The 72,089-nt window shown below is 37.9% G+C and overlaps 1 protein-coding gene across 3 annotated transcripts; it reads right to left on the bottom strand.

The window, feature by feature from the left end:
* Positions 1 to 15,195: 15,195 nt before the first annotated feature.
* Positions 15,196 to 41,559, bottom strand: Cnr1 (cannabinoid receptor 1). Of its 3 annotated transcripts, none has more exons than XM_058575738.1 (2): positions 41,413 to 41,559; positions 15,196 to 20,657 (listed from the first exon to the last, which is right to left on the bottom strand). In XM_058575738.1, the coding sequence occupies exon 2, from the start codon at positions 20,593 to 20,595 to the stop codon at positions 19,174 to 19,176; it is 1,422 nt and encodes a 473-aa protein (XP_058431721.1). In that variant the 5' UTR covers positions 20,596 to 20,657; positions 41,413 to 41,559; the 3' UTR covers positions 15,196 to 19,173. The 3 variants fall into 3 exon arrangements, with proteins under 3 accessions (XP_058431721.1, XP_058431722.1, XP_058431720.1); XM_058575739.1 differs by lacking the exon at positions 41,413 to 41,559 and adding an exon at positions 41,188 to 41,259; XM_058575737.1 differs by lacking the exon at positions 41,413 to 41,559 and adding an exon at positions 40,038 to 40,530.
* Positions 41,560 to 72,089: the final 30,530 nt, after the last annotated feature.

Genomic DNA, 72,089 nt, shown 5'->3' with positions numbered 1-72,089 from the left:
TCTTATTCTAGAGAACAACAGTAGTGGAAAAAAGGCAATAAAAAGTTGAATAAAATAATGAGGGCATAAATGATGAAGTGATTAAGCCTATCTACCAGAGTTGAGCAGAGAGGAATTAGAAAAAGCTTTGTAGAGTAGGAAATACTTGAATTGAGTCTTGGATGAATATTTTCTAGACCCATAAAGAGGGAAGAGACATTACGATTAGAAGGCATATGGTAAAACTAGATGGTACAGTTGAGCCCCAAAATAAAGAGCAAAGGAAAGAGCAGAGAAGTATCCAGAGGCAGATTATGAATAGCAGGTGGTAATTTTTACAAAGATGTATAAGGATCACAAAATAATACAGTACATAAGAATCTGGAATCAGATTGCCTCAGCTAAAATCTTGGATCTGCAACTCACTGGTAAAGGAAGGTGTCTCAAGTTACTTAAGCTCACCAAATCTCAGTTTCTTCAATGGTAAAATATAGACTGATAATATGAAATTTTCAGAAGATCATGGTGTGAATACATGGCATAGTTTCTAGTATGTTTTAAGTGTTTAATGATCACTAACCTTTGTTAATATAACTACTGTTCCCATTAAGATAATTTTGAGAGATGAAAGCAATCCGTATTTGTTCATTCAACAAATATTTGAGACACTGTATAAAGAATTGGAGACTGAGTTGGAACATGATAGGTTCAGTTCCTGCCCTCAAGAAACTCACATTTTAAAAGTGAATATAAATAAATAATAGTTGACTAATTATCATCATTGTCGATTGTAATAAATGCTGCCTAAGGAAGCAGATTAAATGCATTATCTTGATCAATAATGCCAGAGAACTTATCAGAATTGGAATTCTCATCTCATCTTGACCCTACTATGGGGTCAAGAAATCTTTGTTTTGAATAAAACTCAGATAGTTTTAATGCAAGGTAGCACTTGAAAAAAATCACAGTACAAATCTCTTATTTCTGTAGGTTTAATGAAGGAAGATCTTCATTAGAGTTGAAAACACCCGACCCAACAGCACCTGGAATGGAGCCATTGACAATTACTTGGCTCCAGGTACTTTAATCGAGCCTTCAGCTTTTCATAGACTTTTTTGAGGACTAATTTAGGTTTAAAAGACTTGTTTCTTAAATTGCATTTTGGTAAAATCTTAAGAAAAAAATCAATAGCTAATTATAGTCTGTTTGATTCCCCTCTTCATTACCCTCAGGGAAATGGAAGATGCTCCTGCTGTCTCTAGCAGGGGGCTCTGCAGTCATCCAAAGGGCGAGGGGAGGATCCTAACCAGATCAGCAGAGACAGCCAGCATTAACATGAGCTAACTTTCTCAGGAATATATCCAATGGGTTATGCCCATTGTCCAGACACTTTTTTGTACTATATGAAATTGTCTCAGTGGTGGAGCATAGAGAACTTTCTCAAGAAAGTAGAACTAATTAGTTTCAGGGCTTTTAATTTATTACTGAAAATACAAATATTGGGGCAGTACTACCTATGGTCTTCCTTTTTGAGCCTCCTTTAGATTCAATATTCAACTTTTTCAATATTCAAATATTTATCCTAAATATATGTTGAAGAAATGTTTAATGAAAATTCATTCCAAGGGATGCCAAATGATCAACCTGTTCAGGGATACCATGGGTACAGGTCAGGCCAAAGCAATAGACAACTCTGTATCACAGCTTGTTGAGAGACAGCCTGGTGGCATGTTCTTTGTCCACTCTCTGGGACTTCCCATTTTAAAGAAGAGTCAAATTACTAACCTCAGCGAAATTTAACAACTATCCCAGGAAAGAGACATCTGGGAAGCTGGACTACAGGTAATTTCATTCCCGAAGTTTGTTTGTAAAGTGGTTTTGGAGGAAGTCTTCCTATAGACGTCTTGTTATCCATTGGGTTATTAGGCAACCAGGTCAACCCACACTGTGCCTATTTTACTGAATAGCATTAATAGTGCAGTTTTAACTAGATATAATCACAATTTACAAAGCAACAGGAGGAATGTATTTGGACACAAAAAAATACCTTCCTCTCTTAATGATAAGGTCACTGGAAGTAGAATTTGGTGCCTCAGTATTGAGCTGGGGGAAGGGTGGAGAAAGAAAATGATGATGAATTTTTTCAATAAAAACATAGTGCTTTTACATTTCTACATTTGTATAGTGGAAGAAAATGTGTGGTATCAAATATAAGAAAATGTCTTTTAATGTTATGAACTGGGGACTTTAGGCATTTTGATGGGTGGAGGTGAAGGGGTGGGTTGGATACCAGGTCATTTTAATGCCCTGGGATGGGTTGCCTTTTTAGCAGCATTTTTATGTGTAGTCCTAAGAAGATTCCCAGGTGGAGGCATTGACCTTCTCTTTATATGAAGAATGAGAAAATAATTGACAAATGGAAAACCTTTTGTGTATGTGGCCAGAATATCAGTACCAATACAAGATGCTTAATATTCTAGTGTAAATTCAGAAGCATGCTTGGAGTTTATTTTTGCATCAAACCACAACAGAAGTGCTCATGGTGAAAGTTTATCATAAGGAGTGGAGAATTCCATTGATCTAGGTACCCCTTCTGCCATTTGTTCAAGGTCAGACCATGTGTGAGGACAACAAAGGTCAGGATTGATTGCTCAGAGCCAAGGAATGCCCATGACAAAGGTGGGTATGGTTAAGATGTAAGGCTTTGCAACACAGGGTGATGTTTATTTGGGGAACAGATAATCAAGATAATAAATACCCTTCATGTATATTTTCTTAATGGCTTTCAAAACTATACTATAAGAGAGGTATAAACATGGAAAACTAGAAGTAGGGAGAAGTAACTTTCTCAGAGTCACAAAGTGATAGAACTGGGTTTTGAACCCGGGCACTTGTACACAAGAAACTCTACTCCTTCCTTCCATATGCTGGGGATCAAACTGAGGGATGGCCTCAGGCATGCCCAGCAAGCCCTCTACAACTCAGCTACAGCTCCAATTCCAGAGCTTATGTACTGAATCAATTAAAACCCTATAAATTTAACTATCTCTGAGTTTCTCTGGGCTTATGATAAAAGGATGCCCCTGCTTTTTGCAGTCTAACCTGCCAGAGGTCGAAGAGCCTCTGTATCCTAAACTTTGTACGTAATTTCAATTTTTCTGCAAATTCAGATAGCACACAGTAAAACTGAGGGAATTGTCAATGCTTTTGTATAATTTGGAAGAATTCCATTGAAATATATCTCTCCCAGTAGTCTGCACTTATTTTTCCAACCCATTAGCACTGCATGGATTGTGGTTGATATTACAGTGACTAGAATGTTTTAATTTCCAGATCTCCTATGTATTTGTACATGGCCTTAAAGCTAAGGAATTCTCAGGTGATTCTAGTATGTACATTTGTAAATGGCAGTAATGGGTATTGCCTGATGGGTTTTTAAAAACCAATCTGTTTGTAAATGACTTTTGGCTTCCTGGGTCAAAGAATTGTATCAATTAAAACAGAAGTGAAAGGTTCCAACACAGCATCAGTTTTTACTGGAAAATAGAAGAACGTGCCTACAATAAGAACTATAGAGATCAAAGGGCAAAAGCACTCAATTGAGTGAAACTAATAAAATATTGGGAAACACTTTTCAAGTAGAATAAAATGCCATATGTGAATGAAGAACATTATTACTAATCTTTTAAAACATAGAACTTTTTACATTCCAGCACATCAAAATCATCTTTAACCATTTTTATTTGGAAAAATTACTCACCACAATTTTCATTTAGAAGCTGAAATTCCAAATCAGAAAAATGCAGTTATTTCATTGATGTAACTGGAAGCATAAAAGACATTAGACTAAGCTGGTGAAAGTAGCCATAGACCTTTTCACATATGAGATCAAGATGTGCATAGGAAAATACCAGAAGACCCCATGTGTGATCTAAAGTGGAGGTTGGCAATAGATCAGGATCCACATAGGTAGTATACATTATTTAAACATACAAAGTACATGTATGATCATAAATTATAGAATCTCTGCCTGAAGTTCCAGAACCATATGGCTTTTAAATCTGCCTAATGACACCCTAACAACTGATGGAGAAAAATTTTCTTATTCCATATTCAAACAGATTAAAATAGCCCAAGGACTTCTTTTTAAATCCTTTGTTCAAATCCTTTCATTGTTCAAATCCTTTTGACTCCCCCCAAAATATAATTCATGTTTCAGAATTCCTTGTTCTGCATTAACATGTCTATAAATATCCATATCCTATAATATCCTATCCTTGTAATTGTCTATTGAATTTTCAGTTTCCTAAGTCAGACATTCTTAACTAATGTGCCAAAATAGGCTGTAGAAATATTTTCTCTGGGATTATTTCTCTCAGTCCTTAGAATGACAGGTAGGGTCTGAGGCCAGTGCTTTCCACTTGTGAACAGTTTCAGTATTCAGTGTGATACACAAATAATATTTTCTATGCACATCATGACATTTTTTTAAAAAGTTGGTCATCTGAGTATAGCAGGTGAACACTGATGAATATTATGAGATCCGTTGAGGCTGATTTAGGAAGCATTTTGAGCAGTGTCCAGCACACAGTAAGTAAAGTGGACGTGCTTGTTAAAAACATACATATTGAAGCTACTATAAAAATTATACTTAAAGTATAAATGACTGATATGTTCAATGCACAAGGAGATATGTTCAGTTTAATAAAGTATTTTGCTAATCTGAATTAATTTCTAATTGATAAATCTTAGTTTCTCTTCTAGCAACTACCCATTCCCTTCTTTGTGCGAACAACTTTTCTGTGCCTTGCAAACTAGTCCCAGAAGGTATAAAAAGCACAGATCAATACTGTCTTATACCAGAAAACCCCATGTCACCTATGCTTTTCTATCCTGACATTTTTACAAGTGATTTCATATCTCGTGGGATTTGGTAAAAATAGTCATTCTTGGAGCAATAAGTAATATTTAGAAAAAATCACAATGGATATTCCAAAATCAGGAAATTACCTATCTATGACTTCAGAAGGTAACTTTTATACTATAAATTATCACCTAACCATGTAACTCCCATTGATCTTTGAGTGGCTTTCTCAGATGGGTGATAGATTTGCACTATAAATATTTGTTGAATGAATATGCCATAAATCAGCAAATAAACAAATTCTAGTTGATTTATGTCAACTATATCCAAGGAATCCAATAAAACAGTTTTGTCTTTGCACCATGGTTTGGCCAGACTGAAAGTTGAAGATGATGGAGCAATAAGTAATTATACCAAAATATCAAAACACAATATCTGAAAGTTGGGAATCATTGTATAATCTCATTCTATCTGAATAGTCAGATGCACAAGTTTTTCAATCTTGTGTTCATTCCAAAGATTAAATAGCAAATTGAGACTGATATGAAGGTATCAGCTACATGGAGAAATTTCAAGTATGCCTATAAATTCATTGGGAGTCAACTGTTCTTTTTTTTCCCCCCCAGTGTCTTCAATTCTTTGCATATATATGATGTTTGGGGAAAAATATCAATTGCAAAAAGTTTGACGTTATGTATGAATTCTGTATACATAGATTGACTGCTACTGTGTCACCAGGAGGCTCTGGGGAGAGCTGGATGACGCTCAATTTGATAATGGAAGACAGATCATATTTTTAAAAGAATTCTCCCAGCAACTCAGATATATACCACTTTTCCTTTCAAACTCTTCAGGCTCAGTGCTCTCAGAGGGGGCTAGGCAGGAATGCAAAGTCCTGGGGTGGAACAGAATAAAAGGATTTCTATTGGAAGTTCCTGGGAAGACACAGTCCATCCAACCTTACTTGCACTGATTGGTCACTTCTTAAACTCTCCCAAGTAAAACCTTACATGAATATGGTACTTTACAGACTAAAGGCATAGCCAAAGAAGTGATCCCTTTCTCTAACAATACCAGCTGGTTGGCCCTGTAAAGCAGCCAGAAGGATTACTGGGGCCTCATACATGGGGCAGGGAAGAAGTACAGCCCAATTGGAACCCAGCTACTAAGTCAAGCCTAGAACCCCCGCGGGGCATCCTTCCTATCAAATCACTGTAACTTCATTGAGTCTCTGCAGCGTTAGGGAGCCACTATCTGAAGAAGTAACTGATGGTGATGGTTATTCTGGAGAGCCCTGGGGGAGGATCCAAGGTACCAACGAGGCTGAGCTATTTATTCTTTTTGGCATCTAACAGACATGGACAAAAATCACTGCTGAATGGAAGTAAAGTCCCCTCTGGCTTTCTTCTGCCTTGTTTACAGTCTTCCCTTTGGTATTTAGGAGCTAATTATGCAGTCTGCAAACCGTCTCTGCTCCCAGGCCTCTGCTGCCTGGTCTCTGACCATTTGCCTGCCTGTTATTTCTGTCAGCAGGCAGAGGTCAGTGAGAGAAATCATCAGACTTTAATCAGCCTCCTCTCCCACTTGTTAGCATCCGTAGCAAAATCTTTGATGAGGACAGAATGTTTCATACTTGGCTATCAAGGATTTGGGATCTGGGGATTATTTATGGATTTCATTACTCACTTCATTTTCATCCACTATTACTGTGAATAGCTGAGGTTTGCCTGCATCCCGAACACAATTTCAAATTTGTAGAAGTAGTCTATGCCCTAAAGAGCTGAGCATTTTCAGTTTGTCTTATGTATCCGTGGCAAAGAATTCAGGGTCACAGAATATAAAAATATGCAAGAAACTCTTAGAGAGTAGAATGGGTGGAAAATTTTTACACTGTAGGAACACCTCACTTTGAACCATAAACCTGTTTCTGAAAAGTTCCTGTAAGTTGAGTGTATGAACATTTAGTTACATTTTAAATCAACCAGGGGAGTTGTCAACTCCTCAAAGCACACTGTGCTGTGAGCTGTTTTGCAGGTGCAAAGTATTTGTTCGAGTAAATAATCCCACCCATTTATCTTTTTTATGAATTTGAATTTTAATATATCAAGTTGTCTTAAAACACCTGTATAAAGAAAATTGCCAAGGTGCTTTTCATTGAATATCTGGTAGATAAAGGGACTCATTTTTTCCAGGGAAACATTGTAAACCACCTGGCTTATTCCACAACCAAAGCTGAGAAGCATTCAACTTTGAAGCACTGAGACACAAAGTTCCCAGTGGGCTACTCCTGATTAAGTTCCTACAATTCTTGGACCTTCACTTTCCATGAACAAGAGAAAACCAAGTGGACCAGCTCATAAAGCCAGGTTTAGGAGTGTCTGCTGGCTGGAATGTTAAACCTATTCATCATTGTATTTATGCATATTTGGGTAAGGATGTGCTGTTTGTTTTTAAATTTCTAAATAGGGTATCTTTGAAAATACTTTAATCATTTGCCTATGGAATGTTCATTTAGACCCAAAGAATCAAAATAAACTCATTTATATATTTCATACTTTTTTTCTGTTTATGCCTCATCTTTACTCTCTTATCCCTAGACAAAAACTAATGTTTTTAGCTCCATTTTCCAGGGAATTGCTCTGTCTTTGCTGTCATTTGTGCAGGCAGCTTTAGAGTTCCAGAACAAACATATAGTACCATGAAAAATTGGCCAGATGTTTTTAAAAAGTGTTTAAAGCCTAGTAAATCTGCTTTTGCCTACTGTTTGAGTTTCTCTTGGCCCACTGCCCGACATCCATTAGGTATATTCTGAATATGTTAGTCCTGGACACAAAAGAAAGAGCTTGCTTTTTAGATTGGTTTGTACTATTTACTATCAGAGATGACAGTCCGAGAACAATGGCACTGAGATATGCTGCCCAGTCCCTTGGTTTACAACCCTTCCCTGGCCTGTGGTATTAATTCCTGTCTTTGCATCAAAGATGAGAAGTAGTGTTTTGGTTCCTGACTACTGCCCTCTTACATGCCTAATCATCTTTAGAAACAGATCTGGGAGCTCTTTTGGCTGCCCTTCAACCTTAAAAAGGCCAGGTCTAGGTTGGTTAGGAACCTATATAACAAGGCAGGGGAGGAATAATGAGAAATGGAAAGCCACGGAAGCAATTCCACTGGTGGACAACCCCATGCCTGCATTGTTTGTTTCTATCTCGGAAACACCAACTGCAGGTCCACTAATATGCACACAAAGCCTCAAGAAGCTTCCTGTTCTACTTCAGGCATCTCCTGAGGCCACCTTGTTAAAGAATTTACTTTCATAATCAGTTTTTAAGAATCGATATTTCTTTTGCTATTTCCCTCTGCTTGGACATAATGTGATTAGAACAAAGAGCTCTTATGCTTTGGGACTAATCAGAATTGTTGCTGAAGAGAATATCCAACAGTTCTCCCTTCACATACCAACGCTGCCTTTTTCCTTCCACTGTGACATGATAATGATGGTCAGAAATGGGAATCAGGAAGAAGTAAATTTGTATGTGTCTTATGTTCTTGGAGGGCAACTTGTACTAAGATCTTCGTTGAACCATATTTGCTGCAATGGTCAATGTCCCATCACACTCATCTCTCTCAAAATTCTGTTCCTGGGAGATAGTGACATTTCACAGTAAGTATGATCGATTCCAAGGGATATTTGGATCTATCTAATTTAGGCAAATAATAATGAGATGCATAGAGATTGTCCCTCTGTTAAGAAATGAAGGATGATTTCTAAGGCTTTCCATCTCAAATCCTCTATAAGTAGGTAGGCACTAACATTTATGTATATCATGACCAGTAAGACAAATTGGTAGGTTTATATGTAAAGTAATAAAATCTGTCATATATCTAAGGCAGTGTTCCCTCTCTCTTAAAAAGATATAAAGTTTGCACAAATAAATTTGTTAATATATATATGGTGAAAAAAACCCATAAAATATGCAATTAATTTGGAAAAGAGTTAAAAACAGAATATTGTAAATCTTTATTCTTCTCCTTATAGCACAATTCAAAGATGTCTTCAGTTTTTTTCTGTCCCTTTTAAAACTCAAACTCTTAATTGAAAAGCAGTCTGTGTTATTCAATATGAATGAAATAATTACACGTGGGTCAGGTTTAGGTTTGAGTTGCTTTGGACATTTAAAAAAGATTGTCCCTCTTAGTCCTTATCTATTTGTTCCCTGAAGGATTTCTGTATCCCTTTAGGCAACCTAGGCAGTAGCAGCAGCAACAATAATCTTATTTACTAAGGGGCAGGAGGGCAGAGGGTTGGAGGCCCCAAGGGCTGGGGTTCAATAAGGTCCCTGTCATCCTGAGATCAGAGGGTTTGCCCCAGCCCAGGTGAATAATGACCAAGAACACTTTGTGACTGATGACTGCTCTGTTTGGGGGAGCTAATTGATGTCCCTCTGTTCCAAGTAAATAATGCCCTTTCTTGCAGTGACAGTAATGTCATCAAGAGAGAAAACGCATGCCAGCTAATAGGACACAGGATATGGAGCCCCATCCTAATCTCTGGGTACTCTTTGGGGCCAAGTAGGAAGTGATACTTCCATATATATAATATTTATATGGGAGAATATAAATATTATATATATATATATATATATATATATATATATATATATATATATATAATATTTGGGAGAATGTCTTTGAATAAGCAGAACTAGGGAAAAAGGCTACTTAAAACTTTGACCTTTTTGGTTAAAACTATGAATCTGCTCTGGCATCTGCAAATTACAGAGCAGGTATACCAAGAACAATGAATCTCTGTAGCATTTATGACCCTTGGGGATCTTGTCCCTGGCCCTCATCCTTGTTTTTCTTCAGGCACCATGTCTTAGGCACATAGGGCTATGTGACATTTACTGGACATGTCAAACTCTCTTAGAACTCTTGCCTCTTGTCCTCACCCAACCGTTATTTCTCTCCCAATCCCTTCCACTATGCCCATTTCCCCCTTTCCTCTTTTTCCAAGCTAGTTCTTTATTATTCCACTCAAGAATCACCTCTTTTACCTAAGTCAGTTATGTGTGCCGCTTTTGGTTTCTTGTAGCCCTTTCTGTTTTAGCATTGATTGTATTACATTGAGGTTTTTCTGCTGAAAGTGTTCACACTCTGATTATATCTTAAGTAATTTGATGATTTACCATTCAGATTCTCAATAAATGTTGTTTGCCTTAAACCGGATAAATGCATAGTGCAGTTCACTAAATGGAAATTGCCTCGTGGTTCTGAACTCAGTAATCTCGTAGCTAAGAACAAATCTGAGCTAGTTGTGTGAACTTGGGCAGGTAACTGTCTATCAAATGGGAGTAATAAAATTTCACAGGTGGTTGAGAGGATTAAATGAGATGATGCGTCTCATAATAAATGAGATAAATACTAACCATTTTTATCAGTGCCAAATTATAAGGTAGGTTCTCAGTTACTAAATTGTTTTTTATTTTAATTAGTTATACATGATAGTAGAATGTATTTTGAAATACATACATTGATTATAACTCCCCATTCTTCTGATCGTACATGATGTGGAATTACATTGGTCATGTATTCATATACGCTAATAGGAAAGTAATAACCTATTGTATTTTACAATTTTAACAAGTTACATTTCATTAAGTAGTTGAGTATTATTTCCTGGATGCCTTCTGTTATGTACATCTTGAACAATAAAACTCAAGGGTTTTTTTTTTCTTTAATTAAGTGAATCCAAATGAAAAATCCCTGCAGGAAATGGCTAAAAATTGGAAAAATAACTACTGAAGGTAGGATTGGGAAGTATTTGCAGTGCCCAGCTTTGGTTCTAAAATAAATCAAACTTCTCCTCAGCCACTCTTTCTGATACCAAGGTGAGTGATGATTCATACTAGGCAAGTAATAAAGAACACCAATTTAATTTATTTTGACACCAAGGATGGATTTGATAAAATTTTTGAATGGCTTCTCTCTGGAAAATGAAGGCAAAGAAAATGTTAGTACCTGACTAAAAACATTCACCTCTTCATGCCTCTTGCTCCTTTGCAAAGTGGTGTGATTAAACAACAACAAAAACAACAACAACAACAAAAAAAACACCTAGGTTTCATAGCCCAAAGATGTGGGTCTAAGCTTAAGGAAGGCAACTTACTGCTGACTACCCAGATGAATTTGGCCTCTTTGAGCCTACACATGTAGAAAAATACAGTAAAACACTGGAACTTGAACGTTATTTTTATGAGGCATTCTGATACGTAGAGGGGTTGTTTTCCATCTTTAAATTTGGTAGCACACGGGAAGTTTTCAATTCATCCTTGTGGAATATATGGCCTAAAGGGAAGAATGAATGAGTGGATGAATGAATAGAAAATAATATGAGCTTTGAAATAAGCAAGGCCTGGGTTCTAACCTTAGCCTTGTGGTCTCAACAGATTTTCTTTTCCCCTATAATATGAAATAAATAAATAAATGTGTGTGTGTGTGTGTGTGTGTGTGTGTGTGTGTGTGTGAATGTGTATAAAGTGCTGGCACAATGCCTCCTTTATTTCTGATCATTACCTAAAGAATTGGTATAGACTTTAACTAAATTAGATAAAATGGAGAATTCGAACATGGATTAATTTGTTCTAATACTTTATATTGGTGTAGACTTTCACGGTTTTAAAAGCTCTTCAAAACACTTTATATCATCTGATGCTACATATATTTTCAGACTGGCATTTTTACAGATGAGAAAAACACATCAGGGGTTGTGGCTTGTTCAAGTTCAATAACTAAAAAGTATGTGGTCAAGAACTACTTCCTGGAACTAATAATTCCTCCTCCAGTGTTCTTTCCAGCACAATAGTTGCCTGTGTCAGTCAAAGCTGGGTATTTTCGACATTTGTTGTGATTTGGATGTTAGCCACAAAGATTGTGTACTGGGTAAGGAGATGTGAACATTTTCAGATGGATCAGGCTTACCTAAGAAGATAATCATTATTATTACAATGATCATTATTAATACAATGAACACTCAAGTACATTAGTCATCTATTTCTTAGTTTTTAGCTTTATAGATATTTGAGCATCCATGTTGAAAGCGAGGGAATGAGGTGCTACACATATTACTTGGGAGTCCCCGTGTCTGATTTTCTCCTAAGACTGTACCTGTAATGTTTTAATTCTCCTTCTCATATGTTGATTCCTTCCTATCATTTTTTTCCTTTGAATATGTCACAGGGAACCATGTGTCCTATAGTCCCCCATACTCTTTCTTTACTTAACATTACCAACTGCTACAGTTTGAATCTTGGTTGTCCCCCTAAGGCCCAGGTGTTAAAGAATTGATTCCCCAAACTGTCTCCCTATTGGGAGGTGGTGGAAGACTTAGAGGGTAGGGCCTACTGGAAGGAAATTAGGTTATTGGGGATGTGCCCTTAAAGGGGAGATTAGAACCCTAGTCCTTATCTATCACTTTCTTTGCTTCCCAGATGCCACAAGGTAACCAGGCCTCCTCCATCATGATGTGCTATATTGTCACAGGCCCAAAGCAACAGAACTTTGGCCTGGACTAAAGTGACCATGGACTAAAACCTCTGAAACTATGAGCCAAACAAATCTTTTTTCCTTTTAAGCTGATTATCTCAGGTATTTTGTCACAGCAATAGAAGGTTAACACACACAGAAATCTCTCAAGTGGTTAAAACATCAGCCCAATGACCTATATTTCTGAGATATTCCAAGACCCACTCATTCCATGTTTTATCATATCAAGTTTAACGAGATGTATGTACTCCAAATATCCCTCAGGATTCTAGGGACAGAAAATTGAGGAATAATGATGATGAGTTTGTTTACTGTTATGGTTTAGATATGAGGTGTCCCCAAAAAGTTCATGTGTGAGATAATACAAAAAAGTTTAGAGGTGAAATGATTGGGTTATGAAAGCCTTAACCCAATCAGTATATTACTACCCTGATAGGGACCAACTGAGTGGTGACTGTAGGCAGGTAGGTGTGGATGAAGGAAGTGGGTCACTGGAGTGTGCCTTTGGGGTGTATGTTTTGTGAGCTTAGTCTCTCTCTGCTTCCTGATGTGATGTCCTGAGCAGCTTCCATCTGCCACATCCTTCGGCCATGATGTACTTCCTCACCACAAGCCCCAAGGAACGGAATCGGCCTTCTATGGACTGAGACCTCTAAAATGTAAACTCCAAAATCAACTTTTCCTCCTCTGTCAGGTCTTTTGTTCACAGCATCAAAAATTGACTAAAACATTCACTTTGTACAATTTAAAATGGAGCCCAAACATACACATATATTACCTACAGTCCAGGAAAAACTCTTCATAAAATGTTTTAGAAGTAAGGGTGAAAACTTTCCAGTTGGAATCACTCATGGGGGGACACTGGTGTTTCTGCATTTCTCAACTGGTTTTCTGTTTCTACCTCATTCTGTACATGTATATATATATATATATATATATATATATATATATATATATATATATTTTTTTTTTTTTTTTTTAAATAGATACCAACATGTATTGATTAAAGATCTCTTTGAGTTTTAAGATGGCATATGAAAATATTGAAATAAGTATCTTTCTACTATGAAATCCTAGTGTAGGATTTAATAGTTAAGAATATATGTCTAGTGGTGTAAAGAAGGGAAGCATGGGAGGAATATACAAACTCTGGATGGGGGATAGGGGTGGGAGGGCACGGAGGGGGCATGGGGTTAGAAATGATGGTGAATGTGATGATTATTATTATCCAAAGTACAGGTATGAAGACACGAATTGGTGTGAATATACTTTGTATACAATCAGAGATATGAAAAATTGTGCTCTATATGTGTAAAAAGAATTGTAATGCATTCCATTGTCATATAGGAATAAAAAATTAATTAAAAAACCTAAACAACAACAAAAAAGAATACATGTCATTTGCTTTTTATTAGAAGGATTCAGCTTGTGCAAATAATGAACTTATTAAGAAAAAAAAAAAGATAGCCAGCATGGTGGTCTATGCCAGTAATCCCAGCGTCTTGGGAGGCTGAGACAGGAAGATCGAGAGCTCAAAGCCAGACTCAGCAATAGCGAGGCACTAAGCAATTTAGTGAGACCCTGTCTCTAAATAAAATACAAAATAGGGCCAGGGATGTGGCTCAGTGGTCAAGTGCCCCTGGGTTCAATCCTCATTACCAAAAACAAACAAACAAAAAACCCACAGTTAATCTATTTCAAATATTCACCAGTTCATTATTTGAAAAGTTTAAGGCAGAACTATTTAAACTTTATTATATTCCTTTTTTATTTTCAAAAAAATTATGTGATTTTTTTTTTTTTTTTACAAACTGTTTGTCATGGTTTGGATCTAGAAATGCCTCCCCCCAACTTGTGTGATTGGTAATGTAGGAATGTTCTAAGGCAAAATGATCAGGTTATGAGAGCTATAAACTCATCCATAAATTAACCCACTTGATTAATAATTTGAAAGGACTACTGAGTGTTAACTGCAGGCAGGTGGGCATGGATGTAGAAATTAAGTCTCTGGAGGCATGGTCTGGACAATATGTGTCCCTGGACCCTTCTTTTCTTTGCTTCCTGGCTGCCATAAGTTGAGCAGCTTGCCCCGCCATGCCCTTTTCCATGATGTTCTGCCTCACCTCAGGCTCAGAGCAATGGAGTCAGCCATCCACACACTGAACCTCTCAAACCATGAGCCCCAAATAAACTTTTGCTTCCTCTTATTCTTGTTAGGTATTTTGTCCACAGAAAGCTGATTCTTTAGGTTTATATTTATTATGTCTGCTAAGTCTCAATTTAATTTATACATTTTGACCAGGTTTGTTTTAATTTATTGCAAAATCATTAATACCTTCAATGAAATAATGCCTTTAAAAGCAATAGCAGGCCAGGCATGGTGGCACATGCCTATAATCCCAGCAGCTCAGGAGGCTGAGGCAGGAAGACGGCAAATTCAAAGCCAGCCCCAGCAACTTAGCAAGGCCTTATCTCAAAATAAAAAATTAAAAGGACTGGGGATGTGGCTCAGGCTAAGCAGCCCTGGGTTCAATCCTGGTACCAAAAAAAAAAAAGAAAGAAAGAAAGAAAGAAAGAAAGAAGTAGCAGTCATTCTGCTTCTGCTTTCTTGTATAAATGAAAGTTTTCTGCACTGTTTTTACTATGTTAAAAATGAATATATTAAATCAATCTGTTCCCACATTTCAAATAAAGTTGTAAGTGCTCTTTGGAGAACAAATTAGTGGTTCAGCAATTCTTTGGAATGTGAAACCCAAGTGATTTCTCATCCGACTGTGAAACAAGGCAGAGACCAAAAGCATTTTATGTTCTTCATGATAATCTAGAATTTTATTTGATTCCAGGTAACTTTGGACAATAGACAGGATGAAATGTTTTCTCTTGAATAAATAACAGTTAAATTACATCAATGAAATAAAATATACTATGGGCTTAATACATTGTAAATATTACAGAAGTACTACTTTGCTATAGTTACTTAATGACTGAAGCTACATTTAATAACAATCTTACCATTACTTGTATACAAGGTATTATACAGATTACTAACGAAGATATTACAGCGGTTGCAAGGATATTACCAGTTCAACAAACATCTAACAATACAATATTCTTCTAAGAGGAAAAGTAATAATGTTAGATTTACAGACAATAAAGAGTTACATTTTCCACTTGAAACACTGGAAATAAGAATTCAGATAATCTGGTATCTTGATTCATACTATTACAAGAAAAAGTTTTCTTTCTTGGGGACTCTGATCCCCAGGAGGCCTAGTCCAGTAAGATTACATGAAGAGAGCTTTTAGGATGTCACAGCAATGTAAAGAAACTCTCCTATCTGAAAAGTACTGATTTGTAAGCCACTGCTTAAACATCTGACCCTTTAAAACCTATATACATACATTCAGCCCAGAGTCTTTTGTCTATATTACAATAGGCATTGTTAACACTTCATCAGAAGGCCAGTGCAAGACGATTGTGAACAGCCGTTGCCCAGCATTTCGGAGATTTTAAAATATCATACAAATATACAGTTAGAGTGTGAGAAATCTAATTTTGTGCATGATATTGGTGGTCTCTTTTACAGATGTGAAATGGCAAAAATTAATCAACAGAACCGTAACTAGAGTGCTACTCATCCGAGGGCCTGATTCTCATTTGGTGGTTGGGCCTCTTTCCTGCAAAGTTGGTTTAGGCAGCAAAAAATCCTGGACATTCAATACCAGACAGAACTGACTGAAAAGTGCCAGGGAAGTCTGGGAATCATCTCAATTGCAGGTATGTGACTGCAGCATCTCCCAGATCTAATTTCTTTTACATATATTTAATATGTAATGAAAAATTAGAGGTTCTTGGAGACAACCTGACTGTTCTAAATGAAACTGCTAGTCTAGGACTGAATCATCATTATTATGAAGAAATTGAGTGGGCTGGGAATTTGGCCCTTTCTGAAGACAAGTGATGACAGAATGCACGGTGAGGACAAATATGTCATCTTAGGGGGACAGTAGAGGACTCTGATGCCAGAGCTTATAAATACTTAAATTTAAACTGTATTTAAATTAATGGATATAATTAAGGGATCAGCTAATGAATGATACTAATGAATGGTAATTCTAATGAGTATATTCATTGGGGAGAACATCTTAGTCACTTGGGTTAGGAAATGATATGAGAAGTGTCAAAGTGAATCCAACTCATTTTAAACGTTTTTAAATGAAGGTAGTATAACACACACGTGATGATATTTCACAGATATTTCTTAAAATATCAATAAGCACCGAGTTTAGTGCTGTCAGCCCCATTGTCCCTTAATTTATTATATATGATTTAGGTCTTAAAAGCACAACATACTAAAAAATCTACATGGCATTCACACAAATACAGTTTCAAAAATGAATTCTGAATTTTTTATATCTATGATAAGAATTTCCTCTCCACCAGGTCTTCATAGCTGTGAGAAAAGAGTTGGTACTGCCTGGTGAGCTCTAAGACATGCAGATTAATATTTAGAGTGATCCAGGACAAAAGACTGGAAATTCTTAAATGGAAACTAGACTCTGGTGAATCCTTTTATGTCAATCATTTTCTTTCCTTCTAAAGAAATCTTAATCCTCCAGCACCCTGAGCCCTTGCTTCATTTCACACAGAGGTAAAGTGAGGGAGCCAACAGGCAGATTCTAGCTAAATCCTAGCTTGGTCCATGGGCCCCATTCCATCTTAGAACATAAACTGCAAGAAGTGGAACCACCCCACCAGGCTGCTGGGGTATCATGAGAGCTAGAAATAGACACTTCACTTTCATGCACTGCAGGCCTCATGTTCTCTAGGAGTCATGCTTTATCTGTATAAGGAGAGATTATAAGTAAGTAAAGTTTGTCAGGGTTAAGTGGCTTCTCAAGCAGTATCTTTCCTTACTGGAAAAGGGTTCAATTCTGAGCACCCATGGTACCAATAAGGAGTCTGAGATTGGGGCATCAGTAGAAAGCAAGCCAGCTTAGGCTTTAGCATATCTTGCCACCAGGAAGCAGAGGAAAAGGCTATTCCACAATGACTGACACAAAGCCAGGTGCCAGGCTAACACCAAGGACATCTGGGCAAAGCAGAGAAACAGCATCCATGGCCCAGGCCTCAGCCCCAGGTGTGGTGGCTCTTCACTGCCACTGTTGGATTCAGCCTCCCTAAGCCACATGACCTGGACCTGGCAGTGCTACTGTAGTGTGAGGTATACCATGCTGATGAAACTTGGGTCACACTACCTATACACAAACTAACGAACATTACTGTTTGGGGATTTTAGAACCATCTTACTTTTTAATGATCTATATCTCCATAACCTTGGTAAATATTAGGTGCTCAGAAACCCAAACACTCTCATTTCCCCCACAGTAATACTGTAAATACAAACCTTTACTTGGGAACCTGTCATTGATTACTTCTTGTTATGAACTGGTCTCACATAATATCTAAAGGTCAATTTATTAATTCAATCTCTCTCTCAAGGAGGAGAATTTTCTCTGAATGATTTTCTCAGAATTTTTATCAGAAGATTTCTGGAAGAACTCAATTTTAGAAACTGAATTCATGTGCAAGAGTACAGCAAGTGGTACAGTTTACACTTGGTCACAGTTGTCTCACTTTATGACACTGCTGTTAACAGTACAAGATAGAAACACACATATACACACATTTATATTCACATTCACACACAGTATAATTTTACTGATCCAGACAATACTTTGATTTTTAAAAAAAAAGACTATTATTTGACCACCCAGGGATGGAATCTACTTACACTTGGAATAGAAGAATGCAATACTCTTCAAGTAAACAGCAACTGCACAGAGATACAATATACATTAAGATTGACACATGCTGTCTTAAGAGGTTCAGTAATTAGCTAACGACTAAAGAAAGTCAGAGATGTCAGCCTAAAAAAAGTCAATATGCTTTCTCTCTTCCATTCTGATTATAATCCATTACCCAACAGAACATCTATGATCTAGAAGATAAGTGTCCTCTTATGAAAATGCAGGGCTAACCAATTTTTAAGTGTCAATGAATTCTGCTCAATACTTTGGACAGTCTTCAAATTCTTCTTGTTGTCTTAAGAGAAAAATAAACCTTTAGGTATCTCAGTGTCAAATTTAGATATTTCAAGAAATATTAAGGTTTCTAAAGTTAGATCATGGGCAATAATACTTTTGAAAAGTGGTCTCATTGGCATATATCCACTGCTGTGTTCCATTGTTCTCATAAAAGTCAACCTTTTGGTTTTGCTTAACTAGACAAATATACACAACACATAGGAAACACTGACACACAACTCACAGGACACAATACATTTTACAAAATATCTCTACTTTAGTGCTATAACTGTTGTAAAAATTGACACCTCTGATACTATGAACAAATACACGTCACATTTATAATGAAAGTTGTGGTTACAAAGGCATTACTCATCTGATGGCATTTTTCTATGGGTACTTTAGACTTAAAATCATGTAGCCAAAGGTTTCCCTCCTATTTCGTTGAGACTTTGAAGGGCCATTCAGTCACTTGAGCAACAGGCATTCTTCACTGTAAACCCCTGGAGAACAGAGTTTGAGTACTTAAACTATTGAAATGTCAACGAACTGATAAATGAGCATGGTGACAATCACCTTTTCACTGAGCATGGTAAACTTAAAAAAATATAACCAATGAGACGACAGACTCTTCTAGGTTTTGAGCTTAAAAAAAAAAAAAAAATGAATTTCTTTTCCTGTGTTGCCAGAGAGGCATCAGGCTCACAGAGCCTCGGCGGACGTGTCTGTGGACACAGACATGGTCACCTTGGCGATCTTGACCGTGCTCTTGATGCAGCTTTCTGCAGCCCTGTGAACACTGGCTGTGTTGTTTGCATGCTTGTGCAGGCAGTCCGAGTCCCCCATGCTGTTATCCAGAGGCTGCGCAGTGCCTTCACATGAGGGGAACATGCTCCGGAAAGCATGTCTCAGGTCCTTGCTCCTCAGAGCATAGATGATGGGGTTCACGGTGGAGTTCAGCAGGCAGAGCATACTGCAGAAGGCAAACACCGTCTTAATGAGCTTGTTCATCTTCCCGAAGACATCGTACACCATGATCGCGAGCAGAGGGCCCCAGCAGATGATCAAAACTACCAGGATCAGGACCAGGGTCTTGGCCAGTCTAATGTCCATGCGGGCTTGGTCCGGCCGGGTCACCTGTACCTTGCCATCCTCTGACGTGTGGATGATGATGCTTTTCTGAGTTCCACGTTGAATCATGCGGACTGCGTGGCTGTGAGCTTTCCAGAGAATATACATGTATGCATACACAATGAACAGCAGCAGCACGCTGGTGACCCCGATCCAGAACATCAGGTAGGTTTCATCAATCAGTGGGAAAATATCTGAGCAGACAGATTGCAGTTTCTTGCAGTTCCAACCCAGGAGAGGCAGCACAGCAATTACAATCGCGATGGTCCACATCAGGCAAAAGGCCACCACGGCTTTGGGCCTGGTGACGATTCTCTTATAGGCCAGGGGCCTGTGAATAGATATGTACCTGTCGATGGCCGTGAGGAACAGGCTGCCTACAGAGGCAGTGAAGGAGGCTGTGACCCCGCCCAGTTTGAAGAGAAACACGTTGGGGCTATCTTTGCGGTGGAACACGTGGAAGTCAACGAAGCTGTAGACGAAAATGACACTCCCCAGAAGGTCTGCCACTGCCAGGCTGCCAATGAAGTGATAGGAAGGCCTGCAGCGGAGGCTACGGGAGTGGAGGATGACACAGAGCACCAGCAGGTTCTCCAGAACCGTGAAGGTGCCCAGTGTGAGGGACAGCACGGCGATGGCCAGCTGTTGGCTGGGGTTCAGAATCATGAAGCACTCCATGTCCATGAAGTTCTCCCCACACTGGATATTCTCCTCATTCTCCTTGTAGGATGAGAGCGACTTGTTGTAGAATTCTGTAATGTTGTTTCCCGGGTCTACTGGGACTAACTGGGCGTTGTCTCCTGCAGTCATCTTTTCTTGGAAGGGACTGCCCCTAAAAGAAGTTAAAGGAAATTTCTGTGGGAAGTACCCTAATTTGGATGCCATGTCGCCTTTGATGTCTTCGTACTGGATGTCATTCGAGCCCACGTAGAGGAGGTCTGTGGTGATGGTGCGGAAGGTGGTATCTGCAAGGCCATCTAGGATCGACTTCATAACCTCAGCCTTCGATTAGGCCAGACTCAAAGTGACTGGGAAAGAGATCGCAGGAGGGGATCCTAACAAGAGGGAAAACAGATAAACTGAATGGTGAGAAAACCAGGAAGAAAAATAAAAACATCACACACACACGTGCCATCATGACGTGTCATTGTGTCTCTGAATACAGATCAAGTCCTTGTAGTTTCTGTCAACACAATGTGCCAGTCATTCAGGGGAGAGCCTCCCCCAAAGCTGGGGGTGGAGTGGCATACATCAGAAACATCTTTTATTTCTTAAGCTGTCTGGATTGGAGTCACTGCAGAAGTCCTGACTGGGCCTCCAGGATCAAGCAGGCCAAGGTAAATGAAATATTCCCTGGCTACAGTGTGCATTCCACAGGAAGTGTGTACCACTCAGCTTCTATGACCACATACACAGCACCCCATGCCAATGGGGCAGGGAGTTCACCCACAATTGTGCGTCTGGAACACTACCTTGTCAGATGGGTGGGAATAAATGTATAAGACAACCAAAGCAAAAAAAAAAAAAAATGCAGAATCAGGTGTTGAGTTGCAATCTGTGTGTTTCTGTAAAGGGAAAGGAGGGAAATGCTAAAACCAAGAGGCAGCTCCAGGCCATGGTGGGAAGATCTGCTCCACCAGGCAAGTTTCCTCCCCCAGAGAAGAGATGTTCTGGACTGAGCTGTAGCTGAGATGAACTTCTAAAATCTCTATAGCAGCCAAGAAGAATGTCACAATGCCTACTCTTGTACTGAAGCTGGTGGCAAACCAGACCTTGAACACCTGAGAAGGGTGAGGATGAAGCATGCCTCCTGAGAGCAATCACTGCAAGTGGTCTGCTGACACAAGAGTCACAGGGGACAGGAACCAGGCCTAGTGGAGTCCAAGACTTTCCAAGTAGAAAGCTCTGGAAATAAGGACAACTAAGAGGAGGGGGCCACATTTTAAGGGCTCTCCAGTTTTAAGTTAAATAAATTGGTGTTTCAAAATTAAGAGCTAGAGAACTGATCTCACCATTTATATAAATGCTTGTTTAAAAAATGGCTGTTCATCTCTCTAGTTTATGAAATCCATTATAAGTATAGCATGGTATCTATACTAATTGAAATTAAACTAAGAGCCAGTACTCTGCTTATTAATTGCTACTTGTTACTCCTAAACACAAAGCACTATGGAAACTAACTCTCAAGTGTCCTTAGGGTCCCTGACAGCCTTTATCTTGGAATAAATTTAAAAGTTCTAGGTCTTCCTGATAAAATAACCTCCTTATTAGAATTAATAATTTATTATTGTATTATCCATTCAACAAACTATGGAGCACCCACTATGTGCCATGCACTGGATTAGACACTAGTGTCTTGACAGCTCCAAGGAGCCCATGGGAAGTGTACTATCCAGCAGAGGAGATGGGCGGCTGCTCCAGTAATTAAGAGCAAGTGCAGTGTGAGCTACCCCTGGAGACTTCAGGATGCTGGGGAACATCCAATCCAGGGGGCTGAAGGTGGCTTCCCCAAGGAGAGAATGTTTATGCCAAGAATAGGTAGGAATAGTGTAGATGGGGAAAGGACATAGAATCAAAGAAAACATTTTAAAATTAATACCCTAAATGTCACAAATTTTAAAAAATAAAAAGTGATTTGGATTAGACATAAAGTGAGAAATATGGCCCACCTTCCCACAGTCTGCCTTCTCAAGTCCAGGCCACAATCAGTGTGTGCCAGAATTAGGGCACCTGCACTCCAATCAGTTTTCCTGTCTTTCTCTGATCCTAGTCTCTTTGATCATTGCCATGCAGCTATTGGCCTGATCTTTAGAAATCACATGGATAATTATGTGACTTCCCTGTTTCAACTTCTCTGCCAGGGATGAAGTCATTGCAATAAAAAGCTTCCTGTGATCTAGCCCTGCCTGTCTCCCTAGCCCTCCCCTCAGCACCCCTAACCTCACCATGTGAGCTGTACCAGATGGATTCCAGTTCCACAAACACATCAAATTGATTGCTTTTTAGCTCAATGCTCTGGTTCCTACTTATCCTAACACTCTTCTGCCCAAGCATTCTCTCTTTCTGCCTGTTCATCTCCCCCACATCAGTTTGGTGTCACTACTTCCCCTAGCTCCTTGCTTCCCATGTTCAGATAAAATACCCTCTTTGGGGTTCCCGAATAACCAAATAGAGTTCTGTCATAGCACTTACTAAATTTTTCAGTATTTCTGTGTTTGCATTTGCTCTGCTCCTTCCTCTAACTCACCAGAGAACAAGCTCATTGAGGACTTTGTTGGGGACATTACCTATTTTAGTATTTAACTCCCAACATTTAATATGCTGACTGGCACATAAAGGAGGCTCTAAATAAGTTGGTTGATTGGTGCTCTATTTGAATGCATTCAAATATAAATCTTGAATTTATTTATTTATTTATTTATTTATTTGGGCCCTAATCCTTGATGGGTAACATTTGTCACTACTCAGGAAATGAGATTTTTCCCTTAGTCTGGGCTGATATACACTCAAATCAAGGCAGTGACCCAGGAACAAAGGCTGGTTGCTGAAGCTATAGAGATATAGGATGCAGAAATAAGGCAAAACCGCAAATATATATTTGAATGCATTCAAATAGAGTAAAAAAAATGTTCTTTTCTATTCAAGATGGGAGAGGTATTCTTCCAATTGTGAAAAATAAATAAGCACATTATTTGAATCAAGGTTTCAAGCCCAAAGAGCCGCCTGATCCATTTGTGTTATAAAAATGCTATACTTAGGTGATGTTAACAGCATTCTAAATGATGCAGCCTATGTGATTACATAGTCTACATACTCAAGAAGGAGCTACATGACAGGCACTATGCGGGGGGCAAGGTAAACAAGAACACTGGCACTGTCCCACCAAATGGCAAACAAAGCAAGAGCCCCCAGCACTCATATGACAGGTAAGCCAAAGGGCTCCCTTCAGCCCTCCAAGACTGCCCAAGCACAGTATGGAGGCAACTGACAAACCAAGGGCCCTAATCCTCCATGGGTAACTTTTGTCACTAGTCAGGAAAATTAGATTTTCCCCTTAATCTGGGCTTTCAAGCCAGTTCTGCACACTGTTCTGCACTGACATAGAACAAGGCACTTGGGAACAGTCAGCTGCTTTTCCAGAGACAGGAGTTCCAGGATACAAACAACACAGAGGCACCTAATGTAGTTAGGGTGCTAAGCCCACCCAAAATCAGGGCAGTGGCCTAGGAGCAAAGGCTGGTTGCTGAAGCTACAGAAATACAGGATGCAGAAATAAGGCCAAATCCCAACAGTCAACCTGGTTGTCCAGAGCTTTATGGTTCTTTTACCTAAAGACTCTCCTGAGCTCCAACCTCAGCCTGGATCCAATTAAGTCTCAGTGTCCTTAGGGTCCCTGTCATCTCCTTTCTCACCTCTTCATCTCTTCAAGAACATGTCCTATGTGTGCCACCATTGGGCTGTTTCTCAGGAGTCAACTCATGCTATTTGCAAACTTGTTTGCTAAACTATTCCACTCACACGTGAAAGCTTTCGTCCATAATCAAGGAGACCCAGAAGATAGTCATGGTGTATGACAGCTGTTCCTTACATGGTCACACAAAAACATCTTGAGCTCACACAAAAACATACAATTTCCTGGTCCTGGAAGATGACATTCTGCTCTCTGAATAGACCATCACACCTGCCACCTTCCTTCTTCCTCTTCCCTTCCCTCTGCCTGAACACTCATTTCCAAGATCCTTGCCTATTAAATTGATCTTGTAATGATTGCACCAAATTGTGCCAATGCTACTTCATGTCTGAGACTTTCTTGACCAGCCCTTGCCATCAGGCATAACTTGAACCCCTAGTTTATCCCTCTGCCATAGGCCTCTTCATTTAAATGTGTATTTACATATTTATTTTCATAACTAAAATTCAGTTCCAAACACAGAATGTTGTCTTTTTACCTTTAGGTGATTTACCAGCCTGAGAGCAGGAGGAGAGAGCAGGGCACCCATGGAAATGCTCACCAGAACCTAGTAAGATGGCAGTTGATTGGACATTTAAAACAGTGATTTAATACTATTTCTTTGCCTTTCTTAAAATTTGAGAATAGGAAGATAACTCAATGGACATTTGGCCTAAAAAGCAAAACTGGAGCTTACATTTCCAAATAGTTTCTGGGCACATAGTCCATGGCCTCTGTCCTTAAGACATTTTCCCTCAAGTGACAAACTCCCCAATACTTTCACTTAAAATCTAATTTTAAAATTTATATGTATATATACAAAATATGTATGTGTATGTATATATATGACTTACCAGATTCAAATTCAAAAGTTACAGAAAAAATACTCAGTGAAAAGTCAATTCTTTTTACCATACACATTCAAGATATATATATATATATATATATATATATATATATATATATATATATATATACCCTCTATACTCCCTTTTAAGAAAATAGTAACATACTACACATACTGTTTCAAACCTTGCTCTTCATTGAAGGCATATTAAATCTGGGAAGGTGGGGTATGGTGGTGCACACCTGTAACCCCAGCTACTCAAGAGGCTGAGGCAGGAGGATCACAAGTTTGAGGCCAGCCTGGGTAGCTTAGTAAGACTCTGTCTCAAAATAAAATGGGCTGGGGGTATAGTAAAGGAAAAAAAGTATGCATTGAGATAGTTCACATTAACAAATAAAACCTCCCTTTTGATTTAACACCTGCTCTATTAAGGTCTGTTAGATGAATGTGCCTCACCTCCTACAAAAGGGATGTTTTGGATATTTGTCATCTTTTGTTAATACAAATAATGCTGCAACATTTTCATTTTTCACATTTCTTTTGGTATTGCAAGTAATCTTTCTACTACCTAAACTCTTACCTTGGACTTACTGTAAAACCTCCTCCTCCCTCTCTTCAACAGTCAGGTACATCACTTAACTCTTGCTGATTTCCCCCCTTTGTTCACATAAAGGGGGCTTATTACAGGCAGGTGGCACTCTGAGCCTTTTATATATCAACTCACTTATTCATGGCCCTATAAGGTAGATGCTGTTATTATCCCCGTTTTGAGAAGAAAGGCACAGAATGGGTAATTTGACATTAGCACATCTAAAATAGTGGGAGAGCTAGGACTCAACCCAGATGTCAACCACATTTCAAGTGCTTAATGCGGCTAGTGGCTACCACATTCAACAGTGCAGGCCTAGCACTCCTGCTCTTTGCCTTTTTGATGCACTCTCTCTCTAAGCTAAGAAGAGGTATGACTATACATCTATTTTCCTTATTTTCCCTGCTGATTTCAACCAGCCAAAGCACTAGTCAACAGAAAGAACATTGCATTAGGAGTTAGCAGACCAAGATAAGTGTCAGATGTTATTGAGGAAGTAATCTTTCTAAGGTCAGTATTTCACCTGCAAATTGGGGATAATGGTGATGACAGTCATGACTAAATCACAGAATTGTTATGAAAATAAATGCACATAAGACCCTTAGCATACAACAAAAAAATTAAGTCTTCAATAAATATTAGTCAATTAGTTCTTATGACCCTTTGCTATACACCATATACTAATGATATCTCAAGAATATATAATCTATACTAATTATTATTATAATATTATATGTGCTAATTATATCTCAAGAATATGCACTACCTTAACTGGATCACAGGCTACTTATTCGTTTTGTCTCAATGATTAAAGCATATAGCAAATAGGAGATACATACATAGTAGAGGGGATGTTCACTGAGTATTTATTATATTCAGACATTTGAGAAACTTTAGATATTTTATTATTAAACTACTATAATCCTATCAGGTGCTTATTTATAATTCCTATTTCACAAAGTGAGGGTTTTTAGATATTAAAAAAATTATCCAGATTGTGAAAAATTTTCTTGCAGTTGAGTTCATGTTTCTCAGACTCCAAAGTCTCTCTTTTCAGACCTTATGTGCTGCTTTAAGAATTAACATAAACTTTATTAAAGCCATTTGCATCTTATATTCAAATATTCCAGCCTCTTAAAAACATAAGGCACTTTGCCAATAGTAATTAACACTATTTCCTACTAACTCACCATTTCCTATCCCAGCCTATCTAGGTAAATCTGCCTACTGGGATGGCCCCAAGGATTAAAATTTTAGTCAATATTTTTGAGAGCTATCAAGCTTCTTCAATAAAGACAAAGGGTCATAGACCTTATTTTCAGTAAAGCAAAAAACAAAAAACAAAAACAAAAACACGTGTTCTGTTATTTCTCCACAGGAAGATCACCGCATATGTGATCACAACTTCCCATATTAATGCCACCAAACACTTCATTAAAACAAATTAGCTTGTTAAAATCTAAGCCAGGGCATGAAGTTATGAGATATAGAGAAATTTCTGTCCAATATAAGCCAACTTTAATTAAAGAATATACTTAAGGTCTGGGGCTGCAGCTCAGTGGTAGATTGCTTGCCTCACACATGTGAGGCACTGGGTTAAATCCTCAGCACCACATAAAAATAAATGAATAAATACAGATATTGTGTCCATCTACAACTAAAAAATATTAAAATAAAAAGAATATAGTTAAAAAGAAAACATGGATTTTGTGCAGTTCAAAGATCTTCGTAATGTCAAAACACCACACTGTAAAGGCTATTTTAGCAGTTAATGGGATCGTGGCAGGAAAACTGTTTTCTACATTTTGATAATTCTTTCTTTTATTTCTACATTTGGATTATTACAGTAATTTCCACCTTATTATTTTTTTTGCATTGAGAGTTTTCTTTGAGAGTTCATTAGCAATATAGCTTAGGCTTTGGGGGAGGTAGCTGCCATTAATTTTGTTTTTGTTTGCTACTGGGAAAATCATAATTGGAAATTTTTAACAAGGTGTGTGGATGTACCGATTAAAGAAGCAGCTGGTTTTTATTATGAGTATAGTAAAAGTATGATTGTTAAAGAGATTTTCTTAGAATTATACTTTAAAAATATAACCAACATATTCTAACAATTTAAGCTATAAATCATGTCTTTAGAGTAATAATAAAATGATTAGAATGTGTTAATTTTTTTTAGAAAAATACTTCAAATTGAATAGAATCACCTCACCTGTACTTTCTGTCCTTCTCTCTATCTGCACACCTGCCTCTCTGCTATCCTCTTCCCCCATAAAAACACAGTTCACATCTCATCAACTACAGGCTCTGATGTCATCAAAGGAATTTTTGGGGTATGGCAACAGCATAGATGGTTTTTTTTATTTTAAATGTTTATCCAGAGTCCAGATTTTTATTACCATTTTAAAGGTTTCTGATTAGGTTGAGTGTGACGTAAGTCCTGAAAACAAGATTTCAAATACAGCCACTTCTATATCAATATTATTTAACCATAGTTATTTTAGTTTTCACTGCCCCACTGAAGACCTTCTTTATTTTAGAGGGCCATTTCAATATTCAGGTATTTGCATCTGGAGTCAAAATTCTTATTGTTCTAGACTGTGTGGCATCTCTAGGGAAATAATAAGCAGGCTAGTATTTGCTCTGTGCAGGATGTTTTATGTCCAAGAAAGCAGAAAACTCTTTGGAAGTAACAGAAGGACTGACGATTCTGGATATAGCTATATATTCTGCTCTTCTCTAATATTTGAAGTTTGCAAATTGCTTTAAGGAAATGATACCAAGTTTACAGTGGCTGAACAGAGAGAGGGGTCCATGATATCAGATGCAGGAGGTCCAGGCTCTTGCTTAACCTGCTGTCTCCCCTACTTGGTTAATTCTGGGTTCTACTCAGCTGCCTCATAAAAGAACCATGTGAAGGGCTCAAGAGAATGAAGGTCCCAGTGGATATATCCATTATTTTCCATTCATTTCTGAGAATAAGTCTGGTTCCTACTAATTCAATCAAGAAAAATAGCTAGCTAATTTATTTCTCTAAAGTTAGTAGGAAAAATTTTAGTTGACTCTTATAACAACATTATATCTAAGTTATGTCCTCAATAGACATAGCAGGTCTCATGGGCCAACATCATAACATAATGCATGATGGTTTGGTGTTAGTTGATTGGGCAATGAATCTCTTCAAAATCTTACTTAATTGTTAGTGGTTTGGAATTACTGAAGCAATTTGGTCATTTTTTTTTTACATCATCTACTATAGTAATGTAAAATAAAGAATTTATTTAATTAACCTGATAATTCAGGCAAAAATGCATAATCCTTCTTCCTGGTACTAATGTCAGCTCCTTTTTCTATATATAAAAGAAAATTCCATTATAGTGGTAATGCTTGGTTGGCTCTCAAAGCTTTAGCTCTTCATATGTTTTGTTAAAAATATAGAAGTTATTAAATGCACCATTTTCTTTGTTTTTTTCTTTACTAACAATAGGAATATTAGATTTTCCATGAAAATATATCAACTAAAAGGAACTGAAGACATTAAGACACTTATAAAGCTGTATTTCTTTTCAAAAAATTCAATGTAAAATATTCCTTATTATTTAACATTTAAATCCTTATTAAATCTTAAATTTCAGGGCTTAAGAAAATGATGCCTTGAAATTACAAAAGGCTCAGGCACAGTTTTGTGATGCTGTTACATGAAAAGCCTGTCACAAAGGTGAATTAATTATTCAAATAAAATGATCTGTTGATTTATGTAACAAATTTCTTTCACCATTTAATTTTGCTCTGCCATTTAGATGTTTCCTCCTACTAAGTGCCTTGGCCTATTCTGTAAGAGAGAGATGTTTTCCACACAGTCTGTAAGGAAAACACCTAACAGAGAACATGCAGTTTTCAATTCCATAAAAACCATGGTCCATACATAAAATACTACGTAAGATTGTCCTTATCTTGCATGTGAGATTTCATCATTAAAAGTAGAAAGCAATATATTATTCTGGTCCATAAATTATGTAGGACCTAGTAAGCAGGCTCTTATCTTTGCCATTCATTATGAAGTACTCTACAGCAATAGATATCATAGGTATACAATATGATATCCAATTGTGTGGTATAGCTTTCAGTTTCTTCTCCAACTATTGAAGAAGAGGTATTTTCATTTTTAAGCCATGCACATACAAATTAAGCCCAACTTCAGTTTTATTCTTTCAGTTTCAAATCTGAAATTTAGATGAACAAATATGGACATTAAAGAAAAACCTCAATTTTCAAATATTTTCATTTAAGAAATAGCTGAATATTTTTATGTTCCAGTCATCATGCTAAGTAGGATATTATTTTTCTTTAATAATTATGTAAAATAGATGTTATTTCAATCCCCATTCTGTACACAAAAACACTGAGTCTTACAGAGGTAAAAATGCTTTGCCAAAGGTCTGCAAACAGTGGGAGCAGGGCTGGAATCCAGGTCTGCATAATTCAGAGTGCCTGCTCCTCACTGTGAGATACAGGAATCATATAGTAAGAAACCCTGTCTTTGATCCTAGGGAAAGGGAAGAGTCCGTTTGGGGGAAGGAGGTCACAAACAGTACATGATAATTTTACATGATGAACAACTAAAATATGAATGATCAGTTGAGAGCAAAAACATTGGTCATAGCACCTGCAACACATTCTTCACCAGTGGTCTTCAGGGGCAAAGTATGGTGATCAACTATATATAGTTTCAATGATCAAATCTTTCATGTGAGATAAAGACAGTCTTAAGTAAGTATTTCATGTGGCTTTTAAGTATGGATAGTTTTCTTTGGCAAAAAGTCAGCTGATCGTTAGGGAATTAAGCTTGAGTTTTGGTCTCCATACAAGCATACAACTGAAAAGGTATCCAAATGTCAAAATTACATAAAATGCATCAACAAAGATCTACCCCAGGATCTTTTCTCTCAGCATCAAAAGCAAGTCCTAAGGTCTTCAGGAACAAAGTATGCTAATCATCTATAAACTAAAAGTTCTAACTCTCGATTAGCACATTGTTTGCAGTAATTATTGGCAAATATATAAAATCTAAGTCCTCTTTGTCTCTATTTTTATCTTTAATTAGGAAAGGTGGTTCCATTTTATTTACTTTTTTTTGCTTCATCAGTCAATTACAATGACTGCGGTTGGTAATGACACCCCTCCACGACACCATGAGACACGAAGAGGAGAGCTTCTTTAGTCTGAATGAGACAAGATGACTGTTAAGTCAACAAAAGCTTGTAATGTCCATTCTCTATGTGGTGGAGAGATTCTCACTTGAAATCTATCAAGTTCCCACCATGAGCTATGCATTTTTCTTAGATCCAGAGGGAATAAGATTCTCTCTCTGGCCAGTTCCTAAGTTCTGACCTAGAATCACAATACACAAATTGTATAAACCTTAGTTTGACTCCAACAAATAAGTGATTGTTAGACTTCTAGTGCCCAATAAGATAAAGGTGTGTTACCACAGCAATGTGATTGATGGATACAGAGTTATAGGCCTTCAGATGCTTTATTTAGTTCATTTTTACTGGGCACGTAGTCTGTGCCTACCACTAGACATTATATTCCAAGCATGCATGTTTTCTGTGATTCACTCCTGAAATATATCCATGTTTCACACTTACGTAATATATAAAGGTTGGGTAAATGGAAACAAGGGAAATGATTCTCCATTTCACCCCACCCCCCAAATAAAGCCCACCCATCTGTCTATCCCGTCCCACAGATGAAAGAATAGGATAAGAATAGGATATGAAAGTGTGTAATAGGGATATTTTTACCACCCAAGAGTATGGGCTGTTCATTGATGACCTCTGCCGGAAGTGACAATGGGCAATGCGGAACCATTCTGTAGCAGTCTCTCATGTCTAATCCCTCCAGACCATGAACACTTTGAGAGCTGGGACCCGTCTTGCAGGTCCTCTGCCTAACTCAGGGTTTGGCACAGAGTAGGCATTCTGTTTACAAAATGGATATTGGCAGGCATTAGCAACATGACAGATCTAACTTAAGATAATGGCTGTATGAATAGTTTTCTTTGTCAAAAATCCAGATGATTGTTAGGGATTAAAGTTGATTCTTGGTTTCCATACAAACATGCATCTGAAAAAGTCCCCAAATATCAAAATTAGATAAAATGCATCAACAAAGATCTACCCTAGGATCTTTTCTCTCAGTATCAAGTGAAAGTTATGGGCCACAACCAGATATTTGTTTTTCACTCTGATCCTGGTTCACTCTGGGTGTGTGTTATGAACTGCAATGATTAGTCACATAGCAATGATACATAAAGAGATTTTGGGGACACACACAACCTTGGATAAATACTAATTACACACTGTTGATATAACTTTAAAGACAACACATGAAATTATTATAATAATTTTTCTTTCCCCAAGCACATGTTACGCATTGATCTTTCCCAAATGGGTTTCTCTATATGCAACTGTGTTTTCAAAACAACTTGTCAAGACAAGTTATGTGAAAATCCAACCACTAGATGGAGTGGCTTTTATAAGCCCTTGGGAATTAATTTGTTATTCTATTCACTGGACATAGTTCTTGCTTTGGTTGAGCAACTTCTCCTCCTGCTACAACATTTTATGAATTTTACAACTGAATTAATTAAAATATAAATAAGAAAATATGTCATGGAGGGTTCAAATGGATTATTATGAATGCCTACAAAAACCAAATTTCTAATTACTTTTCTCGGGTAAAAGGGCATTGAGGAAATTTAATATATTGACAAAAATTAATTGTGAATATTGGAATTTTGCCTCAAGAAAGTAATTAAGAATAAGTAGAGAAAAGCAGTTCTGCTGAAAATAAATGTTTATGCCAAGAGATGCTAAAAGTAAGAGGAGAGTTCTCAGGAGCCCAAAATCAATTCTAATAACAAACTCAACACATTTCTATTTCATGAAATTTTGGGCTTTCCCATTTCTAAATATTAAATTACCAATACAGGTCATAATTCTATGATGAAAAAGAATGCAAAATAATTTTCTATTATATAGGGAGTGAAGTAGAACATTTCACAAGTGAATATTAGTTCAAATACTCAAATTGAGGACACAGTGACTTCCTAAATAATTCAATTTCCTTCCAATTATTATTTCACTCACTGAAATAATTTAAAATAAGTTTTTATTATTGCTTAAATCCAGGGAAACATATTTTAGAAACTAGGCACTTCTGTTTCACCCACTTTGGTTGGAATATTTAGGAAAGTCTCAGTGTGTACTAACAATGTAAGATATAAACAGAAAAATGTGCTTTCAAGATGCAAATAATTATATACACACAGAAGTAGAAGTACTCGGTTTCAGTAAGAATGTAAAATATAATTTGGAAATGCAGTTGTGGCTTAGAAGTAAGCATGCAATTTGGATTCAAGTGTGGAATCATTATGCCACTGAAACCATGAGGTGGTTTTATTGTATGCATTCAAGGTCAGACTCTTTCTAGGGTTTCTGTGATTCAGTTATGAGATTCTGAACAGAGCTGAAATTGAAAATGTTCAGAAAGAGTGACAAGAAGATAAAGAACTAGGAAGATAAAGACTGGTGCAAATGAGCTGAAAACTCTAGTGTGCATTTTAGAAAATAGTCTGAGAAGTCACATAGTTGTCTGCAAGTGCACACAAGGTAGTCTACAGGTCAACAGCTCTCAAAGTGTCTCTGAACCAACAGTAGTACCAGGCATCATCTGAAAACTTTTGAGAAATGTGAATTACCAGGCTCCAGCTCAGATCTGGGAAATTAGAAACACTAGAGTTGGGGCACATCTGTGTTTTTAACAGGATGCCAGAAGATTCTGACACATTCTGAAGTTTCAAAACCACTGTTAAAGATTGTAGAAACTCAGGAAAAAAAAACTAAATAAGGAGAAGAAATAGAATTAAATTTTAAGAATTGTTAGATAGGAAGAAAGAATATTCTGAGTATAGGTTTTTAGATCATTGAAATGAAGTGCTAAGAGAGCCTGCCCATAATAGACTCTGACAGATCTTTAAAACCAGGATATTCCCATTTGATGGAACAGAATAATGTTAGTCTGGCCTGAAAATAAATATAAGGGGAGGGAAACTTCTCTAGGTTTCTCAGTGTACAATTCAGGGCTTCTCTAGACTTTTTCAGGACACTTATTGTTAAACATTTTACCCAGCAAAGTGGCTTCAAGATGTAATGTATACTAACACAGCACACAGACATAAATTTAAAAACTCTACACCATTTTCTCCTAATTCTATTTACAAAGCCTATGCAAAGCTTTATTGAAGTGCTAAGCTATTTCTCTTAATACCACTGGGAAGGAATCCATGAGTACTGAACTTAACAGAGTGGGAAAAAAGTAAACATCTCAGCTTATTTTTTTTAAGCTAGAAACATTTGCTTCAGTTAATCTTTACCCCCAAACCATAAAATATTATATTAAAAGAGATGAGCCCAGAAAATGACAAACTAAAATGGCAATTTTGAAGTATCTAAAGTAACATAGTTGCACTGCAAATTCTTAAAGAATTATTCTAGTAATTATACAATTTACACTGATTCTAGTTGGTCGAAAAAATTTAAAATACTTACAAGTTATAAGTATATGGAAATGTGTCCCAAAGCACTTCAAATGTATGACCCTGCGAAAGCTGTTTCTTCTCTAATTATTTAATCAATAAAAGTGGACCACAGATTACTTACAGTTAGTTACCTTACTGATAGCTAAAAATCATTCAAATATCCCCCCACCTTTTTAAATAAGAAGTAAGATGCCATTTCCAAAAGTAGTTATGCATCCTTCAAAGTCAAGTATCCACACATGCAGAGACACAAAATTCCTTGGATAATCTTTTGCTTACTTATGTGTTAAACTGTCTGGCTTTCCTTTTTCTCTCTCCATATATACTTGTTCACCAGTTGTACAAAAGCTAGAGAAAACATTTACAAATTCTGGCAGCAACGCATTGAAATAATTTAAAAATGTGGTCCATTTTACCAGCCATTATGGAATAAACCAAAATACTCAGGTCATAGCAGCATTAAACTGCTCTTATAAAGAAAAAATACATTTGATTTTTAAATATAGCTGCAAAATAAGCAAACATGGATGACAAAGAATAACTGCCTAAATAATTTTTTGGAGATCACTGGTATTGATTTACTTGTTATAGAAACCAGTGTTGTGAAAATACTTAATACATATGTCCATAGAAGTAGAGATTAATTAAAACAAATTTTTAGTCTTTTAAAACACATTAGAATTATCAACAGTTTGAATGTAACACTCCTTACAACTTAATTCAATTTACCGAACTCAGATTGATTTCAATTTTCTTCTCTAAAGACATGGTCCAAAAGAATGGATGAAGAAAACAGGGGACCCTACCATTTAAACATAAATTTTGAAAAACTTGAATTCCTAATTATATCATATTTAATTATATTTAAATATACTATGGACATATGCAGTTTGTGAAAGCATTTGCCGGTATATTAAACCACCACAACAGATTGCCTGGCACATCTTTGAAAAATGCCTCTGCTTTTCTTTAAAAAGCAATAGCATGGAATTTGCTAGTAGGGAAAAAAAATAGATTATTACATTATCAAATTTTGGGAGCTATACTGCACTTTATCTCCTGAAGTTAAAAGAAAATTTAAAATGTTATTCAGACTTGACAAAAGATAGTGAGGAATAAAGCCAAAGATATCAAATCTCTATTCGATCAACTAAAATTTCAAACAATAAAGAATCAAACTATCTAACTAAGAGTGGAAAAACAAAACATTCAATGATAAACTAAAATATTGTCATTTAAAATCATAAAGATGTGTTCAAATATAATAAGAACATTGTATTCTTAGGAAAAAAAGATTTGCCACTTGGGTTAGAGAAAAGGGAACTTAAATCACTTCTTGCATTCAAAAAAATGCAAAATCTACTTTGTGAAACTTAATTTAAAATTTACTGAATATAATGAAGTAGTACAATGGGTTAAAAAGAGAGCTGTCTGAAAAACAAGGATTCCCATCTAACCAGTCTCAACTCATTTATTCAAAAACAAATCAAGACAAAAGAAAACAAAACTTTGAAAGATTTCCTAACCTGCAGGTGTGACAATCTCTCCAGCTGAGACCCAAACAAAATCCACAGCATTCCCAGAACAAATGCAATGACTCTGCCAGACCCACTGGCTCAGGTTTAGGGAGCAAACAATTCTTTCCTCATAAACCCATAAAAACTCAACTATGAACTTCAAAATTCCATGGTTGCTAAGTTATTAAATTAACCTGTCCAAATGAAGCTTTCAGATTACAGGCTATCTCAACTTTATCCTTTAGTAATCCATACGGAAAACACTTCAAATATATGAAAAAAATCAATGAAAACTCGATTAAGACTATACTTGTTTACGCAACTAACTGTCCTATAATAACTATTACAATGGAATGTACTTTATTTCACCATAAGACATCATGTTCAGTAAAGAAGTAAGACTCAGGAAGTAAATATTTTACCTTAAGAACTAGAAATAATCACACTGATTGCTTTACATAACAGTTTTGACCTATTATCACTGTTACATCATAAACATTTCTATTATCTACGGGGGCAAGTTTGAGATAGAAGTCCATCTAACATCACACAATTTGAACAGTAACAAGAGAAGTGATGAAGACAACTAAAACAACCCTCTTCCCCCCGCGTCACAAATTTCCTCAAGTTTTAAATTCCTTGTGATACAACATTATAACACTTTATATATAAAACAAATACAACTATCTTACTATGCATTTTGTGAAATGGTAATAACCTATATTTTTTCCTAATTGGTATAGACCTAACTTCTAAAACTAATAAATAATTTTTAGCATGACTTGTAAAAGCTGTCTTAAACTCATTAGTTTTATAAAAAAAATTATAATCCAATGATGTGGTACTCATTTTGGCATATTTGCAAGACTCTTAGAATACATGGGCCTGGAACCAATTTCCTCCTATCCTGGAAAACAAGAACAGCCATGTTTTGATTCAAGGTGAATACTTCTTTTTTGCCTTGAGTCTTCAGTGTCCATCTGCACAGTTGCTTTGAACTTGAATATTTCTCCAAATTTGTAGAATTCATTTAAAATCATAAAGATGTGTTCAAATATATTAAAAGGCAACATCTATGAAGAAGTTTGTTTATGTATGTATATAAATGTGTTTACACACCCAGCTGTCTAAAATAATGCAGTATTAATAGAAATATTCTGGATGATGCTTATCATTACTTTTGGTCCAGAAAATATTTTGGAGAAATCTGAGTTGATCTATAAGATGAAGCCAAATTAACATACAACTATACATGATAAATGAATTAAGTGATTGTCAGAGCATTAAATAGCAATTCAGTGGCAAAGTGTTGAGTCCCCAGAACCCTCCTCCCCAAATAGCACTCATGCAGTTAATGCACAAAGTTAGCAGCATTTCTTATGAGAACAGGATCAAGAACAAATTGGAGATATAGGTGAGGGAGATACGAAGTTAAAATTCTGCCAATACAAAATACACAAATTGTCTTTTATTTGTTCTTCTTTAAGTTCTCCACCAATCTTCAGTCAATAAGAGACAATCCAGTAGATCTGGCTATTTCTAGAAATATAGGTATGAAGTATGTAAACCTGGCCCTAGTACAGTTTTTCAAACAATGTTGGGTTCAAGTTCAGAGTCAAAAGCATAATTATAAATAATTTATATCCAAAGGCTAGTTTCATTCTATTTGTCAGTTCAATTAGAAAATGATGAACACAAAAATAGAAGAGACAGACTTACACTGGGGGAGACACGGCATCCTTTTAAGCACAGAATGCAAGCTCTCATCTGTGTTCTTTATGCAACTGAGCTAACATAATTACGCTAAGAATAACAGACAGCAACCTGAAGGACAGGCTCCATAGTACTAACCAAATTCAAGAAGCTATAACCAAATCTCATTTTACTAATTATGTGTTGTTAGGTATTTCCAAATTCAATTTGTTACTTTTGTTTGTTTGTTTGTTTGTTTCAGCATTCCTGGATAGCTAGTTAGGGGAAATAATCCCTTAAATTATTAGGCCAACTGTTTTCTCAGAGGAAACATTTGGTAAACATTGTGAATTCTAAACCGCTATTAGTAGTTCCATTTCATAACAGTTTATTCTTACCCAGTAAAGTATTCCAATTCTAATTCCAAAAACTAATATGCAAGGCAACCAAGGAGCCTGTCTAAAATTCTTGGTGGTTAATGTTAATTCTGAATCAAAGCAAAGCAGAGTGTCACACAATTGTTTTGAAAGAGTTTCTCAGGCTTTGCCTTAGTAATTAATAAGCTGACACTGCATACTAAATACTTATCAACAGAATCAATGGGGCTGCTTCCTTCTTGAGAAAATAGGTAAACCGATTCAAGGAGTTTTCTTTAGAAATAGACTGTAATATGTCACAAATGTAGTGGTTCTTTGGAGAATTTCATTCCCAGCAGTTTCAGCTTGGTAACATTTAACAATTTCACTATTTTAACATTTTGAAATGCCAAAAAGAACACACTGATCCTGCAGCTAGGCTTATTAGAGAAGAGCAATCTCACAGGCAAGACGGAGAGGAACATAGTCCACTGGGAAAAGGGTAACAGAAAAAGACAGAAAACAGTGGATAACAAACAAAGCCAAGCACTACTCCAATGTGAGATCTGATTTTCACCAGAATTGAAAACTTTGCACACTAAATTAAATATCACCTATGACTTAATTAAAGCTCTAGTTACAATATACATTTATAGATACATATTGATGCTATTAAAATTCAGGGTATAAATATCTAATTTTCCTCCCTAACAATGAGTATGCAAGCATAGTAATTTTATTTTTGAAGGGTCATAACTGAGCATTTCCACCCTGTGGCATTATTTTACCCTCCTGTAGGCATAGAAACACAATGAGACCTCTCTCCATTAGACACTTGATACATACCTCAGCCAAGAGTATTCCTCGCCTGGTGTGGGAGACATCTTTGAAACAAAAAGAGTCCATTTACAGTAAGTTCTCCTGATAATCTAATACACATTAGTTTTTTAAAACATGCTCAACATGAAGCCTCTTGCCCAACTAAGGTAACTGTTATTATACCTGCAAATAACTGCCTGCAATGTGCAATGTTTTAAACATTCTGGTGGTGCATGCATTCTGTTCATGTATGAATACAATCAGAAAATTATTTTCTTTCTTAAGAAACTATACCTGGCCTTTTATTTTGATAAAATTGCTCTTAACTGAGTTAAGAGTGTGGGGGAGGGGGAAAGAGTAGCAGGAAGAAAAGGGACAGAGAAAAATCAATCCGTATATCTTCCCTTGCAAACTGTCAGGAGGGTAGGATTAGAAAAGCAACACTTTAAATCAGATAAAGTCCTATGGGAACCTTAAGGTTGGTTGCTGTGAGCTTCTCAATATTCTGCAAAATAGATTGATGTCAGTAGTGACCCCTCTGATACTCAATGTCCACTGAGTTTCCTCTAAGAAATTGCATTTCCCCCATTGTTCAAAAGATATTAACTTGGTAATATAATGAGAAGTTAGAGGACCCACAGAAATATCTTTCAACACTTTTAAAACCACTAAACCTGCTCTAAAATCTTATTGGAGTAAATGCTCAAGGAAGGTTAATAGACCAAGAGATAAACAAAGGCAGGATTGGCTCTTATTTGGAAGAAAATTTTTAAAATCAAAGGCAAAATGTTTAATAGGTTACTATTTTTTCCTCACCTGTTCAGTTTAAAACCTTTGAGAGATAATGTATTAAAATTAGAATCATGCATATTGCCTTCAAACTTTCAAATGATCAAACGACACCTTTTCACGTCTATCACAGCAAACATTTGCATTCGGGAGTGATCCATTTGTGATTTGTGAATCTTATCAAAAATGCAACATCAACTTTATTCATCTAATGGCTAGCTCTGAGTTAAATGGTTCTATCTACATTTAAATACTAAATACTATGCTCTTTTTTTCTCCTAGAAGTGGCTTCTATAGCTTTTTTTTTTCTATGTCAAAAGTTTATTATTTGACATACATTTCTTTACATGACATTTAATATTTTATTTAGTCGGTTTTTACGTTTGATGCAGAGATTGATGTTATTTCTCTGGGAATATTTCATTGCTGATAAGGTTTATAGACATTAAGCATCAATTCAAGCGCCTGTTTTTCAAACATGCACAATTACACATTTTCTACAAACAGACATCAGTGCATACAGAGAGCCAGGTGCACACACATCCAATAAATAGTAAATGGTGGAAACCTCCAGAAGTAGCACAGACAACAGTTAGCAGTCTGAGGCTATACACCTAAGTAAACACCGACACACGGTTCCCTCTCCCAGAATAAGAACTCCACGAAGGACACTTGGGGGCTGGTACCCAAGTGGTCAGGACACAGTGGTCAGTACCCAAAGGGGCAGGAGGCGGAAAAAGTATTTCCAAACACAACTCTGCCAGGTCTTACCCTTCGCATCCCCTGATCCTCAGGGCAGAAGCTCCCTCAGCACCTCTCGCCCAGCTCAGGGGTAGGTTCTCCGCTAGAAGGAAGCGTCCCCCCTGACTCTATGGAGAGCTCTGCAGGGAGTCGAGGCGCCCCACCTGGGCCAGGGGAAGGCACAGGCGCCGCGGGAGCCTAGAAGAAGCGGAGGCGGAAAAGAAGTGGAGAAGGAAGGGGTGGCTGAGAGAGTAGCGTGGGGGAGGTGGCGCCGGCGGGGTGGAGCGGGGTGTGCCTGCAGCGGTCGGTCAGTAAGTCAGTCGGTCCGCGCCCCGGCGTCCCCTGCCTCCTGCGCCCGCCCGCGACAGCAACGCGGACTGGCGCCCCCTCTGCTCCGGCTGCCACTGAGCCTCGCCCCTTTCTCGGGCTCTTCACTGGGTCCTCCCGCTGGCCCCGCCTGGCCCGGCGTGGGGCCGCCCGTCTCCGCCAGCCTGAGCGCCCGTCGCCTCGCCCTGCTCGCGTGGTCCCTGCCTCTCCCTCCGCTCGCGCTCTGCCTCTGGCTCCCTCTCAGTCCCATTTATGAAGCGCGGTCCCATCACGTGTTAATGAGCCTTTGTCCTGCCCTGGCAGCGGCGGCGGCACAGACTCCGCCGAGGGAACTGCGCGGGGAGGGACCCGCGCGCGGCGCCCGCGGCTCCAAACTTTGCTGGCGCGGGGTACCCGCCGTGACACTGGCCTCCAGGCCAAAGGGACTAGCCTTTCCCTCTGGCGTCACCTACTTCTCTTCCTCCCCCTCCTCGTCGCTCCTTCGTTGCCACAGCGCTCCCGGGGGACCCCGCGGCCATGACCCCTCTCTCCTCCCGGATACCCTCACACCCTGGCCGAGCCAAAAAGGGGCTCGTGCCTGAGCCGCCCCCGACCTCTGGGCCATTAATCACGCACGCCCGGGCTGCGCGCAGCACCAACACCTTGCGCGGAGGTCACGTCTGGGGCAGCGGGTTTAGCCACAAGGGGAAAAGGAGCAAGAGGGGAGAAGCCCAGGCACGCCGAACCCGGGGGTGCGGCCTCGGGCTCCTCTCCCTCTACCTTAGGCCGCCCCCGCGGCGGGCCGCAGCGAGCCGGGCCCGGGGATAAGCCAAGCCTTGGGACCGCGCCGCACAGCCCCCGAGCCGTTTGCTACCTGGCTGCGGCTGCGGGGCCACCTGTCCTCCGCCCCCGGAACACCGCCTGGTTTCGCGCTGGGCGCCTTTTGCAGCCCCCGCCGTCCCCGCCCAGCGCGACCACTCCGGCGTGCCCCACCCGCCAGTCCCCGGCTGCAAACAGTTGGGCTCCGTAGGCGGCTGGCTCCGCGCCTCCCTGCCCGGTGCGCCCCCTCCCCAGCCACCCGGGGCCCCACTCCTCGCACCTTCTTGCTGGAGGAGGACGCACCCCTCCAGGGCCTGGCAGGGGAGCCTCTCGGGGTTCGGGGGTGGCCGTCACGGGCGCCTGGGGATCCGCGGTGCGCCCGGCGGCCGCGGCAGAAATTAGGGGACATGCTCGTTAATTGGTTCCACTATCAGCCGCCGTCTGCCTCCCGTGTGCACGGATCAAACCTTAATTGGTCTTTACATTTATCATGGTGAATTGCGAACCTACAAACAAACCCCAGCCGCGGCTTCAGCCGAGATCGGCGCTTCTCCTCCCCCTTCCCGGGTCTCGGACAGGGTTGTGGCGGCCGCGGCCGTGCTTATTTAGATATCTTGATCTCTCGTAAGTTGGGTAAGACAGAACTGCGCGGTTTCCACCTGATGGAGCCACTTCACTTCGGCCCCAGGGGCCCTGCCAAGGGCAGTTGATTCGGTTTCCTGTTCTCCTATTCGCGGCGCGTTCATCTTATGACATCTTGCAAAGAAGTCTAGCCCAGAGGGCATCCCTCACCGCACTCTTAAAAAAGAGCGACCTCCACTGTCCTACCCCAACCCAGAGTCCAACAGCAATGATAACGTGTCTGGGCCCATATCTTGGACTACGTGACAAGAATCGAGCCTCTCAAGGAAAGAAGGAACATTGGTGGACAGGAAGCAGCAGACTGGGTGGTTCAAGGACTTAGAGGAGGGAAGGCTGAAATCGCTTTGGAAACAACAGGCCAAGGCTAGAAAGGCTTTTTTTGCACAACTCTAGTTCTGTCTCTGAAAATCCCCCTGCATTGCTTTAGGTTAGAAAACGTATTTCCCATGTGCCTTTTGGAGAACTGTCCATTTGTGAGGGTCCATAGCTGAAAGATCAAGTTCTACTAAGTAGTTAGAAGGAATACCATTTACAAATAAAGATCTGAGGGACCCATCAATATGTAGACAAATGTTTGAGAGATGGGTGGATACGTGTGGAATTCCTGATGGACCTTAAACCTGCTGCTAATTTAGGGACAGACTCTACTCTGTCATCTCTAACCCACCCCAGCACAGAGACAACTTTCTGGAGATTTAAAGGGAGGGGAAGGAAGCATCAACATTATTTGACTTTTTTTTTTCTTTTGGTTGTTTTTACCCTCACCTCAAACCCCTGGCAGAAGGAAACATTTGCGAATTTTTGTGACTTCCCAAGAGTCTTGACAAGAAATAACTGCAAAATCCCTCCACTGCTTGGCAGTACAGGTTCAAACAACGGACTGGTGGTTAAAAGAAAGGATCTAGTCAACTGGCTCTCGCTGTGACAGAGACATCTTTCAGTCTCAGAATAAGCTGGAGGTGCTGGGTTCCTCCAGCTTCCCAGTAACAGGATTTCACATGGATGCTGGATTTCCCACCTACATAGCTGGGCTGTGTATGCACTTGGAGAGGCACAGCTGTCTAACAGCACTTAGATACACAACACTGACTGCCCTGGTAGTGCCCCTTAGGACATTCTCCCACAGTAATATACCCTCTTGCTGGTCAACATCATATCTGAAAGTGAGAACCATTTACAACCTGTGGAAGGTATTCCTTGGAAATCTCATATCTCAACTCATCCAACACCAACTTTTGCTTTTTAATAAAGAGGAACAATCTGATTATCATTCCGAATAGAGACACTTTATAGCGACCAATAGTGAGGGCATTTTTTTTCCCCACTGAATCCAAAGAAATTCCAAGCAGAAATCTTGGATCTGACTACCTGAAAGTCTGTTCGTTGATTGGCTGAAGTGACTGGTGGACTAAGTCAATCATTAATTATCTGATCAAGGAGTGACTCTAGTAGCGATAACTATTTAGCTTGTTATTCTGTTGACAGAAATTGGAGTAAGACTGGAGTCTGACAGCTGGAGAATTGTACTGAGTTTCCATTTAGAGCCTAAGAATAATGCTCAGTAAAGGAGTCAAAATTTGGCTTGTGACCTGGCATTTTATCACCATAAGTGAATGCTTTATTAAAAATGGGAGATTTAGGTTGTTTGGAAAATACTGTTCTGGTGCTTTTGAATTTCACCTGTTCTAGGCTCATCAGATATTAAATTGATAGTTGAAGAACTTCTGTACTTTTCTCTTGGAGCTGGGGGAGCTGGAAGAGGAGTAGGCAGCAGACAGCATGAAGGCAAGATGCTCTTTAGTACTATGGACTTCACATTTTGCAAGTATCACCTTTCTATGAAAGGAAATGATTTATTTTCCACATGTGTCTGGCCATCTACAGTTACTTTTGAGAGAATCAGTAAGAATGACAAATGCAAGCTGTCAGCATCCCTATTGGGAACATTATGTTAAGGACACATAAATTTTACACAAAATGTTAAAATGGTCCTTGGTCACTACAAACCTAGGCTGAATTTGAACCCATGACTTTGTGGGAAAAGACCCTGGCAGCCCCTTAACAGGCTTTATTAGTTCCTTCAGTGCTAGGCTGTCCGGATTTTCAGATCTTTATCCTTTTAAAATTAGAACAGGACTATGATGAGCCAATTACTGCCGTTCTGTGTAATTTAGGTTGTTCACTCAGTGAAATATAGAGAACGAGAGCACAGTTAAGACTGCATATTTCAACTTCAAAGAAAGATATCAATTCATGACTGCCAGTATGTTTGTAGTTATACTGGACAGAGAACATTAGAAGAGCATCTGCCTCTGTGAGATAGCTGTTGATCCGAAAAGAGCCCTTCAAGGTTTCTTGTTTTACTTGTTATGGTGTCGTGCCTCTCTCTCACTCCCCAAAGAGGTGAGTAATGATCCCCTGGCTTACAAACTGGTGAAGTAAAAAACATCATTCTCCTTTAGAGTTTTGGGGTTTTGGCCCAAGTTTGGCCCTCATGTTGAATTAGACATTTTCAATGGGATGCTCACACCATCGGGATGAAATGCTCACTGATGAATGACATTTTTGGAATGATATTTCAACGACACGATTTTACTTTAATTCCAAGCATTGCTCTGGAATTTCAACAGCTGTTATTAGCTCTCTTTTAAAACCATAAAGCATTTGTGTTTGCAGAGGTTGTGCCTTGCTCTATGGCAATTGGCTTCTTCATTCTTCATCTGAAGGGTAAGTGTCCCTGTGTCTGCATCTGCAGACCACCTGGGCTCTGTCAGCACAGCGTGAGGTCTCAAATGCCCGCTCTGAGGATGCTCCACCAGTGACACAAGCAACCTACTAAATCTCCCATTCCATCCCTGCATGCTTGTTAAGAACCCCAAGCCGGTGATGAAAGAGGAGAGTCTTTTTCACTTCACCGTTAGAAATTAAACTTCATGAAGCTGTCTTCAAGTGGAGAAGCTGGTTGCCAGGATGGGAAATGAAGGAATGAGGTGAGAAAGGAAGGACAAGGCACTTCTTTGACCTTGGGGGACACTGTGTTATATTAGGCACAAAGAAAATCACTCCTGCTCCTCAGTGATCTTTCCATACAACTAAACACATGCTCATTAGGGCTTTTTTCTCTCTCTCTCTTTTTCTTCACCTTCTCACCTTCTTTCATTAAACCTCAATCTTTAACATCCCAGCTGAGCAGCGGCAGAGAAGGCTGAGAAATGACAGGAAGGCATTTTTCCTTTGTTCATATGTTTCATTTTGTTTTTCGTCACCAAGCAGAGGGTCGGTAATGAGGAGATGGATCATCCTTTCATTTCAAACCATATGAGGAGTGTGTTCTAACAGATAATAAACAAGCGCATGGTGCAAGTAATGAGGGTGAGAAAACAGGGTAACAAAGCTTTTGTTCCCCCTGGATTAAATTTATAAACTAGTCATCAACACTCCATAATTAAAAACGCTAAAACATTGCATATCCAAATATTTCTTCTTATTCTTCTTCTTCTCCCTCTCCTCCTCCTCCTCCTCCTCCTCCTCCTCCTCCTCCTCCTCCTCCTCCTCCTCCCCCCTCCTCCTCCTCCTCTTCCTCCTCCTCCTCCTCCTCCTCTTCTTGTAAAAGATAGGGCAAGTTGCAGTAATATAATGTCAAAATACAGCAAGTAATAGAAAAATAGTACTAAAATATATGTATTTCTTAATAGTCACTTGGTTTCCTCATGAAAAATTCTCTTCCTAGTGTTCTTTATAGTTTGTTTCAACTTCTGGTAGAAACTTTGAAAAGAAAAAGAAATGATCATTCATCTTGAGCAATAAGAATTAAATGAAGTTATAGACATAAAATCCCCAGACTGGTGCCTCGTACTTAGGCTCTCAATAAATGATAGCTGTTTTTATTTCTCCTATGACTTCTGTTGCACTACAACTGAATCTTTATTAAAGATCTGGAGAAGATCACTGAATGGTTGAAGGCTCTTTCACTCTCAAACAGAGGTCGGGCAGTGGATTTGTAAACAGAGTACTTGCATTTTGAGGGTTTCTTGTGGCTCAGCTGTGACTTCTTTGCTGTCTGTCCCATTCTAAACAGATGCTGTAGATTATCTGCTTTGCGCAGTGGTCTGGATGTACTGATACCTTGAGAAGCCCCCATTACCTACTCCCTGCAGTTCACTAGATTTTCCTTGAAATGCAGCTGCCAGTAAAAATGAGAATTGGCAAAAGCCAATGGGGTGTATGATTGGTCTGTGGGTTCATTGCTTTGTCTATTGTAGCTGGTGTTAAAGAAGCAGCAACAACTCAGGCCTTAGTGAAGAATTGAAAGTAATAGGTAGTTTTCTAATTTTATGTTTAAAAAACTTGATTTAGACAGATACAGGTGAGATTGAGGAGCAGATCATCTGGGAATACAGCTTTTATTCCTCAGCTGTGCACTGATCACCCGGGGGCTCTAATTTATCATTTCTAGACCTTTCTTTTCTATGCTGTGAGATGGGAATAACACTAATATCTCCTGCACAGCCTTTGAGAGGGTCTAATAAGATAACAGAAGTGAAAGTTCAATGGAAAAAGCTTCAGGAAAAAAAATTCAAATGAAAGGTTTCTTACCATTAATAATTTATTTGACTTAATGGTCCACTGATTTCTCAGTTGTATCAAATTACACAGAATATTTTAATTATTGTGCTAATTTGAAGAAAGAACAGTGAATATATTTTGAATCATAGGGCTGTGATGGCATTGACTTTTTATGAAAGGCCCAGAGAAGAAGATGTAGTGTGCTAATAACCAAGTGGAAGCCTCTTAAGTAAGAATACTGGATGTTTATAATGGATGATTATCTAAATATGGAAAGGAATTTCAGTTCCTGGCCTGATAATATGTCTTTTTAAGCTGGGAAAATGATTGATTGCTATCATCTCAATGTTAGTGTCCCCTCAAAATTCATATTAAAACCCACTAACAGGTATTAAGAGGTAAGGACTTTGGGGAAAATGATTAAATCATAATGGTTCTGCCCTCATGACTGTGACTTTTGCCCTCAAAAAAGAGGTCAAAGAGAGCCCCCTTACCCCTTACATCATGTGAGAAAACAGCATTCACTCCTTCCATCACACCTTGCTCTGGACTTTCCAACCTCCACTACTGTGAGAAATAAATTCCAATTACTTGTAAATTATCTAGTCTAAGGTATTTTGTTACAGCCTCCTGAATGGACTAAGATACTAATCTGCCTCTCATTAGTGCAACTACATACTACAGACTGTTGCCCATTAGGGGTTATGTTTTCAATCCAATTGGACATAGTTTCATTATATAAAAAAACTAGAAAATATATGATATATTATCCTAGGAAATATTTTTCACAAAATTGATTGCTGAATGTTAAGGCTGAATAGCTCATGTTTTTCCTACAGTAGGCATGGAGTAAAATAACGGCGACTTCATCTCTGTGTTGTATGTGGTTCTCAGGCTTTGGAAAACCAGCCGTAAGTGTAGAAATCCCTTATGAGAAGTTAATTTAGAAGCTATTAATAATTTTCTAGATATGATCTATACAACTCAGCAAACACTGTGGAAAAAAATTAATGTGACAATTTTGTAATGTTAAAGTTATTAAAGAACATATAGGGGAGAATGAAGCGTTGGTGAATGTCATTTTAAAAGATCTTCAGTTCTGAGTTTTTTTTCGTGGTCTGTTATGAGGAGAATCCTAATGTAAAGGCAATGCCTCTGGTGCTCTGAAATCTCTCCTCTGTCACATTCTAGAAGACTTCATTTTCCCTTTCTCCAGTTCTTTTTCCCTCTAATAGCTGTTTTTTGTTAATAAGAGCCCATGGGGGTGGGATGGTATAGAGATATAGTAAAGGAAAACAAACAGAAGAAGAAAAGAAACAGGACAAAAATAGGAAATAAAGAAAATTTTTTTCCAGAATATTTATGTCTCTTATCTTTTAGTACTAAAATTGAGAAACTTGAGATAATACATGAAATTCGTGACCTGACACTGAGCCCAATACGAGGTAATAATGGCTCTCAGCTTTCACAGGGCAGCCCCAAGTGTCTGGCTTTAAAGAATTCTTCACATGTTTTGTGAGGTTAGGCCCTTGGCTAATTCATTTCTACTCCTAAAAGTCCTCAGAGAAAAGGACTGTTGTAGGAATATACCTAAATTCAGAGTCCTTGAGACAAAGGCTGGATATTTAATTTTGCTTTTTTTTAATGATTTAAAGATAATATTACAGTGTCAACATGAAAGCATTTAGTAACATAGATAATATGTTAGAGCTGGTGATAGGGTCACTGAATTGAGTCCAGTGTTCAAAACTCAAGTTGGTCCTTTCTTTTGAACCCTTTATCATTATTTTTGAGTAAAAGTAGCATTTAAAAACCTGTTTTAACAAACAGTGAACTATGCTTATTTTAAAAAAAATACATTGTGATAGGAAGTTTATGTCAAAGTCCCTATACCACACCCCATCTCATATCTTTTTACCCTGTAAATGAACATAATTAGGTGAATAAATTCCTAGAAGGGAATCTGAGGGTCAAATTTTCTGCATTTCAAATGTTGAAAGCAAATGCCAATTGTATACCAAACCTTTTTAAGTGGATACGATTGACTAATGTAAGCACGTGGATAGATTCAAGTGAAAACCTAACCTGGCTCCTCTAGGACATCATTGGGCTAGATTAAGCATAGTAGACCAGGGGCCAGTACCACTCCCTAAGGGCTTTGGAAATCGGTAGTAGAAGGAATATTCTATTTTTACTATGATTGGGAGGTTGAAATAAGAGACCAGGATATTAAACATGATGCTATGTGCAGTATAATTCCACACAATTAAAGATTATTCTGTGTCTCATATAATTTATAAATGTTTTGGTGGGCGTTCATGTTGTTGAAGAACTTGCTTATTATGCTAGACCCAGAGCCTAATTACATTTTGCATGTAGATCCAAAACTTATGTTTTTGTGTTCATGTGTGGTTTAATTTTATTTTTGACATGGCTTTAATATACACCGAATTTTCCATAAATACAACTGTCCTGTAAAATCAGGGATAAACATTTTTGAATAATTGCATCACTGTGGTTTGTAAGCACTCAACCAATATACCTTTTATGTCTATATTTATAACTAGTGGACTCACTGTGATTTTATGTATAATTTGGCTGTGCCACCACTATGCTTAAAGTTACACATAATGATATAGGTAGTATATAAATTACTTTTCTTTTGGTTCATTTTAATTTTAGTTAGAGCATTACATCGATATTTTTTTAAAACATGTGAAGTGAATTATATTACCTGTCAATTTTATTCCATTAGGATTATACTATCAAATATTTGTTACAGAAAGAGGAGTTGCATGTGAAAGCATTAAAACCCACTGTTCTAGAGAACCTTCATATTTCCCTATCCAGATGGGGGTTATGCTGTTTATGCTGGCTTGGGTGGCCCCTGGTTCTCTGAATCCTCTTGGCTTGCTCTCAAGATTCCCCTGCCTCCCATCCCCGACACCCACAGGTAAAGAGTTATGCCAATTTTATACAGCAGCCTCAGAGAACACAGCCCAGACTATTAAATTCTGTCCAGTGTCTTCTGAAAGAACAGGCAATTTGTGGGTAGCAGTGCTTCTCTGTTCCTAGGAGAAAGCAAATTAGCCAACCTAGTGACCGTGAGGCACACTGAAGAAGAGTAAAAACAGGATACTTGCTTCTTCCTACACTACAAAAGGCACCAGTTGGTGCCTTTTGCAGTTTTAGGTATGCAAGGAGGGAGTGCAAGAGCAAGATGCATGCAGTTGACTATGCAATGTGCTAACGATAACCCCAGACTCCTGTATCTTCAGGGAATGCTTAACTATTGTGTTAAAATGCAGAACCAAAATATTTTTTAGTTGTACTTTATTTTTCAGTTGCTCTTTTTTTTTCTCATCAGATGATTTATTACTGTTTTCTGACTTTCATTTTACATAATGTGAAAATTCTTTTTCTAAAATATTGACTCTGTGCAATATAACCACAAAATTCTGAAATTTAAAAAAGAATGAAGAACTCTGCAATCATCACTAAACTATCAGCTCCATCCCCCAGAATGCAAATCACATGAGTGCAGGTCTTCATTCTAGTTCCAGCACCCTGGACAGCGCCTAATTTTTCTCAAAACTGATTGAATTAGTGAATTCAAACATCCTTTAAAGAACACCCTGACCCCTTTGTTTAAGTTACCGAGAAGTGACAGAGGCTACTCTTTTTTCATGGTGCAACTGTGCTTAATTTTCAAAAGCTGGACACCTTTTTGTCCAAACTTATCTAACCAATCATGGGCAGCATCGGTGGTAGAGTGGTGTTAATTGCCTTCTTTGTTCAATTCAATCTGCTGATCCATTCCATTCATCATGAACAACTGTGCTGTGCTGGGTCACCATTGGATAAGAATATTGCCCTGACTTATATATAATGATTATGATCTAGAAATTATTAATTACTCTTATGGTATTTCAATCTTAACACTGGTTTTGGTTTTGCTTTTTTTCTTTAGCAAAATCAAATCTATTATTCTTGTTTCTTTCTTAAAGCCAAGTGAAAAACCAAGTGTAGCTCCTGCTTAATGACACTGATAAGATTGTTTTTAGGGGCGTGGTTCATCAAGCTGTGTCATCTTGCTGGAGATTAGTATGCCCTTGGGTGTGTCAGCAATTTCCTTTCAGCCTGGTACTTTTTGCAGTTTAGGGTATGGAAGGAGAGAGAAAGTAGCAGTAGACTGATGACTTGTCACTGTTCCCAGCTCTCTCTGTTTTCTCAAAGGCATGTGTTTGAAGGACTGTTCTCCATCCACAAAATATCCAATAAAAAGGTCCCAATTAAAAAGTTGACTATGCAATGTGCTAACGATAACCCCAGACTCCCGAATTTTCAGGGAATGCTTAACTATTGTGTTAAATTGCAGAACCACAATATTATTTAGTTGTACTTTATTTTTCAGTTGCTCTTTTTTTCTCGTCAGATGATTTATTACCGTCTTCTGACTTTCATTTTACATAATGTGAAAATTCTTTTTCTAAAATATTGACTCTGTGCAATATAACCACAAAACTCTGAAATTTAAAAAAAATTTAAATTTAAATTTAAAAAAGAACGAAGAACTCTGCAATTAAAAAAGTCCATAGAAGAGTACTGATTGATCCTAAAATAAAAAAAAAAATAGAAAGTCATTCTTGTGTTTGTTCATTTACTTTCCCACTTTGGGAGGATAGATACTGAAAATTATATATTCTCCAAACCTTTTACTCAGTTACACAGTCATGATATAACCATCATATTAAGAACTGAGGTAGATGCAAAAAGAAGATGAGGTCCCTGGCCTTGAAGGTTCTACAGTGTGATAGAATGGATGCAGAGATTCACATATACCAAAAAAAAAAAAAAAAAGTCATTGAATTGGGTACAGAATGCTATGGAAACACAGAAAAAAAAATAGTAACCAATTCTTTCTGGAGTGAGAGGGTAATAGAAGAACATCAGGAAAGTCCTTACAGGCATAAGGTTTGACCTTGGCCTTGAAGAATAAAAGACAGTTCAGCAGACATTCTGATCACAGAAAACACAATTTGAAAGGCTCAAAAAGTATAAACAAGGCTGGTTTGTCTCACAAAGGGAAGGTTTGAAAAGGTTGAGTGTGTGACTGAGGCAGGAGATGAGGCTGAACATGGAAGTTTGGGAAGTTTTCTTAAGTGTGTTATGTATGGTATAAGAAACTTGGACTTAAAGACTTATCAAATTTATCACATGAAAGACAGAGTGGAGAGAAGACTGGCTGAAGACATAGAGGCCATTAGAATTCTTTAAGGAAATCTTTGGAGAAGAGAGAGAAAGTGCTTCAAACTAGGACAATGACCTTCAGTAGAAGTGAAAATTTTGCAAGTTTTTAGGCTCCACAGTGGCTTGAGTGATTAAGGACCTTGTATAAGACCACAGAAAGTAATGAAGAACAAAACACTAGGTGCCAAGAGCACTCAAATTCAACTCAACAACATCTTTGTTAGTCAAACATAGACCAACCAGGAGGCAGATTTGGTCTTCAGATTTGGTCTTCAGACTGCCATTCCTTGGTCAATATGGAATGATCTATTTACCTCTTTTTGAACCCTTTTAAAGAGGTTTTTCTGACCTTCTCAGGTGGACCTTGCTGATTCAGTCATTCTGAAAGTCAAGGACTTGGGTATTTTCTCAACTTCTGTTTCTTTAGTTTAAACTCACTTCCTTTTGTTGCACCTTCAGTGCACCCAAAGATCATTTGGATTTTTTCCTCCAATTCTTAGAGTTTTTCAGATTCTTTACCTTTTAACTCAAAGAACATTTTGTTAAAAACCAATACAATACATGAAATTGTAATAACCACAATTAAGGTTTGCTTAGTGCTTCATGTTTTCCATGTACTTTCATCAACTTCTTTTGAAATAGATAAAGCAGATTTTTCAGATAAGCAAACTGAAACTTCAATTAAGTGACATATACAAGTCATATAGCTGAAAAGATGGAAATGGGACTTGGCCTTCTCTCACTAAATAGGTTTGCTCTTTTCTTGACACCATCATGCCTCCCATGGCCTATTTGCAATTCGGATGACTCATCTGCATATTTGTTCTGCCTAAGTACAGAGAAAAAGAATATTGATTCAAAACTTAGAAAACAATGGCATTTTAATAAAAATGACACTTTGAGACTTAAGAAACATTAAATTAATCTGTTCTTTAAACCCACAATTTTGTTGAGTTGACAGAGTGTTAAAATAATGAATATTTAAAAGTTTGATTTTTTTTTCTTAATATGGAAAATTTCTTCCAGTGACTACTTTAAAAACTTTGGAACTTGAAACTCATTCATTTGTTCATCCACATGTATAACCATTTCTCCTTTTTCTTTCTTAATCAGGCATTGTGGCAGGAATACAAATAAGAATGGAAGATACTTTCTGGCAGCAACTCAGACTCTCAGTCATTCTGACTCCTCCCTGCTGGATCCCAGAGCTGATGTCTTTTGAAAACTTTTCCCTTTAATTTTTAAAATCCAGATCCTCGTTCCCTCTGGAAAAAGGATTTGTACAAACACATCAATCTTTGATAAAACCGAGTCACATTTTATTTAATTGTGAGTGAACACTGGGAAGGCCTTAGCATCCTTTGGACGATATGTAAGCAGAAAACTTACATTGCCTACACACATATTTTTAAATCAAAACAAACACAGAAACAAACAAACAATAACAAAACAAAAACTAGGGGGTAGGAGAAAATCTAACTCAGATAACAGCCATTTTAAGTAGACTGTTTTGTTTTCTCATTTAGATTCAAGAGAGAGTTGTATTTATATAACTTGAATAAACAATTATGAAAATCCAAAGTAATGAAGGGTTGACTGAATTTGAAAAATACAAATGTCATATTTAAAACAGAGATGGAGGCAGCCAATTGAAGGAAAATACTGAAGAAACTCAATTACAAAAGAATTTGCAAAGCTCTCCCAAAACAAAGAAGAAATGGCTAAAAAGATTGAAGTAATGAGGGAGATGATAAAAAATGTGAGGAAAAGATCATGGAGATCCAACCAAGGAACATAGAGTTTCAGAGGGGGGAAAAAAACAGATGAATCAGAAACAAAGATCGAAGTCTGATTCAAACAAAACTTGGCTGATCCAAAGAAACTCAGTCTAAACATCTAAACATTGAAAGTATGTATAATGTTTTCAGGCAAATAGGTTTGCTCTTTTCTTGATACCATAATGATACAATACTTGACAACTTATAGTTATTAAGAGAATATAGCCATCCCAGACATTTTCAGCACCTCCCCATTCTACACACACACACAATAAAACTAAGACCCATCAAGTTATCTACTGTGCCAGTTAGGGTCCTTGCAGGAAACGGGAATCACCTCTGATGGTTCTGGAAGAGGCTTTTAGACAGGAGGATAAACTGTAAAACAATAGAGTGAGGTACCCAGAGCTTAGCAGCAGTGGGAAGCAGCTGATGCCTCTTGGGCTAAAGAAACAAGGGGAGAAAATAAGTTATCAGAATCTATTGTGCTGGACCCATGCAGGAGAGGATTCCTCCACTGCACTGAGCTGATGGGATAACTTTGACCTGCCTTTCCCTTCCTATCCTCTGATCTCCTGCTGGTGCTGATGCTGCCTGTTGGCTGACCCCAACCAGGAGGAACCCAGCCAGCAAGGGTGCAGAGAGGTAGAGAACAGCTTTCAGCAAAATCAGAGTAGGGTAGAGAAACACAGAATGGATTTAGAGGGTGGGAAGGGGACTTGGATAAAGAGAAAAATCTGTCATCTACCAGGGATCAACAAACTAATTCAACTGAGAAATATCCAATTAACTTTGAGGAAAAGAAAATGCTGTAGTACATGGATTCTGTAACCAATTAATTAGTCATTCATGTGTGAATGAAGTAAAAACACTCACAGTGAAGGATAAGCACAGGCTTACAGAAACTTCTGGAGGCTTCAATGAGTGTAAGATAGGCTGGGTCTCTTCTCTCTGAGCTTATACTCATGCTAAAATCAATTTGTAATAAACAGGGCTGAGAGGGAAAACTTCCCAACCAATTTAGGTTTCCTTGGCTTGGTGGGGGAGGGAAGACGGTGAATTAGTTGTCAATAGACAGATGAATAGCAGAAAAATTCATTGCACAAGCAGGAGTATCCTTCAGAGAGAGTGCCTCCCGGAAGAGTTATGGGTAAAGGTTTATATGAGAGGAGTGGAGGTGAGGGCTTCCTTCCTTAGTTAGGAAGGAGGGTTCTGATGAGACTTATTTATCTAACTTTTCTGGTGTCCAAGGTCATCTTCCAAAGGCGTTTTTGTGGCAACCGGCTCTCATAAAGTTTCATTCTTGTCAGATAGGGAAGTTCAAACAGAATCCTTTCTTCCTCTGCAGCTTAGATATTTCACTTTGACGTAAACTCTAGTGTGGTGGGTTGTTGGCTGCCTTACGTTGTTCAAGAACTGGGGTCTTCTGGAAAACTAAGGCAGCAAAAAGACCCCCCTTCAAAGCCTGATTCCTAGGATCATGTCAGAAAGATGACAGACAAGTCCCTCGGGTAACAGGAATGAGTTTATTGAAGGCATAGGAAAAGGGTAAGGGGATACTTTCAGTAGAAAGAGTGGGTCCTCTCAGAGAGGAGAAGGACAAACTTGCCTCTCCTGTACTCCAACTTTATTGGGGATCCCAGAGAAGTTTTCAGAGATTCCCTACCCTGGCCTACCTCTTAACGTTTAACTGATGGCAAAATAATATCAGATTTTCAAGTCCTTACTGCCATGACAACTCTAGGTCACCTTGGTCCATGCTGATGGGTTCTAATTAGATTCTTAACCATAAATTCTTACAGATTTTGTAGTTAGGAGGAATTATCTTCCTCTCCCTGAGTTTCAGGGTCTGGTCACAAAAGTCTTCCCTTTTACAGTAATTTGGGTTCCTCTTACCAACATTATTTTGGGCCTGCATTTCTCCTTCAGATAATGGGTATTGTTCACGTAGGCCAGGCAGAGCTGCAGGTAAATTGCTTCTTGGAAAAGAAAGCATGTGGGGGTCAGCACAGTGGGCCCACTTTATAGAATTCTTCTCTTAACCTTGTGTTCCCACCTTCTTCATCTGTCTATTCCTTAACAACATGGCTATGAAAGCGGAAGAACAAGGTGCTATGGAAACAGCCTTGTCCGGGGTGACAAAAGGAGACTTCAAAAGAAATTGAGGTCTTACTTGAACCTGAGAGATGAGTAGATGTTAACCAGGCAAAGCAACTCAGGAGAAATCCCAGAGAAAGGATCAGCTGTATGGTACTCAATGGGTTCAGAGTAACCGTGTTACAAGAATTAAATAAAAAGCCCAATTTTATAGTCCTGTGAAATTTTTCACAGGGAACTGGTATATCTACATCTAAGAAGAATCTGATCCTCCATTATGGAACCGGCACTGGGAACACAAAAACAAGTAGAATATATTCAATTCCCTGCTTTTGACTGAGCAGTCCCAGAAAGAAAAAGGTAAACAGAGAGGTAAAGAAGCTTGTGATGAGAGGTGTGATTTAAAAGCACCATAGAAGCCAGGAAATGGCAGACCCTCCTGTCTTCTCACTTGCATGCTGACAAGGGTTAGGATTTGGTGTGCTGCTCTTAATCCTCAGGTCACTTTGTTCTCAGAATTGTGTTGTTATGTTTATAGGGTCAGTAATATGCTTCATGTTAACATCTTTGCTAATTGTAGAGGAGGAAAGACTTACTTATAAGTTTTGTGGCTCAGGCTTCTATAGCAAAAGACAGATTAGTAAAAGCAAAGCATACAGACTTATTCACTACAGATTTTACATTGCATAGGAAACTTCATAAGAAAATGAAGACCAAAAGGAACAGCAAAACTGTTTGGAGAGTGGATAATTGTAGAGAAGTATGATTAGACAAAGGGTAGGATTTAGTGGTGAGGAACCGGGAGGAACTTAGCAGTTTGTTCAGATTCTATTCTGAGTCCCTGTATCCTCAGAGCTCAGAGTTTTATGACCTAATCCAAAGGAAGGCCAGAAATATCTATTTTATCCTCTGCTTCTGAGAAGTCAAGCGACCCTCTGCTTCTACATTTTTCTCAAAGCCAAAGTGCCATATGTTGGGGTGATGTGTCTTAAACCCCATCAAATTTATATTCTCAAATGGATGCCTATGTTTTAACAATATTAACTCTACCGGCTCTACTTTTTCATCTATCTCTTTTTATTGCTAAATTTTAACATAGAATGAGAAATAATGCGGTAAGTGTTCAGTTTCCCAGAAATTTAAAGTTATAGAGGGACTATTTCATCAAAAATCTCTTTTTCATTTTGTTTATTTAAGTAAAGAAGATATTGAGTCTTCTTCAAATAGTTCTACATAAAAAATCTATCTTGTATTACTTGACAAAGATTTTTTTCTCCCTGATCAAATTTTGATCAAGCTTCTCTTAGTTTTTTTTTGCTCAACTAGACCAGTTCTGGGCTTCTCTCTCCATCCTTGTACAGACCAGTTTTAGGAAGAATCACGTCCAGTTAGTTTAACCAGAATGCACTATATATATGACCAAATTACTCACCCTCTACCACTTCTGAGGTGATATCTGATCACTCTGGCCTGCTGTCAGCAAGAATTCTGTAAGGTTGATTTGATGAAGAATTACCCTACTCTCTCTTAGTAATTTTCCATCCACTGACTCCAACTCTGCTCTAGATTTTGAATTCCCACTATGCCTTGTTGTATTCGGAGTCAAGTCCAATCTCTCTCCTTTACTGTGAAACTCCATTGCAGTAGTCCCTGCACTTAGCACAATAGTCCTAATAAAGCCTGCCTTTCTGTTTTAATATGTATCATATTTTTTGACATGACACACATTTCAGTGGACACTATTCTCAACAATTCTTCAAGGGAAATACAAAGAAAAAAGAAGCATGAAGGAAGTGTAAATAATCACAAAAGCTGTCTTGGTAATAAACTACATATTGCCTGAAATTTAGATCAGTAGTAATTAATTGGTCAAAGTTACTTCATCTCTGGAAAAAGACTTTTATTATATTTATAATTAAATTTCTAACGGAATTTAATTGCCATTTGTAACTGGCATGTTTATTCAATGTAATTTTAACCAATTTTCTATTAGTTTCATATAAAGTAAGAAAAATGCAAGAGGGATTTAGAGTTTAATAAAGAGATCTTAGCTCTCACATACTGTCACTTCTATGGAGAAATGTAAACTGGTTGGATAAGAAATATGCTGATTTGACTTATTTTCAAGTTATGAATATAATGTGGATTTTTTTTGTACTTCTGAAAATAGTCTCTAATGAAATATAGGCACAGAGGGAGCCATTAAGTCATACTTTGTCTTCTTTGTCTAGGCTTGTGATAAAATGTTCCCTACTGTTAAAAAAAAATAAAAGTGCTATGAATTGAAGAGCTAAGCTCTCTCCATCAAGGGACTAATGATTCTCCTGTTAAAATGTAAATGCAGTAGCCTTGAGTGCTTTAAAATTTGTGAGGAAAGACTGTGGAATTGTCATTATAGTGTCATTACTGTGGCTCCCCACAGGAGCAGTTGAAAAGGTGGGGAAGGGGAATGGAACCTCTAAGTATAGTCCCTTGCCACCTCCTGCAGTGTTGAGATTTGAGAAGGAGCCTGATAGCATCGCTGTGGATTCAAGAGATGGAGAGATAGGAAGGAACAGCAGAGAAAGTTAGAAAAATCCAAATAGGTGCAGAGCCCCACAGTCACTGGCTAGGTGAGCTAGAATCAATCTGAAAAAGCTGTGACTCTTTTGGAAGCCAGACTGGGAGAGACTCTTAGAAGCAGAAAGGGAATCAAAGGGAAGAAATTATCCATGGACTGGTATGTGGAACTGAAGTGAAACAGGGAAGAAGCACATGTGTCTATGAAATGCTGAAATTCTGTGTAAAAATGTGTGTGTCTGTCCCAACCCCCAAGGGGACAGCAGATCCTTCCCAGGCATGAGCTTCTCAAAGCCATCATTGACTTTATCTTCTTTCTCCTGCCACCACTAACTCCTCAAAAAACTAACAAAAAAATACTCAACTGGAAATGAAACTTTACATTTAAAAAGTGCTTATTGATAGGTAACAGATAAGAGTGATGGGAACATAAGGTTAAGGGGATAACTCTACAGACTGGGCCTACTGTGCTGATCACCAATATGCTTTTTTTTTTTTTAAGTGATTTACCTGAGGCCACTTGGCACTGTCCTGGCTTAAGCCAATAGCATATGCTACATTCCTCAGCAATCAGTCTTTTACCTGCAGGAGAAATTCAGGTTCAAAGGCTCCTCCTTACCAGTAAAAACACAAGTGACTCTGAAGGGGGGAATTTTGTGACCTTGATACAGACCAGATTCCAGGACTCAGGGAGGCAGGATAATTAGAAGCAAAACCCCTAACTATAAAATCTGTAAGAACAAATCCCAATTAGAACTGGTCAGTGGGGATCTAGACAACCCTTTGGACATGCTAAAGAGCATGTCATTATAATAAATTATAATAAAATCTGTGGAATAAGACCACATGCAATGGGGATGCGAAAACCTGGTGCAATTTTGCAGTCAAAGTCAAAAGGTGGACGTGGAAAGGGCTCTCTAGAAGCTTCTCTGGGACCCCTAATAATAAAACAAGAGGGCAAGAAGAATGTGCCATCCCTCTTCTGAGAGGACCCAATCTCTCCACTTCTCCCTTGAGAGTACTCCCTTTCTGCTTTTTACTATGTATCTAATAAAGTTGAGCATGACACTCTCTTGAAATTCTTCAGGCAAGATTACGAGAACCAGAGGTTTCAGAACCCACCCCCCCACACCCCCGCCCCATGGTTGCTTAGGGTCCACAGGTGTATCTTGTTCTGTAACATTATCATCTGAAAGTGAAGCATCAACAGAATCCCTTGAAAGAATTTGTTTAAATATGTACCAAGAGTATGGATTAATCCAAGATTATATTTGTGATTCCCCCCCCCTACTATTTGTTGCTTATTCCTAAATTCCTTCACACTGCAGTGAAGTTTAATTATGTATTTGAAGTGAATCTGGGTTAGATGAATGGGTGGGAATGAAATGATGGCACATCTTTCAAGAAGATGTGAAAGTCCAGAGTTTAGACTTTCAATCTGTCATACCAGACAGCCCAACCCCCAGGTTCCAAGTCCAATTGTGATACCAATGAAATCCATTTTTTCTCTACTAGACTGTACTCCCCACCTTCCTTTCATCTTTACTTGTTAGATTCGTTTTCCATTTATATATTCGGGTCTTTTCTCACTCTGTTCACATCTTAATGTGGAGTGACAAAATCTGGGTATCACACAAGAGCAAGTGTGTGCTTCTCAGTGTGACTTGTGCTGTCCAATTCAGGTTGGTTTTCCTAGGTACCTTCCGGTTCAAGCATCTAACAATTGCTCTTCATGCAAGACTCAATCCATCCCTTGTGACTCTCAGCAGTTTTCCCAGGAGACAAAGTAGCATCAGAGGCACAGAGAAATGGCAAGAGTTGGCACTGAACTTAGTGATTGGGCTCCTTTTAGATCAGTTAAGGATTTATTCATCATCTAGCTAGAGGGGAAATGTGTACGTGTTCTCCATAGTTATGAGTCTAATGCCAAAATATCGGCACACATTTCTGGCAGTCCTTTTAATGACAGGATAAAAAGCTTTCAGAGATGAGAAGGTAATGGTGGGGAGCAAGAGACTGTGACAAAAATAGGGACTTCATAATTTGTCTCTCCTCCACATTCCTGAATTAGAATGTATGGGAAATTGACTCTGGGGTAAAGCTATTTCTGCTCCTCTCTGCTCTCATCCATTTAGTGCAGATGAAAATGCTGAAAAATTATGAACCCAAAAATCTTAATGTACAGGATGTAACAAAATATTAAAAAAGTGAACAGGAATGTCTAAAAATATTTTACTTGACACTATTCTGATATTACCAGGAAATTTGACAAGGTGAAAAATTAACCTGCCTAGTATTCTGAAGCAAAATTAGTTAGAAAAAGATGCAGTGTATTATATCGAAAATGTGGCTTTTTTACTTTCTGGGAACACTTTTTAAAAATGAGCATTCACATTTCATAGATAAAATTAACACTAGCATTGTATGTACACATATCTTTAGTGTGATAAGACTTCCAAGGGGGAAAAAAACCCAACAACAAAAGAAAAAACAATGTACTCCTTGAATTTTATATTTCTTATAAAGGATACTGACTCAAGTACTTAGAGTACTTTAAATATAGTTATTTACAGAGGCAATATATTTAACGAAAATCATTTTGTGGTTTACCTATCTCTCCTTCCTCTGCCTTTTTACAAAATGTGATTGCACATATGTCTTAAAGATGACTTTAAAATAATTTTATATAATGGACAGTTCTATCCTTCACAAACTTGTTGGTAAATTTTGAATATACTTTTCAACCCAACAGTCTGTTAAAGGAGGAACCTCATATCAGAAGAGCAATTGTTCAAGAGACATTATTTTCTCAAATATTATCTCCTACTCTTATAGTTTGAAGTTTGGAAGTCTTTAATAATATCACCCAAATAGTATATATGAAAATAGTCTTATGTATAGACAGATATCTTGAATGAAATAGATGAAAAATATTTGTCAATATTCTTAAAGTAAATATATTTTGCATACTGGCTTTATCTATGGAAAAGTCCTAAAAATGGTGACCAATCTAATAGCAATGAAGACCTCCACCAACCAGAGTGTGGTCTCTCCATTTCTTACTAAAATGAAGCAGGGCTTTTTGGAGAAATGGCCAATCTCAGGTCAAGAACAAGATGAGCATAGCATGCCATATAATAAAGGAAAATATTAAAGCTTATTGAAGTCATATCAAAAAAGCTCAGGAGCCAAATTGGAGAGATATTTGCCTACCCAAAGATGAAACTACTGGGTTATCAAATATACTTGATGCTTAAATTGAAATACATCAACTATTTTTAAATCCTTGAATTCATAATGATGCTCAGAAAAGGAGGTATGCATTGGTCAATTTTAGAAGATGTGAAGGAATCAACTTATTATTTTAATAATTGGTAACTATTGGGGAAAAGTCAAGCACTTATTTCATGAGTTGTACAACAGGATAAACAAATATTTGCAAAGGGGAAGTTTCTTTTTGCAGAGTTTCGATTAATATTTGCAGAAAGAATAATGGAATATCACTACTGTGTTAGTCAGATTTCTATTACTATAACACAATACCTGAAATAATCAACCTAAAAATAGGAAAGTTTTATTTTGGCTTATAGTTTCAGAGGTTCACATCTACTACAGTTGGCCCCATTGCTTTGGGCCTGTGGCAAGGCAGCACTTATGGTGGGGAGCACATAACATGGTAGAACAACCTGTTCACCTCATGTCAGCTGGGAAGTAAAAAGAGAAACAGGAAAGGGGTGAGTCCCAATATGCATTTCAAGGGTATGCCCACCAATGATCTAACTTCCTTTCACAAGGTCCCACATTCTAAAGTTTCCATCATCTTCTAATAGTGACACAGGCTGGAGACCATGTCTTCTGTACATAGGCCTTTGGGTGATATTCTAGATCCAAACGACAGCAATCACTTTGCAATCCCTGATGGAAGGATCGAGTCAGTGCTTTTCATGAGCTACTGACATCACAAAAGGAGACAGCAAGACATTATGTACCTCCTGAAGGAAGTATATCTCACTAACAGGAACTATTCCTGTCAAAAATTTAACTGGATCCAATTGGCCTCTGCAGCTAGCTACCAAATAATAGGAAATGTGTAGGACAGAGGAATATGTTAAAATACTCCACATGGTCACAAAAAGCAAAATCCTCAAACTTTACAGGACAAAAGTAACAAATTAAAATTCTTTTTAATAAGTAAAATTACAAGGGAAACAGAAAGGTGAAAATCCCTATAAAGTAAATGAGATTTGAGACGTGCCATCCAATTGCAATGTATGAACTTATTTGATTCTGACTAAAATAAACCATTTAAAAAATGATGAATAAAAGAAAACATTTGAACACTAACAGGATATTTCATGAAAGAAAGTGATTATTATTAATTTGTTCAGGTGTGATAATAGTGTTGTGGTTACCTTTTTGTTTTAAAAAAAGAATTACATATTGAAATATTTACAAATAAAATTTGCTTCAAGATAATCCATGCAGCAGATTGAGAAGATGTGGTCAGGGCTTTAGACAGAAAAAACAAGGCCAAGAGCTGATGATCATCAATGTTGGGTATTTTTCCCCAAAGATTCACTACTTTACTTTCTTAACTCCTAAGTATGCTTGGAATATTCCCTAATGAAAAGTTGAACAAATACTTTGAAGAATTTTCTTTAAAATTGTTCTGATACCTTTTCTTATCCATACTGAAATAAAAAATGATAAGGGGGTTGGAAGTGTAGCTCAATGATAAAGCACATACCTAACATGCATGAGGTTCTGTTTCAATCCCCAGCAGCCCCCTCCAAATAAAAAGAACCAATTAAGATCTCCAATAGAAACGACTCAGAAATCTGTGTTCTTTTCATTGGTAAAACAGTCAAACTCAACTCTTTCTGTAGCTCTATATTCTATTCCGAGACTTCTGGCAGTCTCTGTGAAAGCTTGTAGTAATAGAAGGAAGCACTTTCCCACTATTCCAAGGGGAGAAAAGCTTAGTTGCCATAGCAAGCTCTGCTGCTGTGAAAATGGAATGTGCTCTTTACTCATGGGCTGTTACTCAGGAGCTGCTGAATAGTAAGGATAATACTTTAATAATGCATATGCACTTAATAAATGCTCATTTATTTAGGTGTTCAAAGAAAATTTTCAGAGGAAAATGTAAATAGGCAAACTGAACTCAAAATTTAAGGATGTCATAAAGGAAAACTTTATGTATTTATATATTCATATATCTAATCTCAAGCTTTATTTGAGTACTCATCATATTTGTAAAGAAAAAGTCTGTATTCCCAAAGAATTCAAAATCTTAAAATAAAAAATTCAATGATTATAACTTACTTTTATCAGTACTATGTCTTTTGCTATTTTGCCTTAGCACCTAGCAATATCTGGCACATAAGAGATCTACATAAATATTTCATAGATGGATGGATGGACGAATGTTGTCATGGACTGTTGTGGTGGGAAATAAAACAGGACAGATAGATGAAGTTCAGTTCAAGAAGAGAGGAATACCATGTCAGCTTTTTGTTGCTGTGACCAAAGTACCAACAAGAACAACTTAGAAGAGGAAAAGTTTATTTTGGATCATGGTTTCAGAGATTCAGCTCATGGTTAGCCAGTTCCATTGCCCTGGGCCCACAGTGAGGCCAAATACCATGTACAAGGGTATGAGAGAGGAAGGGGCACAGGGAGGACAAATCCTTCCATGGCACTCACCTCCTCCATCCACACCCCATCTGCCTAGAGTTCCACCCAATTAGTCCATTCTAACTAGGATGGACTGATTAGGTTACAGCTCTCATCATCTAGTCATCCACCTCTGATTATTCCTATATTAACACAGGAGATCCTGGGGGATACCCCATATCCAACCATAACACTATGCTAAGAAAATAACCTTTATTTTGAAAACTAAGAACATTAGTTTTTAAAAATAGACTTTATTTTTAGAGCAGTTTTAGGCTCATGTCAAAATTGAGGTACTGAGATTGCCTATCCATTCTTTACTTTCATTTGCACAGCCTGACCATGATCAAGAACCCCGAAAGAATGGTGCATTTGTTATAGTCCATAACTCACAATCAAATATCATAATCTCCCCAAATCCATAGTTTACATTAGGCTTCATTCTTAGTATCATACCATCTAGGGATTTGGACAAATCTGTAATGACCTGGATCCACTGTTATAGCATCATACAGAATAATTTATCTCCCTGCATAAATGCCCTGTGGGGGCTGGGGCTGGGGCTCAGTGGTAGAGCGCTCGTCTAGCATGAACGAGGCACCAGGTTCAATCCTCAGCACCACATAAATGTAAAATAAAGATACTGTGTCTACCTAAAACTTAAGAATAAATATTTTAAAATAAATAAATACATGCCCTGTGCTCCGTCTACTCATCCCTCCCACCCCCATTAAACACTGGAAACTACTGTTTTTTCTTGTTTTGTTTGTTTACTGTATTTTTTAGTTTTTCCTTTTTTAGATTGTTATATAGTTGGAATCATGCAATATGTAGTCCTTTTAGGTTGACTTCTTTCACATATTAATATGCATATAAGTTTCTTTCATGTCTTTATATGGTTTGATAACTCATTTCTTTTCAGTACTGATAAAGATTCCATTTCCTGGATATATTACAGTTTATTTATCCATTCACCTACTAAAGGACATCTTGGTTGCTTCTAAATTTTCACAATTATGTATAAAAGGCTATGTGCAGATTGTGTAGACTTAAGTTTTCAACTAGTTGAATAAATATCAAAGAGTGCAATTGTAGGATCATGTGTTCAGAATATGTTTTGTAAGAAACTGCTAAATTGTCTTCTAAAAAGACATTGCACCAGTTTTCATTCCAGCCCAGCAACGAGTGAGAGTTCCTGTTGCTCCTCATCCTTGCCAGCCACTGGTCTTATTAGCATTTTGAATTTTAGCCATTCTAATAGGTGTGTGTTGGCACCCATTGTCATTGACTTCCCTATTCCCTAAGGATATTCGAAGAGGAGCCTCTTTTTTGTATGGTTATTTGCCCTCTGTGTGTCTACTTTGATGAGGTGTCTTTTGAGTTTTTTTGTCCATTTTTTAATCCAGATGTTTGTTTACTTATTGTTGGTTTTAAGGATTCTTTGTCTATTCTGGAAAGATGTCCTTTGTCTGGTAGGTTTTTTGCAAACATTCTCTCCTAGTCTGTGGCTTATCTTCCCATTCTATGGACAGAGTCTTTCACAGAACAAAAGTTTTTAATTTTAGTGAAGACTAGTTTATCAATTTTTTTGTTTCATGGATTATGCTTTTGGCATTATATCTCAAAAGTGATCTCCAAACACAAGGTTATTTTCTTCTGTTATCTTTTAGGAATTTTTTTAGTATTACATTTTACATTTAATTCTATCATCTATTTTAGTTAATTTTGAAGGGTGGAAGGTCTATCTCTATATTCTTTTCCTTTTTGTTTTTTGGCATGTGTATTTCCAGTGTCATTTATTGAGAAGACAGAAATTTTTAAAACTTTTAGGAATTAAATGACATATCTTAAGAAACCAAAGACTTTTAAATAGTCTTTCATTACTATTCCAGAGTAAGAATATGCTCTGTGAAAATCAAGAAAGCAACTTATACCAATATTGAGCATAAAATAATTAAATAATCTACCAAATACCTCCCTAAATACTTATTTATATATTCCATTAGTCTTAAAACAGAGACAAACTTCACTAACTTCAACTCTTATATTGGGAAAAAGCATATTATTATGAATTAAAGAGGAATAATTAAATTAATTTAAAATGAGATTTCTAAATACTCAAAACAATAAAATGTTTTTAAAACTAGAATAAAGGAAAACTGTCTATTCATAATTGTTTATTGTTTTTAATAATCATTTAAAATAATAAAATGGATTTTTATTGTTTGATAAAAATGAAAGGTATAAAAGATAATTCTATCTGTAAATTTATTATTAATAGCATGAAATTGTTGGTGCCACTCAAAAAAACTATAAAAGAAAGGGTATCTATGCTAAGAGAAAAAGACAGCCAATACCATCAAATACAATTCTTATGGTGCCTTGTATCCAGGTTGCCTCTAGAGGCACTAGAGATAAAACTATTTCATAAGTATGACCAATTCTTTCTACTAAGATTTGAAAGCAAAAAGAAAAGGTAGTATTCATTCATTCAACATCTATTAAGTCCCTACCACAAATATATAAATGGAGTGACAATATTATAGTAGATACAAAGATATATCAGGCAAGATACATACAAAGATACATCAGAGGCTGAGATTCTGATCTCAAGAAGCAAACATTCTGGTAGGGTAGAAAATAACCTACTAAGATGATTTGTAGTTAAAATGGAGATAAAAGAAACACAGATTAGTTGCTAGAGATGTCAGGGAAGGGGTGGGACTTATTTCTGGCTAGGAAAATCAGGAACTATCTCAAGGAAACCAAAACATTTGAGCTGAACCTTAGGAAAGCCGGGAGCACCATTTGCCACACCTATTTGCTTCAAAGATCCCAATAGGTGGGGTCAGCGTCCTCTCTTTGCATCTTATTCCTACTTCTGTACCCTTATTCCTCCTCTGTCTTGTCAAAGCTCTGTTCTCTTCTAATTTGTGCCACTAGACTTTTCACCCTTTCCCTGGTCCTCATTACTGTCAACCAACAGCCTCTGGTCCTTCTCCTTCAATCACTGGGAATTCCAGGAACATCTTCTTTCTCCCCGACTTCCTATTAGTCTTGCAGGATTTAACACACACATTGACAAGGCTGCCATGCACAACTGTTCAAATCCAGGGGGCAACTCCATCAATGTTGCCATTGTTGATTTGCATAAATACTTTGATAAATTCTGGCAGATAACAATAAAGCATCTTGAAGAAGAGGTACCACTTTCTAATTTGCACAAAATTGCCATTTTGTATATTGGTAGGGTCGAATATAGATAATTCATTCAATATCCTAGCCCCTTTGATCATTGACCTCCTGCTGCCAATCACTTTGACCACCACCCTGCTTCAGACATGTGATCTCAGAAACAATGAATTTAGAGACTCTACTTTTCTAATTTAAACTCCTATTTCTCTAGCTCCCTTATTCAAGGATCTTTGAAACAATTTTCCTGTTAAATTGATACTGCCAATTTATTCTCTTTTCTATTTTCTATTAATTAGTTCTAGTTATCTTTTATCCTCTCCTATTTAGCTTAGATTTCATGGTCTTTCATTATAACCATTCTGGTACAAATACTCTCAACATTCTTGTCTTTTCTTCTTTCACATTCTCTAGGGAAAACAACCATTTCTGGAGAAACTCAGCATATGCTTTCTCTAGGTTTGCACTTAGACACATAAGCACTACTGGAGAAAGCTCACAGCCTCCCTATTTTTCCTCCCACTTCCACCTGTAGCAGACTCTCCCTCATGCATGCAATTCCAGCAACACTAGTCTTTTGATAAATTCTACAATAAACTGAGCTCTATCACCTTTGAATACACTGTTCCCTCTTCTTAGAATGCTTTTCCTTCAAACTCTAAGCATGGTTGGTCCTTACTTGGCCTTCAACTCTGCTTAATAATAATCATTAGTAGCTTATATTTACTGAGCACTTTCTTTGTACCAGGTGTTTTATATGTTAGTCTAATTTCAACACATTTAGAGGCAGATGGCATTATTATTTACATTTTACAGATAAGAAAATTAAGGATTAGAGTGGTCAAGTAATTTACCAATGATCACATACATATGAATGGTAACAGTAGGATTTGGTTCCATGCTAACTTGCTATGGACCTGAATAACCCACTATTCACTTTTTCTGGGCTATCTTTCTACTTTCTCCTTTTACTCCTCCATGATAAAAATAATGTATAAGAGTTTTCTCAGTTTTTAATCATATATGCATTTAAGTATTTATGCTTTGCATTTTCTTTATTTCCTTTTTCTGACTAGACTTAAGCTCCTTATAGGTCCTGTGTCCATTTCACATACCACTGTGTCTTCATGGCCTAGCAACATGTCTGGCCTAGAACAAATATAAGTAAACACTTATTAAACGAACAGAGAAAATTGCATATGAAGACAAAGCAGGCAAAGTAGGCCTTCCGGCAGAAGTGGTCTTGAAAAAAAGGCTCAGCAAGAATATTTGGAACACCCTAATGTGACAGCCTCACCTGGTAATGACATGATAGATTTCTCTCACTGTATTTTGGCATTGGTAAGATAAACAGAATTGGAGAACTGACCAATATCATGCAAAACTGAAAGTAGAAGGCTTTCTGTCCACCAGGGCTGTGGCTGTCTTTGCTGGGGAATGTGGGGCTGATTTGCTTTCACCCTAAGATGTGAGCAAAAGGGGCATTGAAATACTGTCTTCCTTCTGCCCCATGTTGGTTCCTGTTGAGGCTCAGGACACTTCCTGGACAAATGAGGACTGTGCTGTCAGGGCACAGGTTACCACAGTGGCCACTTCTATAGAGTAGACAGTGATTCTGAAATGAATAGGAGAGATGAGATAAGTAAGCTGCAGCAGAGTAGAATTTTATTACATTTGACCAAAAGTCATTCTAAGACAACACAGCAAAGGGCAGGTACATATAATCTTTAAAACAACTTGTAAAGATCAAAATGGAACAAAACTAAAGTGAAATTCATAGTGTGCAGAAAGGTAACATTGCAGCATTAATTTTATGAGAAGAATCTTTCAAGGTGATAATATATCACTGGGTCATTTTAACTGCAGTGTTCAACACAGCTTTAACTCTAATTCTTAAACAGCAAGTGCTGTTTAGAGAGCTTCTAAAGTTATAAACATGTTTATGTGCTATGGTAGGCCACTCTCCTTTTCTGACATTGTTTTAAAGTTATTACAGTTTTACAATGTTCCTGAGAAATTTGCAGTGTGGTGTCACATACACAGGGCAGAATAAAAGGCGTTGAGCTTCATAGAATAAGAAAACTTAAAAGCAAAAATTAAAAGACAGGAAAGAAAGCAGTATGTGCCTCATCATTAATTAAGCCATAATCCTCAGATTTCTGTGCATTTCTGTGCTGAACAATAATTTCCACCATGGAATCCAGAATTTGTTTCAGCCACTAAGAATATCTTCTGTGATAAAGAGGTCCATGGGATTCTAATTTGTCTTGGCTTTTAGGAGGGATTTATGATGAGCAACAAGAAGGACTAGAGTTGGGGAAACTCAGCACAGGTCTACTCATACATCTAACCTCCCATGGTTGATTGCTGGGGATGAGGGAAGGTGGGTGGCTGCTCCTGAATAGTACCTGTCAACTGCTGGGTGTTTGGCATCTGCATCTGGGATGTGGAGACACCACTGGTGTCTGAACACAGTTTTGTGGAGTTGTCTTCCTGTAAGAACTGAGACTGTCTTCACCATAGGAGCAAGATGGAAATGCTAGTGAGTAAATACCTATGGGAACAGCCTTTAAATCATGGTAGCTAGGAGTTGGTGGATAAATGCATCTCTTTGGGACATTGCTGAGGTATGTTCTACTCCTAGCCCATGAGATTGAGTGTCACGTCTCCATAACAGCCCCTGCCCCATTCTCCCTTGATGGATTCCTTCCCTCCTCTGTCTCACTGCTCACTGTTCTAATCTGTGCTTCTTGACATCACCTCCCAAATAAACAACGTACACTCTAATTTTTGCCTTAGGTTCTATTTCTGGAGACATTTGACTATTATGGGCTGGATATTCACATCTCCCCCAACCCCTATGTTGAAATCCTAACCCCCTACGAAGTGGGGTTTAGGTTATGAGGGTGGAACCCTCATGAATGGGATTAGTGCTCCTGCAAAGCAGTACCCAAAGAGCCCTCTAGTCTGCTGTCTAGCATGTGAGGAAATAGCAAGAAGGTAACCACTGGAAACCAGGAAGGAGGCCCTCAGAAGACAGCAAATCTGTCAGGCCTTAATTTTGGACTTCCCAAGCTCTAGAATTCTCAGAAATAAATGTTTGTTATCTATGTCATCCAGTCTTTGGTATGCTGTTATAGCAGTCCAAACTGATTAAGACACTAACATAGGACATAAGTCAAACAGACACAAACTTAAATGGAAGAAATTCCAAAGAAAGCAGATAAGTTCATCTTTGCATTTTGCAAATGGTGATATGGTTCTAGTGAGCTCTGGAGCATATCTCTTTTCTTTCTTCTTCCTTTCCTTTTTTTAGCTTTCTTTATATTCTTCCTTCCTTCTTCCCCTCTGCCCCTCCTTCTTCTTTTTTTTTTAAATAGGTTCAGCTTCAGTAGATTGACATCAAGTAATCTGTCACCCCTAAGCAAAGTCAGTGTGGTATTTGTCTTGATATTTGAGGTTCAAGGTGATTTCCAGGAGTTTCTAAGTGAGAGGTGCAACATCTGAGGGGTGGCTAGAGGGAATATGGTCAAACAGACAGAATCTTATGAAATATCACATTTAATTCTCTCCTCTCTGTAGTACTATTGTTCAATTTTGCAAATATGGGAGCTAAGTCTCAGAAATGTAAAGTAAGTCACTTCATTTAAAAAAAACACTTTTATTAGGATATAGTTCATGTGCTATGTAATTCACCCACTAAAAGAGTACAGCAACTCAATGGTTTTTAGTGTATTCACAGAGTTGTGCGTTATCACCATGAGCTAATTTTAGACTATGGACTTTGTTTTTTTCAATAAGAAAAACATTTAAGTTATATGCTAGATCCTGCACCAGGATCTAAGCCACATTCTGGACCATGTGGGTGAACAGAAATGAAAAGACCCTACTCTCATACAGCTCAAATCCTGGTAGGAGAGACAGACACATATATAAAGAAAAACAGAGGCAGGTTAAGTATGGGCTGTGGCCTATACATGAATGGAATAAACAGGGTGAAAGGGAAAGGCAAAATAGGGACAAAGGGACCACTTTATGACAAGGGTCAGGGATAGCCTCTCTGAGGAGATAACAATTCAGCAAAAGCAAAAATAAAAAATAAAAAAAATTGAGGAAGCATCAGCTCAGTGCAGAAAGGACAAAAGCCTTCCAGATTCAGGGAATGGCAAAAGGAGAGGCCCTGAGGGGTGGGTGTAGCATGGCCTGAATTGAAGAATGCAGACCCTGTAGGGCTTTATATACCATGGAAAAGAGTTTGGATTTCATTCTAAATACTTTGAGATGCCACTGAGATATTTTAATCATTGGGTGTTATGACTTAATTTATGCTTTTAAAATATTTATGCAGCTGCTCTGTGAAGAATGGGTATTAAGCAGGTAAGAGTGGAGACAGAAAGACTAGAGATGAGGCCACTGCCAATGTTTGCACAAGAGATGATGATGTTGACTTAGACTTTAGTGGTGGCTGTAGAGATAGAATGGGATGGTAAGCTGGAGTCAAGGGAACAGTGTTAGAAAATGAGAGTTGCTAGAACATGTGAGGATTTGGGTGGGAATAATACAGTGGCATACAAGAGAGTGCTGATAAGAAGATCTAGAACTGGAGAGATGCAAATGGCTGGAGCAATGGCAGAACTAGTCTCCAAATCCAGTCACACACTAACCAACATTTTTGGTCTCTGAGGACTGCTTAAGAATCCTGGGATACATTCAGAAAGAGGCTGAGCGAGTTGGTCTCTGGGGACCCTTTTCCCATTAAAGCGGGTGCGTTATTTATTTTTTATTTGGAGTTTATACTTCAGCTTTCATCTGAAGAAGATAGTCTAGACTCAGTGAACTTTGAGAACCATAGTACTACAATAGGCTGTTTGCCAAGAAGTCATTTTTTTTTTTGACAAATTTATCTCTAATTACTTTGAAGGTACTCAAAGGCAAATCAAGGGAAAGCAGTACTCCCAGCTCTGTTCCCCATGTCTTCCGGATTAGCCAACAGTGGCGGAGTCTCAAGGGTATGGAAAAAAGCCTTTAATGGTCTATGAGACCATATAAAAGACAGTGATTATTTTTGGGTGACCCAGGTCACAAAGTTGATGATGTCTCTGTCCAGCAGTATGGGCAGGATTGAGGGTGGCTAGGGAAGCCTCCCACATGTAGACTGTGGACCATTCTTTGCAGATCCATAGACCCTGCCAGGAAA

Source organism: Marmota monax, unplaced genomic scaffold (assembly GCF_021218885.2).
Source record: "Marmota monax isolate L192 unplaced genomic scaffold, Marmota_monax_Labrador192_F-V1.1 WCK01_AAM20220418_F8-fsc00013, whole genome shotgun sequence".
Lineage (NCBI taxonomy): Eukaryota > Metazoa > Chordata > Mammalia > Rodentia > Sciuridae > Marmota > Marmota monax.
The sequence above is the reverse complement of the archived record's forward strand: the minus strand, read 5'-3'. Positions and strand labels throughout refer to the sequence as shown.

What these genes read in the sequence shown, in the direction of transcription:
- Cnr1 (XM_058575738.1), bottom strand. Translation starts at nt 20,595, where the DNA reads ATGAAGTCGATCCTAGATGGCCTTGCAGATACCACCTTCCGCACCATC.